Raw genomic sequence first — 60,605 nt, forward strand, 5'->3', positions numbered from 1 at the left:
TGAATAAATTAATATAAAAAAGGGGTTTCAAACTTACGACTGTAGGTACCGCTGATGCCAGTCTGTGTCAAGCATCTCTGAAGCTCCTCAGAATCAATTTCACCATCCTGTGAAAGCACACTTTAGAGTCTTATCAAACAAAATCTAAAGTGTAATACCCAAAATAAAAATTTGAGAGTAGCGGCTATTAGCAAACATACAAGTTATGTGTAACGGGCAGTGTTTCACTGCCGTTACGGATTCCGTTCTGCCCTGTTGGTAAGATGAGATGAGGTTAAAAGCTCTAAAACCACAAATGCAGACGAGCCCGGCTCTTTTTGCACTGTAGTTAAGACGCTCGCTTGCGGTGTGCAGGATCGTCAGTTCATGCCCAGCCTCTGCTCTGTTGCATATGGACAGAAGACATACAGTAACTAGATATTTCTATAGAATGTAATTTATTTAATGCAATCACACTGACCTGTCCTGCTACTGCAGTAAAATAACTCCACATTGGGTCATTTACTGGGGCACCACTAAAACTTCCAGGATATGCCCCATAGGCTTGGTATCCCCCTGGTCCTGCTACCATTTGCATCCCATGTGTTGGAGCTCCTGGCATAGGTGCTCCATAACCTCCATGCTGGGGAAAACAAAAATAAACTAAAATGACTTTTTAGGAAATATCAATGACGAATTCACACAGCAAATGAGCTGTTCAGGTATATGATTTCTTATTTGTTATATATACCTGCACTGCAATAACCCAACTGTATGTTTGGTATTTACAATGCGGGCATATTTAAAATACACTATGTGCTGTTCTTCCACTGAGGATCTTGAACAATAAAGCCAAGTTCCTGTTAAATCTACTTTTCCTAAATCTGGTAAAAAGGTAAGAAACCTGTACATGTATCATAAAAATCAAACTACATCTATTTCAAGAAAATCAGTTACATTAGTTACTAATTATACACAAATGTCACTCACCCCAAGACTGGGAGACGGTGAATAAAAAGTAACTATGGTATCCAAAGTCTGAAAACTAAACGCGGATGACTAGTTAGTACAGTATAAATAATAGCTGTATCTTCCACAAGGACTTTGGATCACTGTAGCTTTATTGAAGAGCTATGGCAACAAAGCAATCACATCACGGCTTTATAACTAGCCAAGTTAATCAGATGCAGTTTCTCTTTTGATTATTATTAGTCGTAGTCGTGATAGTTTTATTAGTCAGTAAATAAGCTTTGTCAGTCAAAAGTAAATTGTACTGCAGATAACAATGTTTGACTAGCGCGCAGTCGTGATTATAATATAGAACACTGGAGAAGAGAAGAACAGCCCCGGTAAAACACAGCAGTTTTGAAGGCATTTGGCCCTCGGTTTAAAATAATTAACATTAACCGTGGAACCAATATGGTGACACACACTAGGAATCATCACTAACGTTACATAGTTACTTTTATGTAGCGCATAATTTTTTTTTTTTTTTTCAAATAGCGGGGAATAAATACATAATGTGGGTATACTGAAAACATCAATCTAAAATGTAGTAGCTATCATTTTAAAAGCTGGAATTCGGCAGTACAAGATGTTCCGTAATTAAGCCCCTCCGCCCCTAACTAAAATGAAGGCGAGCAGTCTAAATACAAAACTAAAAGAACAACAATTCATCTTACCCCTCCGTATCCTGGGTAAGACATCTTTATCAATTTACAACTTCTGAAAAAAAACAAAGTTAATACAGTATTGTGTATTAATGTGACGCGCCGTTATAGTAATCAAAATGAAGCTAGACAAAAATGTTTCTTGTACTTCCTATACTATCTCTTACGTCACTACGGGATGTGGTCATAGCCCCTTCTCGTAATGAAACAGAGCAAGATATCCAGAAGTTACCAACTGACTAGTCATCAAGCAAGTAGTCCTTATAAAGCCTTATAATGCCTTATTTGTTTTCTTTTCTTGCTAATTTTGTAGGTCTACTCCTTAAACTTTTCAATTCTGTGATCATGAGGTTGTGAATAGAATCTCAGCCTTTGTTTGAACAGTGCACTGACGCACTTCCACAAGGGTACACGAAATATCCATCATATTGATGAAGTCTCTTTTTTTTTTACAATAGAGTAGGGAAATCATTAAGCAATGCCAAACAACCCTCCAAACTACCCCCACCCCACCCCCAAAAAAGATATATGACTCCAGATGGAAACAGACTTAGTTAAAGCTAACATGAACAGGGATATGTATCTATTGCTCTTATTGTGGACAACTATATTAGTATTGCAAATAAAATATAACTGTTACAAAGTTTAGTAAATGATAAAATCAATTTGTTTGAATATGTATGAAAATAGGCCATTTACTAGTTTCTTACTAGCTACCAAGACAGTGTATGCAATTTGTGCATAGCAACCTGACTCATTTAGGAGTGTAGACAACAATAGTGTAATGTTATAGTAAATATAACATTACACTATTGTAATTTTAAAAAAAAAAACCATTAATTTTTTAATCAGCTGGACCACCTAAAAACAAGCAAACGACCAGATCTGACCAGGATAGTGTGCTGGTCTGCTGCGAAGAACCATACACTGGACAATTTTTTTATTTTTTCACATTTGATTCACCAGTATGAAACAACTGCTACAACAACTGTTAAAAAAAAAAAAAAAAAACATGATTGCTCCTGTACCGTTTCTAGTTTCTAACTGCATTTTCTAGTAAGTTTTCTTAACTTTGATTCACCTCTCAATGTACAGTACAGAAGCCCTCTCCATTATGTTGCTCTGCAGATCTCCCATGTATCATTATTGTGCCACTGATTGAGCTTCCCCACCTTCAGTAAAGCAGAATGGTAAAGATGCAGTTTTTACTGGAACTGGATTATAGCAATGCAGGGTGCAGACCACTATTCCGAGATGGCTGCTCTGTAGTTAATTATCTTTAGATACTTTGTTTATAGTGAACGGGATGTAAATCAGATGTTCAACAGCACAATGTAAAGTGTGCAGTGGATCCATTAGCAGATGGATACACTGCTGCCATGAAGGGATGCACCTGATTGGCAATGATGTTCAGATATCCTGTGGCATTCAAACGTTGCTCCACTTTTATCAAGGGGCCCAATGTGTGCCATGAAAACACACCCCACACCATCACACCACCACCACCAGCCTGCAATGTTGACACGCGGCATGATGGATGCATGTACGCATGTGGTTTTCTCCATACCCTAGTCCTCCCATCAACGTGAAACTCTTTTAGGTTGTCGGCTGCCATACCCCATTCCTGTCAAGGTACGACGAGTTGTGCATTTTTTTATGGGTCTTTCGGCACCAATGTTGTACTGGACTGTCAGTTGACTAACTGTAGCCCGTCTGTTGCTCTGCACAATTCGTGTCAGCCTCCTTTGGCCTCTTTCATCAATGAGCCGTTTTCGACCACTGGCCTGCCGTTGGCTGGATGTCCTTTGGGTGGTGGACCATCCTTGATACACATGGGAAACTGTTGAGCGTGAAAAACCCAGCAGCGTTGCAGTTCTTGACACACTCAAACCGGCGCGCCTGGCACCTACTACCATACCCCGTTCAAAGGCACTTACTTTAAATCTTTTGTCTTCCCCATTTACCCTCTGAATGGCACACATACACAATCCATGTCTCAATTGTGTCAAGGCTTAAAAATCCTTCTTTAACATGTCTCCCCTTCATCTACACTGATTGAAGTGGATTTAACAGGTTACATCAATAAGGGATCATAGCTTTCACCTGGAATCACCTCGTAAGTCATGGAAAGAGCAGGTGTTCCTAATGTTTTGTACACTCAGTGTGTATATATATATATATATATATATATATATATATATATATATATATATATATATATATATATATATATATATACACACTGTAATGTATTGAATAACGAAAAAAGTTACATGACTTTGGAAGGAGTAACAAGATTCAGTGACCTTTGTGAAAGTAATGTGTGAAGAAATGTGTGGGGGAACTACATTGCTGTATCCTTGTCTAATTAAAGTATGTTTGCAAGGGCTAAAATTAGCATTAAACACTTCAGTCCACTTTAGTTTAAAATATATTTACATTTATGCATTTTTATTAATTTACTCTATTAAAAGGTATGGTCAGTGGTGAAAAGGTAATGTATTGTAATATATCTAGTAGATGGCACTCTGTGCATCAAAAGTAATAAATGTATTATTTAATATATGTACAATATATTGTTGTCACATTGTAATTTAAATATCAACCAGTAGGGGGGGCATTAACACCATTATTGTATTTTAAAAAAAATAATAACACCGTGTAACAATTATTTTTTTTTTTTTGGTTCCTGGGTAGTAAGTGTTATTTCCTAATTGCTTATGCCTCAAAAGTATAGAAAATGGCTATTATTCCCCACAAACTTTGCTTTTGTGACCAGGACAGTGATATTTTGAAATTTACCTATTTCCAATGAGAAAACAGGCGAATTTGTGTCTTTTCGTTCACATAAAGTCAGAAAAAAACAACATATGAATCCAAATTAACATGTATTTATACTAAAGTAATACAAAAATGACTACAAAAGATTTAGAAGTGAGTAGTTTTTCGAGATTTACGATTATACTGTAAATCACTTTCATGAATCAGTCCCCAAATGTAGTCTCCCATCATGTTCTCGTTATACTGTCCTTCATTGACAGCTCATCCAGGAGCCTCAAAGCCGTGCTGCTCCATAATGGTAACAAGTACCCGTCTCTTCCCCTGGCTCACTCGGTGCACCTCAAAGAGGATTACAACAGCATCAAGACCTTGCTGGACGCCTTGAAGTATGATGAATACGGCTGGGACCCCCAGAAGGTGCTGATGCCACCACTGCACATCAAATTGGGCCTTATGAAACAATTTGTCAGAGCTCTAGATAAGGAGTCGGCAGCCTTCAAGTACCTTCAAGTTTTCTTCCCTAAGCTGTCTGAGGCAAAGGTCAAAGCCGGTGTCTTCGTCAGACCAGATAAAGAAGATCCTGGAGTGCAATGAATTCCCCAAGAAGCTCACTAGTAAGGAGAAAGCGGCTTGGAACAGCTTTGTCGCAGTGGTTCGGGGCTTCCTGGGCAATCACAAGGCCGAAAACTATGTGGAGCTGGTTGAGACTCTGGTGAAGAACTACGGCACAATGGGCTGTAGGATGTCCCTCAAAGTCCATATCCTTGATGCTCATCTTGATAAATTCAAGGAGAACATGGGAGCGTACTCGGAGGAGCAAGGCGAGCGCTTCCACCAGGATATACTGGACTTTGAACGCCGCTACCAAGGACAGTATAACGAGAACATGATGGGAGACTACATCTGGGGGCTGATTCGTGAAAGTGATTTACAGTATAATCGTAAATCTCGAAAAACTACTCACTTCTAAATCTTTTGTAGTCATTTTTGTATTACTTTAGTATAAATACATGTTAATTTGGATTCATATGTTGTTTTTTTCTGACTTTATATGAACGAAAAGACACAAATTCGCCCGTTTTCTCATTGGAAATAGGTAAATTTCAAAATATCACTGTTCTGGTCACAAAAGCAAAGTTTGTGGGGAATAATAGCCATTTTCTATACTTTTGAGGCATAAGCAATTAGGAAATAACACTTACTACCCAGGAACAAAAATTGTGTTACATAGTGTAATTTAACAAAGTACTTTCACTTTATATATCACACATCCCACATTACTGTTTATTTCATTTCGAGTGTATGTCTTTCTTCGACGAACAGTATGTGTTGATTTTTTCATTTGTTTCAGATTACAGCAGAGGTTACAAATTCAGGAAATGCAAGTGGTGCAAGGCTACTTCTAAGAAGAATAGTGCAAACCGAAGCTGGTTGGTTTTCTAACTTTTTGGAAGCACTAAGGTTTTGCAAGCATGAAGACCTTGCAGAACAGTTAACTGGAGTAAATAATTTCGAGCCAGATGAAGGTACTAATTTTGTTCCAGTCATTGTGCATGAATTCCTGCCAACTGAACTTCCGTGCAAGATGAACACCTCCACTTCCCACAACTTTTTTGCTAGAAGTTTGTTTCAAATAAAGGGGGGATGGGGTTATATAAGCCTTCTAACGTTGTTGTTTTACATTAAAGTTACAAAATGAGAAACAAACACCCTTGGAGTACTTAAGAGAACTTGGATTAAATTGCTTGGTAGTTTGGTTCTGGTTTTGTAAAATTAACAGTTTTTTTGTATTTATTTTTAACAAGCGATAAAGTGGATTAAACACTTTGAAAATACAACTTGCATCAAACCCTGTCCTGCATTAATTAGCTGAAAAAAAAAGTAGATTTGGACACAATAAATATTATTTTTTCATTGAAAATGTTCAATTTTTTTTTACATTGCTTTATATTAGGGTGTGGCAGAGTGTCCGGCCCCTTTGTTTATTATTTATTTACTGTGATTTATTTTTATTACAGCGAAAGCCGATTTTGTTATTTTATTGTTTTTGCATTTTAAAAACCCTGTGAGGATGCGTGACTGATCAGCTACTGATTATTTAACTAGCTTTCAGTCAGTCTAAACTCGTGCAGACTGTGGCCGAGGGGTAATAAGATAATTAACATCTAGTTAACCCCTCGGCCAGAATATAAGAACCTGCGGCTGTCCGTGCTGGGGGAGAGTGTACAGCGGAGAGTACGGGGAGCGGAGAGAGCGAGGAGAAACTACGTTTAAAAAACAGCTGCTAAGTATCGTGCTAGTGCTAAAACCAGCACGCTTATTTATTTATTTATTTGTTTGGCCAACGTGCCCTTTTGTTTTGTTGTTTGTTTAAATCCTTTGTTTTGTTTTATTATTTAATAAATACGCTGAGCGCAGTAGCGTTCAGCTTCACCCGCACACAAAAAAAAAGAGGCTTTCACCGTAATAAAAATTAATTATTATAAACAAAGAGGCGGGGCACTCCGCCACATAGGAGAATAAAATAGCATCCTCATATGTGGCTAGACTGCATTTCCATCTTCTATATGTCGCCATATAAAGACTTTATTTTTTTTTTGGGGGGGGGGGGGGGGGGGGTTAATCCGTTCCCATATGAGGTTGCCATACATGGAAGGGTTAAGGGCTTTATAAAGGGGATTGTTGATTTTATTTCCTACAGAAATGTAATAATGTATTTAAGGGCAAACCAGGCTGGCAATGACAAAGCTGGCCTGGTTGGCAATGACAGCAACCCAGAGGAATCAATTGGGGATGAGTCTGGAAATCTAGGTGAGACAAAACGTACATCGTGTTTGTCCCAGAAACCGTGGCACTTCAGTTACCTGTTTCCTGGGCTTCAGTCCCAGTATACAAGTTCAATATCAAATGTTACAATCAAATATTTATTTTCCATATTATATATTTTTTTAAATAACCATGAAAAAAATAAGTGTTTTTACCAGACACAAAGGCAGAGAAATCAAACCGTGCTTGTAAAGAGAATAAGTCATAGTGTTTTTATTAATAAATCCTGATCCTATAATATACTCCCAGGTTACATTTTCAGGTATTTATCAGTAGTTGCCAAAGAAAGAAATGTATAAACAGGGTGAAACTTTTATATGAAGGTGTTGATAAGGTAATGAGAAGCAATGAAACCAACATTTCATAAACACTAGTTTTGTACTGGAGGGCAATATGTAATGACATGAAATAGGAAGTGACACAAAACTAAAAGTAAAGTTACCACAAGAGGGAGCATTGGAGCTACAGTAGCTGTTTTAATCCATTAAGTGCAATTGTCCTCGTTTGAGCACAAGCTACCTTGTAATTTATTTGGAGCATTTTTAACTGGCATCTACTGTTTATTTTAATTTTCACTTTAACTATATTGTTATCATAACTTACTCTAATTTTGCAATTGCTAATTCTGCAAATATAGCCCTTCAGATGCTTTTATGACACCTCCTATAAAATAAGCAATTGAAGACTACAGTGATTTGTTTCTTGGTGTTTTTCGACCCACAGTGATGATAAAGGTCTATTTGGTATGTGTTGAGCTTCATAGCCAGCATGACATTTCACTGGTCTGATCACAGGCAGGTCTAACTTGACTGTCCTCAAAATAGGACACAGCCGTTTGTAGTGAAAATGAAGTATTTACTTTTTTCTGTGATTTTAGAATGTATCAGATTACATAAATACAGCTTGTGTTGTGATTTTTTCAAAGAAAATTGTATTTGATACTTGGGTTAAATGAAACCAGTAAATCCTTTTATTTATTTATTTATGTATGTATTTATTTTTTTGTTCACCAGAAAGTTTGTATTTGGATTTATTTTTAAAAAAAATATTATGAATGACAACTTTACTCTAAATTGTAGCAGTTTTTTTTCGTTTCCTGTAAAGAGACCCATTGCAATTCCAAAATGAGATACAACCATCTTGTTTACAAGGCTCACAAGAACAGTACATTGAATAGACAGTTACATACAGTAAGATAGAAACAAGCAACGTACTCAAGAGAAATGAAATAATTGAAACACACAGTATTAAGCTCAAGACACAGAAGTAATGATTTGGTAATGGAGTTTAAGCATGCATGATAACACTGTCTTTACAGAGTCTGACTTATTCAGCTGATGCAGAAGCAAAGGGAAATGAAACGCTCTTAGAAAATGAAGACGTATCCTCTGATCAAGGTTCCCAGGCAGGTGTGTGTTCACAACTGTTGTAAAAATAAAATTTAAATGTAATTCATTACATTTTTTTTAGTAAATCATCCCCTTCAGTCCTGGTTGGACCCTGCCTTATCTTGGTGCTGTATGTTCACATAAGCCGTCAGAAATTACGTTGGAACCTCACGGGACTCCTACGTCCCAGTCTGAGGTAGTGTAGAAATCTATGTGGAAAATATTTTCTATGTGTATACTCAAAGTTTCGCATTCTTCAGTTTGAAAAAAAATAATTCAGGAATGAAACGGTTAACATGTTTTGTATTCTCCTAATTTAAAAGAAACAATGAATGTTTTACAAAGGTAATTTGCCTAATGTGGCCTGTGTAGACTTGAAACTGTCAATCAACAGGTCCATAGAAACCACTGCCAGATTCAGAATTCAGAAGGGTAGGAGGTAGCACTTTAAAGCTCCAAATCTGTCTATACGTAAGAGGAAGGAAAGGGAGTTTGCATCTGGAGTATACAAGAGGAGCTTGCGTATTTGGGAACAAAAGGTCAAGTGAACTGCAAAATTGGGAAGGGGAGTGGTGCAATACAGAAAGTTCATTTACATCAGTTGATTGACTTTTTAAACTTTGTATGTAATCTCACACCTTTTTAAAGCCATGAATGCACTAAGTTGTTAGAATAACAATTGACATCATTTTTGTACCACAACTACCTGAGGGCAATATCACATTTAACGTTAACAAAAGTATTTGGCATGTGCTGTCACAAATGTTTATAATAGCTTCACTAACTAGTTTAAATGCTTCACTGAAAGTATCTGCTAGAATGGATAAATAAAATATGTTCTTAGTTTAAAGGTTTAAATCTAGTCTTCTACACAAAAACTGATACTCTGTATCATCATCCCTGACATTTTATTTCGACGTGAGGTTGAAATACTGAATTGTTTAATCAGTGTGATTTGTGTTCATGTGTGATATTTTACTTTGACCTTGGTGTAAACATTTGACTTGTAAGCAGTATAGAATTGTAAAATATACAAATATGTATTGGTAAATTGTTTAATTATCTAAATGTAATACAACAGGTACTAGTTTTATTTAAAATAAATAAAGGTCAAATGACTTTTAAAAAACAGACAAAAACTGACATTAACAGTGGTAGTGTTTCAAACAATAAAATGTCTAGTGTTATAAATTTAAAATATTTTGTTAGTGCAGCGTTGTAAAGAGTGTAAGGTGGAAAATAAGAAGTCAAGGTTTTTTCCCCCTTCTAATTGGTTCTTGAAATCTGTTCCATATGTGACTGGATAAAAAGTGCTGACACATACTCTGTAGCGGTGCCAGTGGTCTGAATTGCAAACAGCTGAAGCATTAGGAAGGGTAGCTTTAAATGTACAACATCTGCATGGAGTACAACGAGCTAAAAAATATTTTACAATCTTCATTTTTTATTTGCTCCAAATATTGAGACACAATGGACCAAACTCATTGGGTTTTTTAAACTAAACTGAAGTCTGTACCATTTTTTTAAAGTAAATAGAGAATTTAAAGATCAACTTGTACAACTGTTTGTAGTTTGGATTCTCTTGTATCATTTTCTGTTTTAGTCCTCATATCCCGTTGTCTTTTTTAAAATCTAAAGATTAAAGGAAGAGAGGGCAGAGAAGCAGGCCTATGGTAATGTGCTGAGTTTTCGTAAGCCACCACGATATTTTGACAAAGCGAAAAAAATACTAAATTAATTAAATATACACACTGCATAAGGGCCTTGATTGTTGGGCCCTTGCATGTGTTTTGTATATGCAGATTTTCTGAAAAATTGTGACTTTTTTTTATTTATTTATGCTGCCCTAATCTGTAATGTTATAATATTTAAGAGATGGTGTATATAAGTCCTTAAAAAAAAAAAAAAAAAAAAAAGGGTTGAAATTACATGTACTTTATGACTTTGTTGGTACAGTGACATTGAGTGTTCTTAATGGTAACAATCTGAAATGATTTCATTGTGTATTAATGGTAATAGTCTCAAACGTAAGAGCTACTGTACATGTACTGGTACTATTAGGAAATACATGTTACAAAAGGACAGACATTGTAAAATGTGATAAAAAGAATAAGCGATGCTTAAAGCAATATCGGAAATACATATTTTTGGATGGACATCAAACCAGGAAGGAAGGCAGTACTGTGTAGTGTATTTAGAGCAATAGTACTTTATCCATCCAAGTGAAAAGCTAACAAAGGTATGTGTAAAATGTTTGTTTTAACACTGTTTCCAAACTCTTTGCAGTATGATTTGTGCATTACACTGACTTATGCTCAGTAACCCAAATGAAACAAGCATGCGTTTGAAGTGACACCTGTGAACAATTGCCATTAGCATCTTTTCAAGGTTTATAAACGGGTGATACGTTAGTTTAATTGAAGTGGTTACCATGAATATTGCACGCACTGAAATGAATCTGATAAGGGCAGTCATATATCATTGTTTACCTGGTGGTAAGATATTACTGGGAGAAACTTATATAAGTGCTTCTCATCAATAGAAACCAGCAGCTGTTTATTTAGCTTTGAAGATGCATGTGTCATTTTCAGAAGCTTTTAGTTTAATGTGCTTCTGTATCCATAAATGATCTCAGACTCAAAATTGATGTTGCACCATTACAACAGTAATATTTTATAAGATTTCAATATGATCATAATTTTCTTATTGTATCCGTTGACTATTTTAGTGACAATTATATGTGGACTGTATGCGTCCCTGTGAGGATCAACCTGAGGGGCCCCCTCTTTCCTCAAAGAGTAATAATTAATCGCCATGGTAATGGCAGGAAGCAAAGCCCAGGGCCTAATGCTGTGATTGGAAAATCCAGTCGCTACTTAGAAATAAGTGAGTGGGGGTTTGGGGGGCCAGGTGAGAATGACTATTAATAAACAAACAATTTAAGACTTTGTGTAATTCAGTTCATTTAAGTATTTTGATCCTAAATGGCATATTTACTGTGAGTGGCCCTCAAGGTCTGGAAGTTAGACAGGATAGCTGACAATGAAAATTTAATAAACCACAAGATTAATATGTCATCTTTTTTATTATTTAAAAAGCTATTGTATTTACAGTAAGACCCAACATATATAATGCCCAATTTACTTTGAAAAGGCTGAGCATGATTGCTTGGCTAAATGACTCCTTTTCATTTATTTATTTTTTTAAGTTTCTTAAACTTAACAAAATCCATATGAACCACATTATGATGCTTTATTAAAACATGAGAATAATTGGCTCAAGCAATATTAGAAAAATAAATAAAAGCTTATGTCACAGACATATTAAGTCAGACTCTTTTGGCCTCCATTTCAGCAGTGTTGCCTCTAAAAGACACTAAATATTATTAATCACACATTTATTAAAATCTCACTCATTTTGGATGTTCTGACCTTGGCATCTCTTGTGCCTTTGTGAAGTGTGGTACATTCACCAGCTGGTGCTTCTAATGGCATCAACTTAAAGGGCATGAAAAACAAGTCCAATGTGTTCTGACAGGTTAACTGCTGATGTATAACACATCTAAAAAATGCTTGAAGTAAACAGTAATGGTATAAGACAGCTGTATAAACATAATTGTGTTTTATTGCTGGAAGAAAATGTCATGTTGACAAAACTTCTGGCTAAATTAATTAGTATTACTCAGGGTGACCTTTCTTGCCAATGTATTAAATAAAGCTGATGCAGTGTTGTTCTTTTAAAAATAGTTATACACGTTTACACTTTGAACATGTACATACTTTAGGTATAGTATTTACTCTGCACAGTTTGTAAATATCCCACAATAAGGGTATTGAGAGGCCAAAGTTTTGGTGAACTTTTACTTGTATTTTTCTTAAATATATTCTGTACACTGACAGCTGATTGGCAGAGCTATTGAACTCGCAATCAGCTCCCCAGATAAGGTTTTGGGTCTGGGACTAACTTACCCTCTAATTTTAACACTGAGAGAGTCAAATATCCCGGGGGGGGGGGAGATATTTGACTCTCTCAGTGTTAAAATTAGAGGGTAAATTCTTAAACTCAGTGAACATGTTAAAACTTCAATATAAAGCCATACAGATAAATAAAATAAGTAAATGCATTAATCAGTTATAAAATAGTTTGTTTAATATTATAGGCACCCTTTTTTTTAGCGGTTGCCTTTGACGATGGTTCGAGTTGTAGCTCAACTGTGATGTTTATGCTTCAACCTGTGTAGCTTCCAATTGTTCTTATTCTTACTGTCATTGGCTGCAAGGACAACAGGGCTAGCCAGAGATTGGATAATGTTTGTTATGTTGGTTTTTCATGTGTACTGTTTCCTAGTAACTGAAGACATTGTATTCTGGGAGATGTAGTTGTTAGTGAAACTTTTAGCGGAGGCGGGAGGGGAGGCAGACAAGCTGTGCAACAAAATGTGTATGCGTATTTATACACATTAAATTCAGTGCGTATTTCTTTTTTTTTTTTTTAAATGCAAATAAAAACGTCACATACGCAGCGTATGTGGACCGCTAGCTGCGATCATCTTGTCAGATTTGGTGATACTATGTTATGAGATGCTATTGAACATGCAGTGGATGGTACAAACACATGCAATGTATTGTTTATATCCTTGGTGTGAATAATAAGTTATTAAAATAACCCTTTTTTAATGTACATAGTTTTACAATGTTTTGAACAAGTAATGGGTACCTCATTCGTTGCCTATAAACCACTGTGCACAGCTTATTCTTTATATAATTTATTTCAATTAATCTAATATAGCAAAATGGACCCTGTGCCAAAGAAAATTGACATTATGGCTGCACAGCCACTAATATTTCCCACATAAGGGAACTGCTTCCAGAGATGAAGGTTGTGTACTTGAAAATTGACAAGGATGTCATGTAGATTAACTGTACATGCTTTCATCAGAGTTGTAGAACTTTGGTTACATTATCAAGTACAGATATCTAAAGAGCAACATGTACAGTATGAGTAGGTATTAATCAGCTGTAATATGATCACAGTGTGTAACAGCTACTGTACAACTGTCTAGTTTTCTTTCAGCAACACTGGTGTGTATTTAAATCATTGAAAGACATGTTTATATGTTTTAATCACATTTATAAATACATTCCAAATGTGTTTTTTTTTTACAGCTATGACTGCAAGCTTAGGAAAGGGCCCCTGCAGAATTGGTTACGTGTACACCATGGCTAATGGTGGAATTTTCCATTCCTTACCCCCACCCCCCACCCCCCCAGAAAAAGGTCTGATAACATTAAAAAATGCAGGAAACCATGAGGGGCACTGTCTACTTCCTGCCCAAATGAGGCCCTCATCAGGCGCTTTATGGTTTTGCTATAATATGGCCACCAGATTTTTTTTTTTTATTTATAACCCCCTGACAGATTTAAACCTGGTAAGACCATTGCTACTGTAAAAGAACATAATTAAGCATGCTTTGGTTTAAAGTTATTTTATAACGAGAAAGGCCAAATTGATGAAAGAGTTGTTATTTAAACCTCATTGTTTAAGCCTGTTCTTGATCCTGATTGTTAAACTATAGATCTACAGTGTCGGACCCATTTCAGTATTTAGAATAAATTTATTTTAAAAATGTGTTCCGCTTATGCAGTATGTAGACACACTAGCAGATATATACTGATAAGCCATTGTAATAAAAAAAAAAACTAAGCTTCCGGGCACCCTCCTGCTCACATATGTAATATGAGATGGATTTACCAGTGATCAGGAGGATGATGGGAAATGTAGTTCTGAGAGGTCCATGCGGGTAAATGGGAAGCCATCTTGAGGCAGGGAATGCAATTTAAAAGTTTAAAAAAGTGGTCAAAATGTAAAATAAATAAAAATAAAACAATACACACAATTTAAGTAAACAGTTGTAGCAACACATGGGAACATGTAATACAATAAAATAAAAAGGTCCTTATGTACCCTTTAAGCACTGTACTTCCATGATAGTTCAGCATCATAGAGAAATATTTTCTTTTTCAATGTGGGTACCACTTGTGAAGCAGCATTATCGCACAGAGTTTGGGATATTCCTAAAGCATTTGTACAAAGTCGAAAAGGTCAGTGGAGATTCTCAACTTAAAATCTCCTTCTCGGATGTTGTGAAAAAGACCGACATTCTCATCTGTACAGCCCAGATCCTTGAAAATTCCCTTTCAAAGGCAAACAAAGTGTGTGACTTTGCTTAACATTAATCAAAAGTTACCATAAACGTTCAACCTCATTTGACCTTTGCCTCATGGAATGGTGGCCATTTAGAATATTTCGCAAATTGATGTAAATGTTGAGATACTTTGACTACTAATAAAAAAATTGCATTCCTGTTTAAACTCATAAGGTTATATTCTAATCTTAAAAAGTGGCGCATCTTAACCACAAGGGATGCAGCAATTGTGAGTTTTTTTTTATTTATCAGTAATAGACATACCAATTCCAGTACCGTTTTTTTATTTTTATTTTATATTAATACGATTGTAAACCAGGATTTCTCTACACTTGAATATATATTTAAGCTTTAAACTGAGCACGTCACACAAACATTTTGAAAAATTAATGCTTTCTGCTTCAAGTGAATTTAGCATAACACTGGCAAATCAAATGGCATGAGACATGTTTACTGACCCTAAACATGTACATGCACAGATGAGTGGTGGGGTCTCAAATATCAAAAATGTATGTGTCAAGTTTAATATCACTACTCTCTCAAATGCACATAAACAATAAAAAACAAACGCATTTGTACAGAGCATAACAGGAATGAACAATGTATTGTCTGCTTTACTGCATCATTGAGAAGGACAGCAAAGCAGAGAATAATAATCTGTGACCAACACAGATTATGGTATTTAATCAATAATCGGCACTGAATCCAGTTCCGAGCTAATTTATTGATTCATCCCTAAATACCATCGCCCTAAAATGTAGCATTCTGATATTTTGTGGACACACTTCCAAAGTATTTCTTTTGTGTGTATTGATGCTTTTTAGATCCTTAATCATCCGTGTTAAATTTTCTATTACTGATATCGTACGCATAGTCTTTAGACAATGTAGTCTTTGTGTCTGGGTACTGCTTGTATCTTAGTTTATATAAAGTACTATATTTCAGGTAATATTAATAATTCTTATAACACACTGTACAGTGCTCTCTCGCTATAACGCGGGTCTCGGGGGACACACAATATGAGTGTTATAAACAGGGGAGGGGTGCGGGGCTCCGCGGTATACAACACACATCTGACTAAAATACAAAATAAAATAACTCCCTCTCTATAATGCACATATATTGAAGCAAAAATGTAACTTTCCGTGAATTAACATGCATAAAGCACCATGTAATCAACGCTATATTTTTTTTTTACAAAAATAAAAAAAAGGTAACATTCCCACTCGTGGATCATTTTAATTAGCAGTTTTTAAACTATAAATAGCCTGGCTAAACGGCGGTCGGGACAGGAGTTCAGTTCGAAGCGACAGACAAGAAAACTAAGTGCTAGGAGAGCGGGTCAGGCGAGGGGAAGAGGGAATGGGCTCGCCGCAGGTTCGGCTGCCGGGGCGGGGCTGAAGCGTCTAGTCTCCCAGAGAAACCTGCAGCTCCTCTTGCAGCAAAAAAGTAATGCATTAGGAAAGATAACCACGTAATATATAAGGGGGTGATGCTGGGACGCCAGAATCGCTGTCGAGCCCTCTTGAGGTGTCGTGGGCTTGTCGACAAAACACAGAGGATGGAAGGTGCCCACTTCAAGACCCCAGAGATGTACCCTATTTAGCTCAATCCAGACGGTTGTCATGCTGATGCGCTGGAGAGACCGCAATGCGGTTGATCCCCAGAGCCAGCATCGCAGTAGTTGTGTGTGCTGATGCGCTGGGGAGGCAAAATAAGCTGATCCCTGGAGCCAGCATTACACTTCAGCCATTAACACCAGACAGAATCTACATCATGATGGAAAGAAACGCAAATGGATGGAGATGCAGATGGATCACATTAGTTTACTGTAAAGCTACGTCTTAGTTGGTGCTTATCTTGGCGAGAGCCGAGTTCAAATCAGCATGAAGTTTTAACTTCTACTCTCATGTAATGGAGATCTTAAAGGCTAGCCTGTGTCTTGTGAATTAAAAATCACAAACTTTATGAGTAGAAAAAACATTTAACCAATTATTACCTGCATGGCAACATATTTAAATGGAGACCAAACACAATAGCAATCTCTAAGGTTTAGTTCAGGGCTAAATTTCACGGACTACCATTTCAGCAGTTCTGCTGTCAAACGCAGTCCTGTATTTGTGTTGGTTGGTATTGCTGGCACTACCCAAGTTCCCATGTGTGCAACATATGCTGTTTGTTTTAAAGTCTGGTTGCTTTTTTCCGTTTCAAAACCTCATGGCTGCTCAAATCGTCAGTCTACTGCTGCTATAATTCACAGGAGAGATTCTGTCATTGTGGCAAAACAGAAGATGTAATGTTCCCTTGCAAAATTGTATTGGCCTCGGGGGTGGTATTTGTACATCCTTTCTTCAACTTCTGTAATTAAGTGGGTATTTTATCTCACATTGTTCATAATTTTGACACTGAAAATGTTTCTTCGTTATATAATTGTCTTAAGGGACATGCATGTTTAAAACATTTCAAAGTAGTCTGTTTTCTGTAGACAAGAAAAATTGAATGCTAAGAAGCAAAAAAGAATGCTAAGAATTTGTTAGATGAACATATGAAGAATTGATCTGGATGTTCCTGTACTCTGTTGCCATGTCTGTCTCCTTCAGAGAAATTATTTCAGAACCACTTAAAATCAGTGAAAATGTTAACATGCTGTAGTCTTTAAAATACGTTGTGGCTTGCATTACAAAAAACACCCAAGAGCCCTAAATCAAAAGCAGAGAATTGAACATTAAATGCTGAAATAAAAACTAAAATGCTACTTATGGGAACAGTTACTGGGAATATTGACATGTGGATACTGGGCATTCCTGGAATTAACCTGCTAATAAATGTAATCTCTTAATACATGAAAAATAAATACATTGATTGTCCCTCTATAAAATAAATATTGCCTAAAGCCCTGAATTTTAGTTGCATTTAATATTTAATTTCACCTGTTTTGTGTACAGATTTCTCCCTAATGATCATAGATGAATGCCATCACACTCAGAAAGCTGGTGTATATAATAGTATCATGACTCGATACATTAAGCAAAAAATGAAGAACATCAGACTGAGAAAAGCGAACAAGAATGAAATGCCCCTTCCTCAGATTCTGGGTCTGACAGCATCTCCAGGTGTGGGAGGAGCAAAGAAGCCGTTGAAAGCCAAGGAGCACATCTTGAAAGTAAGAAGCGTGTTATAAGAAATGTCATTTTGTGCAGATTGAGTGACAGGAAGTGAAGCTGAGTGGTTATACATTTTTTATTTTTTTTAAAACTGTTTATATACAGGAAGACATCTATACACACACATCTATTGGTTGATTTCACATTTGTGATAATACTGATAATGTTAGATTACCGCCACGCTAGTTTGTAGTAGGGCAGCAGTGTGGAGTAGTGGTTAGGGCTCTGGACTCTTGACCGGAGGGTTGTGGGTTCAATCCCAGGTGGGGGACACTGCTGCTGTACCCTTGAGCAAGTTACTTTACCTAGATTGCTCCAGTAAAAACCCAATTGTATAAATGGGTAATTGTATGTAAAAATAATGTGATATCTAGTAACAATTGTAAGTTTCCCTGGATAAAGGCGTCTGCTAAGAAATAAATAATAATAATAAAATTTCGTGGTAAGAATCTAATTTTAACATAATTGTTAGTATAACCTTTCAGACTATTGAAGTGCTGGTAGTTAACCAAATAATTTCATAAATTACTTTATAATTTCATAAATTACTTCATAAATTAAATGTACTTTAATTCACTATGTATGCCTCAGATGTGTAGTTTTTGAAAGAAACACATGTTATAGTAAACATTGTTTCTTTTATTAAACCATGATATCTGGTACTACACAGAGTGAAGAAATCTTCATTTGCAAGCCATGCTTTCAGATAATGCACTTCCTGGATCACTTCACCTAGAGCAGCAGTTCTCAAACTGGTACACGTACCCCCAAGGGTACGCGAGACGTGTTTAGGGGGTACACAGGACAAATTGTGTAATGGAGAATGTTTTTTTTTTTTTTTTTTTTTTTTTGTGTTTTCATAAGACTTGTCATACTCAGACAAAGCAAATAAACTCAACTGAGAGTGCATTTAAATTGCTGGCATGAAATGGCGCGTAACGTTACTTAGTTTCAAAAACAAAGAGAGGCTGTGCAGTGCAAGACAATCACACAGCAGTGGAACATTTGGGTTCACCACCCTGGTGCATACGTTTATTGCAAACCTCCCAAGAAGATACACAGAGACAGTGACGTACAGAGCCCTCACCATCAATCACTGTACAGCACGAATTATGTGTAATATTTAGAACTATTTGCGTTTTTTATTAATTACATTTTTTGGTGCTTATTTTTGGCTATTTGAGTTTATGTAAAAAAAAAAAAATTGGGGCTGTATGAAATTATTGTTTTCAGTTACATTACAAAATTCTTGGATATTTTTTTCTGTCAATAGCAGTAACTCGATAATACTTGCACACTTGGTTGTGCCTTCTTCCTTTGCTGTCTTCCACAATGAAATCCTTATGGTCATGGGCACATTCTTCTGGGGTTTTTGTATGTAGGCATTTTTTTTTTTTTTTACATTTTGCAATTCTGTTTTAAATCCTCTGTATCTTAACTGTAATACAGCTTTAAACCCCGTAAACAAGCCTCCATTCTGGTTTAAAGTTTATTTAGCAGACACCTTTATCCAAGGCGACTTACAGAGACTAGGGTGTATGAACTATGCATCAGCTGCAGAGTCACTTACAACTACGTCTCACCCGAAAGACAGAGCACAAGGAGGTTAAGTGACTTGCTCAGGGTCACACAATGAGTCAGTGGCTGAGGTGGGATTTGAATCGGGGACCTCCTGGTTACAAGCCCTTTTCTTTAACCACTGGACCACACACTATTCAGAATGAATCAATGATAGATACAAGTTAGGATGGAGAGACATTGCCCAGCTGCACTGAACAGTAAATTTTGTTTTTGTTTTTTATGTGTTAGGTTTTTGTTTTTTAAACGGTGATGAAGTCAATGTGAATTGAGTAACCATTTCCAGTGTTTATTGGCTATACATTTTTTTTTGTATCAGGGGTGTTTTACCAGTTAAAACCGAAAATCAGAAGCCCTAATTATATTATTATAGTCATTTATATTGTATGTATTATGTGTGTATGAAGTTTTGTATTATAAAAGCATATATTAAAAATAACATTAAAATATAAACCTGTATGCTAAGGGTAAGCAGACAGCTGATAGGTTAACAATAATAATAATAATAATAATAATAATAATAATAATACATTTTCTTTATAAAGCGCCTTTTCAATCCCAAAGTGTTTAACATAGTTGATAGAAGACAAGATAACAAACGACAGGGCAAAATAAAATACAGTGATAAAAACCAATTTAAAATACATTTAACAAAGTAAGAGTCAGTATTAACATAGATCCTTAAAAGCTAGTTTAAAAAGATGTGTTTTGAGGCGGGTTTTAGAGATCTCCACAGTCTTGGAGTCTCTTTTGGAGCATGGTAGTGCATTCCAGAGGTAAGGAGCTGCATTACAGAAGGCTTAGTCAGCGGTTCCCAGAAGTTTGAGAACCGCTGACCTAGAGGATTAAATTGTCCCCACCCTTTCAACATTGTCTTTACTGTCATTGACCTACCAGCTGCTTTCCCTGTTGACTAACATGTTTTCAGACAGTAATATGCATTTACCCTGAAAAAACTGCTGAGGTTAAATGAGCTAAGAAGTGCAATAGACTTCCTGAGAATACAGCATGGAAACTGATAACTTTCGTTAACCTAATGAAGTACCAGATATCCTGTTCTATAAATTAAATATTCAAAACTGCACATTTTAAAACTATGTAGCTAATAGAAGTATAAAACTGGTAAGATAAATGGAATGGAATTGGCTAGTACTTTTGGTTAACGGGGCATGAGGTGAAACATATATAAGAAATGTGGCATGGATTTAAAATCATTTGGTCTAAGAATCCAACAAGAATCTGGTATGAAACTCATCAGAAACAGGAAAAAATATGTCTGGGTAGTTTATCAATGGAGACATCCATTTGTTATGAAATTGTTACCCTTTTGAAGGCAAATGTGGAATTAGTGTTTATGCTGTTTTGTAAGGATGGGAATATAATAAATCTAGACTACAGGGTAAAAGATGCAAACCATTTTGGCCTTCAGTATAAGGTTAATTGGTTAAATGGACGTATTGTAGAGGCCACATGCATAGCTATTTGAAATGCAAAAAAGAATAGTAAAGGAATTACTTTATTTTCTGTGGGAGGAATCATTTTGGTTATTCTGCAATATGTGACTTGCCCAAACCCCAAGGTTTTCTACAAATGTAAATGTAGATCACCCATCAAAGTTAAAGTGAATTCCAGAAATGTGTCCCTTGTCTACAATAAATTGGTAAATATTTTAAAATCATTGCAGCTAAAACATGGTCATTTTGTATTATTTTTTTATTGTTATTATTATTATTATTTTTTTACAATCAGACAGCCAGGAGGAGCTTAAAGAATTGTCTAAGAAGCCTGAGTATGAGAATGAGAAACTGGCACAACTGAGGAAAACTATACTTGAACAGTTTACTAGAAAAGGAGAAGCAAGAGGAATTATCTTTACTAAGACTCGCCAGAGCGCAGTTGCTCTATATCAGTGGATTAAAGAGTATGAAAAGTTTGAGGTTGGAGTCAAGGCTAATTACCTTATCGGTGCAGGGCATAACAGCATAGTCAAGCCAATGACTTCAGTAAGTAACTTTTTTATAGGTCGACCAGGGTGTCCTCGGCTCACCGCACACCAGCGACCCCTGTAGACTGTCCGGGAGCCTGCGCGCTTGCCTGTAAGCTGCCGAGAGCTGCGTTGTCCTCCGGCGCTCTAGCTCTGAGTTGGCTGCATGGCGGGCTTGCAGAGTGAAAAAAAGCAGTCGGCGCGACGGCACACGCTTTGGAGGACGACGTGTGTTCGTCTTCACCACTCCCAAGTGAGCTCAGGGTTTGTAGCGGTGAGCTGACCATAAAAAATACAATTGGACATTTCAGATTGGGAGAAAAAGGGAGTTAAAAAAAAGTAACTTATTTCAGTTGAAACCAAATTAAATTGCACACATCCCTTTTTCACTGGACTGTTTTGAGGACATGGAGTACAAAGGGTATCCCAATACTTATTGTAAAGAACTATATTGTGTTTCTTTCATCCATTTGCACTCGCATAGCCTATGTTATAAACTTTACTCTAACCAATTGTATTAAAAATTTCTTAACAGACTGAGCAAAGAGACGTTATTGAAAAATTCCGTACTGGAGAGATCAACTTGATTGCTGCAACTACAGTAGCTGAAGAGGGACTGGATATAAAGCAGTGTAACATTGTGATTCGCTATGGTCTGGTCACCAATGAAATTGCAATGGTACAGGTAGGTGACTAAGAGAGTTTGTATGGATAATGGTATAAGAGACATGTACAGGGTTGATAAGTGACAGAACAGATCCGGAGTGCAGTAGACTTTAGTGAGCTAACCCACTTGATTTAGGCAGTTGATAAAGGTGAAGTTGTGTTAATGTATCCTTTTTAGGCCAGAGGACGAGCCAGAGCAGATGAAAGCACCTATGCTTTGGTGGCACAGGAGGGAACAGGTGTTGTTGAATGTGAGAGCGTCAATAGCTTTCGAGAAAACTATGATGAACAAAGCCATTGCGAAAGTGCAAAAGTTACCACAATCCGAGTACATGAAAAAGATACAAACAACTGCATTGCATTTTATTATTAGTCTATTTTTATTCTAGGTTTTTTATTAAGTGTGGAGTGGTGGTTAGGGCTCTGGACTCTTGACTGGAGGGTTGTGGGTTCAATCCCCAGTGGGGGACACTGCTGTTGTACCCTTGAGCAAGGTACTTTACCTAGATTGCTCCAGTAAAAAACCCAACTGTATAAATGGGTAATTGTATGTAAAAATATCTTGTAACAATTGTAAGTCGCCCTGGATAAGGGCGTCTGCTAAGAAATAAATAATAATAATAATAATAATTAAGATGTGACATTGAAGGATGGATCATTTTCTACTCCATTTCTTTCCTTTTGTTTTTAGATTCTGGGGTTTCAGATGCAGAGTATAGTGGAAAAGACAACAAAAGGTGCTTCTTGAAGATCCGTCAAAACTGAAATTCCTTTGCAAAGGCTGCAACCGACTTGTCTGTTCTGGGGAAAATATTGAGGTCATTGAAGGCAGTCACCATGTCAATTTTACAGAAGCATTTAAGTAAGTTTAATGTTAACTATAGCATCTACTTCCATGCCATTTTAACAATCGGCTGTGTCAGAATTGTTTAAAAACAAACCAGTTTTCAACTGATTTTATTTGTCAGCTTGTGTAAATCATAGTACGTTTTTAAAATGCTAGACACTCACATACAACTTCTGGAATATAGTAGGAATTCTGTGACGTAAAAAACACTATTTGGAATAGTCGCAAGACAAGACCCTGATGAGACATAAAATATGATAGTTTGATAGCGTGTATCTATATATATATATAGATATAGATACACTCCTTTTATAAGAATCACATCTGTCCCAGATGATTTGATTCTTATAAGCGGTTGATTCTTAAAAGCGGACTGATATGATTACTGTGGTTGAGAATGAAAGCTTTGTTCCCTGCAGTGTAATGGGTTGACCACTAGATGTCATGAGTTCCTGCATGTATGCACAGGGACCACACTAAGTATTGCTTAGTTAGTTCTCCAAAGCTAGGTTTATTTTATGCGTTTGTTTTATTAGCGGTTATTTCCCCACCGCACTGTAAGAAAAATAAAACCAACACCGGTTTTAAACTGTAAATCAAGACTCTAGCCTGATCATTTACACTGCCCTCGGCCAAGTCACATTACAATTGGCAAAATCGCCTCCGCGCTTTAGCAGTTTAAATACACTGCTCAATCACGGAGGACAATAGTCAAAAACAAGTCCTCGTGGGTAAGCAGCTTGTTATATGATCACGATTATGTTTACTCAAGGCTGCAGAATCCTATTTTACTACAGTATACTTGGGAAGCGGTCGTCTCATGAGGGTGCCTAGTTTTTTTTATTTTACATTGGATAGTATAGGAATGATTTTGTCCCAGTGGTTTTGATCACTATATGCGGTTGATTCTTGCATCAGTGACTTTTATAAACGGAGTGCACTGTATTTTCAAAACTTTATTATGCAGTTCCTAAACAGTTGTTTTTGGCAACAGAATCTTCATTTGCATTTTCATTTATTTTAAAAAGTTAGTATTGCGGTATGTGACGTGACTTTAATCTGCAATTGGCTTACCTGCATAAGATGTTATAGCTGAACTGTTATATACTTACTGTTTTAAAATAATTGTTAAATCTCTGAACTAAAATGTAAGTTCAGATAGCATAATGCCTTATATCAGATACAAGATGGAAATGACCGCACATTAAGAATAGCTACACTGTTCAATGGTGATATTAAATATATATTCTAGGGTGCTGTGAGAAACTGTCTCATCACTTGTGGGCAGCTACCTCTCGAACAGCACCCTATGCAAGAAACATAAATGTATATATAAAACAAATGTGGTTGATTTGCTTTTCAGAGAGCTGTTTGTTGTCAGAGAAAATAAATCTTTGCAGAATAGACACGTGGATTACCAAGTCAGTGGTGACATTGAATGCAAACACTGTACTCGGGTATTGTTTCTGTGTTTCAGTATTGGAATTAATATTGAGAGCCAGATAAGCTGCCTTTGTTTTTTGTTTCAAGATTGAGGGGTGTTGCTGGTTTCAGGTAGTTTTACTGTTCACATATATTAATACTGATCTCCTTTCTATGTTGTAAAATAGGCGGAGGATAACCTTTTTTTTTTTTTTTAAATACAGAACCTTACATTGTCTGAAATGTCTTTATAGATGTTAGTAGGTATAGAACCAAAGCCATAAAAGTGTTAATGATTACTTGTGTGGCACTGGGAAAATTAAACAGAGATAAACCTAGTATATATACAAAAACATAAAGAAACAGAAAAATATTGATTGTAATTGAAATTTCGATTTCAGTGTTACTGTAACTTTAATAATGCAATTAGCTTTAGATTACTGATAATATGAATTGAAATTCGTATTAATGAGAATTTACTGCATTAAAGTCCCTCTCAAAATGTTTCCTTTTGTTTTTAAGACATGGGGTACAATGATGTTGCATCGAGGAGTGGAGTGCCCTTGTTTGGGATTAAGACATTTTGTTGTGGTCCATGGTGACAAGGACACGAAAATTTACAACAGATGGAATGAACTGAAAACCAAGTTTCCATCCTTTGACTATGTTGAGCATGTTTCACTGGCAGACAGTAGTTCTGGTGATGATGAGGATGATTGATTTGTGATTTATCAATTTACAATTCTAAACATAGAGGGTACTTTGTAATTGCATTTTAAAACAGGTGTTTTATCTTATTTTAATTCTGCTGGAACCTGTCATTTTTAGAGTTTGTTTGTTTGTTTGTTTGTTTGTTTGTTTGTTTGTTTTTGCTGTAAAACATTATGAATGTTCCGACATATAAATGTACTGTATAACATGGTGACAATTAGTCTTCCATTCACAAAAATAATGAGAATTATTTCGTCATGATGTGTAAAAAATGTACTTGTATTGGTTTAGTTTTGTGAATGATATTTACTAATACAAATTGATCCAATCTAATGTTTTTTTCAATGTACTGTACTAGAGCTGCTTCAATGTTGTAGTTGTATTCTGTAAGGCTATATACAAGTGAATTGTGTGTGGCTCCATCTGATATCTAAACTGATTAAAATTTACTAAATCCTCAACATGAGAAGTAAGAAATTATTCTGATTTATTGAGTAAATGTGTACATTTTCTATGCTGTCACACTTATCTGTGCCAAATTTATTTCCACCAGAGGATTGTTTTTGGAACTCATTAACTGGATGTTAAAGTTGAAACATTTTATGATATAAAAATATTTTTCTACTTGGTCTGGCTATGTGATGGCTTGGCGTATGGTTATCATTTGAATTCACATGTGTTGCCAGTTAAACTGCGTTTTCAATTTTTAGGTTAAACTCTGCTGTTTAGTGTTTCAGTTACCAACACAGATGATGTAACTGACACATTCACAATTAAGTGTAAGTGACTTAATGCATGTCTGCTACCCAATTGTGAGATTTTCAAAATCATATTATATTGTATATACTATATATGTCGCTATATAGTTTTTTTCTGCATAAAATCCAAACTGAAGGGATGTATGCATCAGCAGTATCTGTGTTTCTAAGTTTAGCTGGCTGATACAAGCATTTTGTTGAATGTTAATTTGAACAGCATGTTTAGTGGACAAGGAATGAACCGATGTTTTCATGTGATTAAACAATAGGTTTGTCTTTGTTCCAAAAATCCACAAGAAATCAAGGGAAATAGCAGATGCTTTGGCTGCTTGTTCTTGGAGCTTCGTTTCAGTTTAGTGGCCACTAGGGGAACTAAGTCGCATCACAGCTGCATTTTATCCACCCCAAAACTGTTTGTTTGATCAAATTTGTTGTTGAGTTACTTGGTCTCTTAGTATAAAGTTGTCTGTCAACCGTTTTTCCATTTGCTACCCATAGTTCCATGTAATTAACACCATGAACTTAGAAATTGTTAGTGAGGAAACTGGCATATATATCTCCTACATATTTGGCCTGAACTGATGCTACTTTTGGCCCCAGGGGAAACCAACATATGCAAAATTGGTCATCTTTATAACCAGCAATTTATATTTGAATCTAATTATTTATATTGAAACTAATTATTTGGATTAAAAATTCACCAAAGCTTTCTCCTCATTGGCACAATCCTGAATTGTAAGCGTGTTTGTCTATCCTGTGTTATAAACCAATTAAAAACTCAAATGTGAATTTTATTTTATAGCACCATTTTTGCCATGGTTTTAGCAATAGTGTACACAATTATATTCTGTGAGTCACCATGTTGAGAGATCGTATGTTTTCCGGAGAACCACATGTCCAATTTTGATAAAACATGCAAAGGACCTTCTTTAGTTATCAAGTCTGTCTGTCTGACATGCATTGTTTGTGGCACACAGCAGCGAAGACGTTTGGCATTGTTAATTCTATATCCTATTTTTTTTCCTATAAAAAATATTAATTCAGTCAATGTAAAAAAAAAAAAGCTTATTATACATGATTATTTGTTTATTTAGCAGACACCTTTATCCAAGGCGACTTACAGAGACTAGGGTGTGTGAACTATACATTAGCTGGAGAGTCATTTACAACTACGTCTCACCCAAAAGCACAAGGAGGTTAAGTGACTTGCTGTGGAATACTGTATACCAAGCAGATAGTTCTGTCAAAGTTTTATATTCCACAACTCCAGGCAAATAAGGAAAGGCATGCCAATAGTGACCAGTGGGAAGCATGATGATCACATTGCAGTCAGCTGGATTTAGGCGTCATTCACATTGGGTTTGTTTCAAACGGTCTCAGTTCGGTTCATTTGCTCTGAAACAATGTATCCATGTACTAGCTGTTCACACTGTTCTTGTGTATAAACCAATCCAGTTCATTTGGATGCGAACTGGAGTTTGTTTTCTTGGTTCACTTCCGTGTTTTCTAAGGCCGCAGTTCACTTGTGTTCACACTGAATGAATAATCAATCGAACTCGATGCCTTTCTTATGAGTAATGGACCGGATGTTTACATTGTCCCATCCGACAAAGCATCTTGGTAAAGATGGCAGTGAGTGAGGGAATGATTTCTTTATATTTAGCAGTTTGGTCAATATTGTATAATTGTGTTACCGCCAACGAAGCGAGTAATGCAGAGCACAGGAGAGCGGTGTCGGCACAATCGCTGCATCATCAATACCAGCAATCGTTGGTGTTTGATAAAGACTTAAACACTGACAAATATTGATGATTTTGAGGACAGAACCACTAGGCAACAATACTTTGAAATGGTACGAAGATATTATATTTTTTATAAGTTTAAGCTTATCCTGTACGCACTATATAGAAAGGGCAGGGGTCTTGCTATACATTACAAGTAGTATTTTGAAGTGACCTGATGCAGAAAAAAAGGCCATATCGTTCCCCTGAACATTTTACCACCTCTTTGATAACTACAATTGAATCTTCCGGTTCGTTTCCTGTCTGCTAACAAACCGAGTCCCTCTGCAGTTCACATTAATGTTTATCAAGCGAACCAAACTTGGTGCACTGGTTAAACGGACTGAGACCACCTTAAGAGGTGGGACCACCTCAAGAGGTGGTCTCACCGGTTCGGTTCAGCTTGTTTACCAATCAAACTTTGCTGTTCACACTGTTCTCCAATCGAACCGAACCGTACTGAGTATGGATAAAAGCCCCAGTCTGAATAGGCCCTTAGTTAGTCCACGGTGATGAATTTTGGTACAGTTATGGTTTCGTACAGCCACCCATAAAAACACAAGGATCAGCAAGACATAAAGCAAAATGGTGCATGTAAAGGAACGAATGTCACTTACATCTTGCATAGAACTTTGATTACCTTAAGTTGCAAATTATTTTAGTACTTCTCTGCATCGACCAAGCATAATCCTTGTATTTTATTTATGAAGTATAGCTGGCTACCTGGTAATTGGGGGTCGATTACAGCGTACCAAAGTTAGTCCACTTGATGCTTCTAACTAGCGGATTAAGAAGGTTTAGTCCACTTGCTCAGACTAAAGTTAGTGCACTTGTTAATCCTGGTTGCAGCGCACCAGAAGATAATCACCACAGGTGGATCATCCGCTAAAGGACTAAACAAGATCCTGATTGCAGCGTACCAAATCGGATGTGAGATGATCCTGTTCAGGAGGACTAACTTAGTATTATGAAGTATAAGACTAACTTAGTACGCTTGCTCGTCCTACGTTTGTACAGCACATTTTAATACAAAGACAGGACCATTATTCTCTGAAATGACGTCTAAAAACTAGTGAAGTGAAAAGTGAAGCCTTTTGAACCTCAGTCTGAACCCTTTGAAGCACTTGGTTCAGTAAGGTTCGCACAGAGGCAAATGCGAATGCAACTAATTTCAATTATACAGTAGTATGCAAAGAAAAAAAGGCTGTTCAGTACACGTGGCTGTAAAATAAGTGCATTATTAAATGTTTAAAGAAAACGTTTATGGTAAGCTTGTACCATTATTTACACTGTGTACTGTTTTGCATGTTAACTTTATTTCCTGGCATGTGTGGTTTAGTTCATCTTACACATAAAGCTTAACATGACCAATGGAAAAAAATGATGTAATTTCCATTGCATATGTATACAGATATTTTAACTCAGCATTCCAGTAAAAAAAAAAAAAAAAAAAAATTATGGAAATTAAAAACAAAAAACTATGTTTTAAGTGACAGTAAGAGCTGACAAAGTCGAAAAGGGCGGGAAATTGTCAGGTAAGACCAACACTGCGCTCTTACTTCACCCATGTTCTGACAAGGCTTTCCAGCACACACTGCTTAACTGGTACAGTAGGTGAGTTCACTTCAGACAACATAAGAAGTTGGAGATTTCAAGTTCTATTTCATACATAGGGCAGCAGTGTGGAGTAGTGGTTAGGGCTCCGGACTCTTGACCGGAGGGTTGTTGGTTCAATCCCAGGTGGGGGACGCTGCTGCTGTACCCTCGAGCAAGGTACTTTACCTAGATTGCTCCAGTAAAAACCCAACTGTATAAATGAGTAATTGTATGTAAAAATAATGTGTAAAAATAATATTATTGTATGTAAAAAATGTGATGTATTGTAACAATTGTAAGTCGCCCTGGATAAGGGCATCTACTAAGAAATAAATAATAAAAAGTAACAGCAGACACAGGGGGTCCCCTGGACCAGGACTGAGAACCACTGATCTAAGGCATACTAGGCTGTTTCAGAGAACTTTTAAATCCTCAGCTGCCCACTGTCCTGCCCTGTGGTGGTGACTACTTATGTTTTCTGAAGTGAACCCACCTACTGTACCAGTTAAGCAGTGTGTGCTGGAAAGCCTTATTCAGCTTTGTCAGCTCTTCACTTAAAACGTAGCTTTTTGTTTTGTTTTGTTTTTAATAGCCTACTATTTTACTGTACGGTAACGCACAGGGTTCCAAAAGTTTTAGCCCATCCCTATTTAATTTTTTTTTTTTTTTTTTTTTTTATATAAAAAACATGTGTCACTACACTAAACCACACGGCAACTGCTTTGTATTTCGTACCGTCTACAAGTTGTATGTAATTTACGTTTTAAATAATTTACTCAACCGCCTTTTAATAATTCACACCAAGTTTTTTTTCTTGCAAAAACGCATATTTAAACTCAAACGATTATTCGTGATGACACTTATATTTTGAATCACAGTACGTGTTTCAGGTAAACAGTGACGCGAATGCAAAACTGCGGCTGATCGCAACTGTTGTGCCTCATATTTAATGAAACTATAAAGTAACTAACTCCAACACTGCAAATCGACTAGCCTACAGATTTGACTGCATCTGTGCGGCTGGTGTTAGTTCCTCTTAACGCTTCTTTACATACGCCCCGATTTATGTGGTCCCGTAAAGAAATCATAAATTATTGCACTTTAGAGGACTTTAATTTGGATTCTGCACCTTAATTTATGATCCCCTTTTCACTGATAGTTTGGATAATATTTAACGAACGGTAATGAAATTTTAAAATACACTGCTTTAAACTTTTGATATACCGTCTGAATGACTCTGAGCAAAGTGTAGACGTCTCTGTCACTCCACCACAACAAGTCAGCGGTCCTGGGATTCATCAGACCCAGAAGTAGGTCGTTCCAGCAGTGAAAATACGGATCAAGGTCCGGCACAAATAACATGAAGGTAATACACATTACTGCTGTTTTCTCTTGCTGTTGTTACTGAACTAAAGTTAATACATCCATGGTTAACTTTGCATGCTAAACGGTTAACCCTGCCCATATACATGTTTGTACTAGTAATATTCCTAATGTGGTCTTCACAGTTTCTTTGATAAAATAGTGGATCTGTTATAATAAGTTTCTGTTTCTGTATTGTGTTTAATAATAGCCCCGTTTAATGACAAAATAGTTGATTAAACATTAAATAAAACCTTATTTTGTATTTTATTGTATAATTGTGAGGTTTTCTATGATCCAGTAAGGGTATCTCAGTTAAGTGTGCACTTTTGTAAATCTCCCCCTTTTTGCTCTCCTTTTCTAGACAATTTGCAAGGTGTTGTTGGGGGTGGCTGTGAGTGCTGTCGTCATCACTTTGATAACGATCCCTGCAGTTGTGCTAACAGGCAGTATGTTATGTATTTAGTTCACTGTTTAACATTTAGGAATAAATGTTTTCATTTTCTTGAATATTTTGCACACATGGAAGCGATAATATAATTGGTTTATTATGTATTTGTTAGTTTGTGTTTTGCACAATCTGAAGGAGAATTGTATGGTTTCATCACTGAGCCGATAATGATCACCTGTGGGTGGACATTTTTTTAAGATAACAATGCAGTAAATGCACTTCAAGCACTGTTTTTTTTTTTTTTTTAAATTGCAGCATGTTTTCTTTTCTGCATTTGGATCTTGCATTTTTAGGGGTGAAATGGTATCATTTACATTTTATTGGCGTGGCAGGTGCCTCCCCCAAATGGTGCTTATCAATAAACTGCCTTTGAAGATTATAACCTGGACTCTCAAGATACACTGCCCCTCTTGCTATAACAGTCCGGTTTATACCTCTGCAGTAAAGATGCCTTTTTTCAGTGAAAAGCTGGATCAATTTCCAATGACCATGGACGTTTGTTTGATTAAATGTATTTAAGGAACAGTAGTGTACAAGGTATTGTTGTATCGCCAACCAATTATCAGAGGCCTCTTCAAGCGTCTGTCTTTAATTTAAAGCCTAGCTTTTAACAAGAGAGAGAAGCGATCATTATTTTGGACAGTCATCAGAAGCTGAAAACGTTTTAGAACACTCTTGTCCCAGTATTTTTCAGGCAGGAAGAAGAACATTTGTTGTTAGTTGCTTAATATGGAATATGGCTTTGCTGTTTAATAAGGTGGAATGCATTGGCAGTCAGTTGTAGGACAGCAAACAGCAATAGGAATAACATTACTCAGGAATGAATGGAATACTCAGATTACTAAACCAGAATACTAGACATGTGACCCTCTTTAACTCTTTCAATTGAGGATATTCTGTTACACAGTTTGCTGAAGCAGCTTTGACTGTAAAGACAATTGCTGCTTTTCATGTCACTAAGAACCAAAGTAATAAATTACATTTTGTATTTGTTTTTATTTATTTATTTATTTATTTATTTATTTATTTATTTATTTAACTCCACCCTTACATTACGTTTAAGAGGGTTAAAATGACAAAGGCCATAAATAAATTCTGTAAAATCTTGAAAATGCAGGTCATGTGCTAACACATACAACACTTATTGACTTCAATAGAAATGCCACAGCCAATTCAATGTAGAAGCTTCCAGATCCAAATATGGCTTTGCTGCCTGCTAAAGGGTGTATAGTGTAGTGTAGTAACCTAAGATTGGACTGGATAAATGGTGTGGGTTCATTCTTTATGTTCAGGTTGATGGTCAGTTTAACTTACTTTCATCTCTTTCTACATATCTGTGATAAAAAATAGACACATAAAGATTTCTCTTCTGCATATGTGTACTTCCAAGATTATTTCAGCAGCTGTAAGGCCCTGCATCTTATAGCTATAAACTTGTGTAACTTCCCCTGGGTTTACAACACTTTGCTTCAGAATATTCAACAGAGAAATGTCAGTACCTGTCAAAATGTTTTAGTTGGCAAATATTTATTAAGCAACAAAACTGAAACAGTTGTAGCACACTATCAATAGATTCCTTAAATCCAGATGTGGTTGTTGAATTAAAAAAAAAAGGTTGATTAATAAGAACTTTAAACTTGCCTTTGATACTTCGGAATACCCAATACCCCACAGAGTGAACCACTTTTATACTTCTCCTCCAGGATACTGAAAATTAGGACTACACAAAATGCTAGCCTTTTAAAGATATTGGGATTCTGACTTTATATCACTTTTGTTTAACTGTAAACACCCATTTAGTTGTGTTTCACTAATTAAGGTAATTACTGTTTATTCGGAAATGGTTGCAAATGGCAAAATGCACTACATACTACAAAATACTTTTACTGTTCAACATACATTGATAAAATGTGATAGTGGATATAAATGTGTCTGCAGTATTATTATTATTATTATTATTATTATTATTATTATTATTATTATTATTATTATTATTATTATTATTATTATTATTATCTGAACATTTAGATTTAAGCATAACCTGTTTTGTTTTTAGAAAACCAGGAAATTAACCCTCGCAAGAACTTCACACTGGCAGAGTATTTCAATGATACCATCAGGTACAAGACATATTACCTGCGATGGATATCAGGTAATGATTTAACTTATTATGTTTTTGTTTTTTTCTGTGTCTAAGAACATGCATAGGGACAGATAAAACATATTGGTTGACATGAAACAAATGATGTGAATTTCCAATAATATTATTAAGTGTTGTGCACTTCCATTTGTTATGTAGGTATTAAATGTGTGGTTCATAGTACACATACTTCATGATATCTGCTACTACCCTAGGTTAAAGAAAACTTGCTTTCAGTGTTACACTGCCTTGGTTATTCCACCAGGAGGAATTTCCTGAGATAAGGCACAAAAACTGCTAACTTTTTTTTAACCTAGTGCAGCAATGGAAATACAAGTTTGTCATAACTGAAAATTGTCGATTTGAGACCTTTTTAGCGAATGGATGTGCAAAACAGGTAAGATTTATGGAATGATTTTGTAGTTACAATCCCTTTAACATTTTGCAGTGGTGATAAAGTGGTACTGTAGGTTATTCTAGATTGTAGTTTGGTATAACATGTTTGCTCAACATACAGTAGGCTTACTAAAACACTTACTGACATATCACATTATCACATCATGAAGAGCACAGTACAGATCCATCCATAACATTATGTTCATTGTTTTTTTGAAACCCCTACCAAACAGAGGAGATACGTACACCATTTTATTTCATATGGAGTACTGTAGTGGTCATATTCATCTACTCAGGCCTCTAGTCTATTTATTTGTTCTTGGATTTATTTACATTAAAACCTTCTAAGAAAAGTTTTATTTGAAAAGACAGATCGTCTTTATATACTGATCTTCTTACATCGTTGCTTAAGGGACATTTCTGGGGCGTGATTTCTCAGCATGTGTCCTGTACGTTATTACAGGTATTAATCAAAGTGGTCACAATAGATGTGGGGTCCATCTTTGTGATTTTATTGACAGTGTTCATTTATTTTACACCACTTCTCCTGGATCTTTCTGGATTCAGTGTGTTACAAAACACTTTGGGGTTCTATTCACAAAGCTTCAGTTAATTATTTCACTTATATGAAGTCTGTTTTGATTTATTATTATTATTTGTTTATTTAGCAGACGCCTTTATCCAAGGCGACTTACAGAGACTAGGGTGTGTGAACTATGCCTCAGCTGCAGAATCACTTACAACTACATCTCACGTGAAAGACGGAGCACAAGGAGGTTAAGTGACTTGCTCAGCGTCACACAGTGAGTCAGTGGCTGAGGTGGGATTTGAACTGGGGACCTCCTGGTTACAAGCCCTTTTCTTTAACCACTGGACCATACAGCCTACTTGTTATATTGTTATATTGCACTTGAATACTAGAATTGGTTCAAGTAAAGAACTTAAAAAAAAGGAATTAAAACATTTTCTGTTTTTACATATCCCAATAGAAAGTGAATATCTGCATAAAAATAAAGAGGGAAACGTTCTGCTTTACAATGTCGAGACGAATGAGAGCGAAACATTGTTGTCTAATGACACATTTGTGAGTACCCATTTAATATAATATGTCCTTACATGCCATACATTCTTTTAAAATAAATATTTGTATTAAGTTTGTTTCTTCTGCTTTTTAGGCTTGTGTAGAAGCCAACGATTATTTTGTGTCTGTTGATCGGAAATTTGTATGCTTGGAGAGCAATTACTCAAAGGTAAAATTCAATATAAAACGTCTTCATTTGGCAGTGCCTTACATTGTTCAATATACATTTAAGTATTTGATAGTAAGTTGAATTTAAGTCATCTGTCGTGCAAAAGTAACAGCTAGTCTGTAACTTGCTTTACAGCTATGGAGACATTCATACACGGCTTCATATAGTATTTATGATCTGGACAAAAAGTAAGTTTCTATGTCCTCTTTATTACTTGAATTGGAGAGTGTGGGATGACGCCCTGAATATGGGAGGTTTGGGAGGTATGTTCAGGTCTCATGAATAGGGTTCTGACTTTAATTTTGTCCCCCACCCCCATCAGAATATACAATATGTCCCTTGCCATTAGATACAAAATAATAATGTTTTTTCTTTTTTTTTAGGGTATTTGTGGAAGCCAATCTACCACAAGAAATCCAATACATAGAGTGGTCTCCCATCGGACACAAACTGGCAAGTGAAACCAGCCCATTTTAAAATTGTTACATACATATACTACTGCATCTATCTTAGCAGATAGTGGATAAGTATTTCATTAGGTGTTTATTTACATTTCAATCAAATAAGTTCATGAACATTTTTTTTTAAATCTTTTTAAATCTCTTAACAGGCATATGTTTGGAAAAACAATGTTTATTTAAAATCTGTCCCAAGTGCACAACCTGTTAAAGTAACAATCGACGGAGAAGAAAATACAATTTTCAATGGCATTCCTGATTGGGTGTATGAGGGTAGGTAAATACTGATTTATGAGATGAATAATGAAAAGGTTGTAACTTCCTTTTATGCTAATATTTAAAAAATTAGATTTTACATATAGGGTCGTATTTTGCAAAAATGGTTGCGATATTGAAACTCTGATGTAAAGTCCCATGCGTTTGCCTCCCACTGCCTCGTTGTCCATTTATGGATTTTTGTTCAGTATACCATAAAATGAAAATAGGGTCGATGTTCCTTTACTGCAGAAGCATTTTCTGTGATGTTTTCTTTTTATTTCACAATTAAACTAGTTTGTTGTTCCTGTAAATAACTGTAAACATACTGTACTGTAAGCCAAAATACTGTTCAGAAAGACAGGTGGCATGGAACAAGAAGGGCCATTATTATCAGACCAATAATGAACATGTAGGCCTGTTCACTTGCTTCCTGTGTGTGACACATAACTCAGTTTCTTACAGTGTATATGAATGTGTTTTGTTATACAGCAGTTGACAGAATTGGATTGCAATATGATTTCCAACATTGACTATATTTTACAGAGTTGAAAAATATGATAATCCTAAAAAAATCTAAAATGCAGTATTAATTATCTTCATTTACTTAGCTTTTAACTTGTTTTATTTGCTAGGGCATTTTTAGGGTAGTCGAAGTGTCTTTGGGAGTTCTGTATTATAATAATAACACCAACTACTGTATCTGAAAAAACTAACTGTCCAACATGCTGTCCACTTACCTGACCTGAATGCTGTCTGTTCTTGATATACTGCTAGTAATCAATCAAAAATAACCTGGCTGGGGCAGGTAAATGTCAAACGCAATTGCTTGTCACTACACCTTTGTATTCTCAAGTTTGCATGATTTGCAACAACTTTACGCTCCATAATCTGGTGCAAACGCAGAGCACTCCACACATAACTACATGTATAACAGCAACATTTACTTCATATCTGTGATAAAAAAAATAAAAAAAAATATGTAAGGGTACATTTAACTTCTTTACCCAAGCTGTGGATTTGCATTTCCTTTTCAAAATAAATTATGTTTAATTCTGCTTAAATTTGTATTGCTACAGAGGAAATGTTCTCATCAAACAATGCCATGTGGTGGTCTCCAACTGGAACATTTCTAGCTTATGCACAGTTTAATGATACAGAGGTGCACACTATTGAGTACTCGTTTTACGGAGAAGAACAGTACCCAAATACAGTGCATATTCCGTATCCCAAGGTATGATACATTACTGAAATCCTTAAAATGTCTATACATATAATAACAGTTTATAATATATTGAAATTGCTGTGTACAGCACATAAGACTAGTTCATACATATTGCTTTTTTACTAGCTTAGGGGCATCCCAAGGTCTTAATACTGTGTAAAAGAGTGATCTTTGTAAGTGTAAACTGGTGAGATAGCACCTACAGGGACACAGATGTCCAGTTGACATTTTCTATCTTTCAGTAAAAAATGAATCAGGGAGAACAGAAGTTTAATGTCAAAATACATCTATCAAGGTGATATTGTACAGAACAAAAAAAAAATAAAATCACACCTGTAGAATTTAATAGTAGACTGAATTCAAGGTCATTTAAACTGTTTTCATTGTAGACTTGTCAGAAATCCGTACAAATTCAACCATATTGAACACGTTGATGAATAATAGGTTGTGTTGAAGTTAGACATTGAATGCTGACTCTTGTTTTTTATGTTATGGTTTGTCTTCTTGTATTCAGGCGGGCTCTACCATTCCTACAGCAAAGTTATTTGTCGTAGACACGACTAACACTTCACAAATCACAGAAGTTGATGTACCACCTACAATAGGTTCAAGGTACGGTACAGTACATTAACATTACTAATATAATTTCTTATTATATTGAATCCTAGAAATACTAAAATAAATTAAATGACAAACGTTTTGACCAGAAGTTTTTTTTTTAATATCTTCGAACCATTTGTCATTTTAGTTTCTATACGCAAAGTCCTTTTCCATGTCTTCAAAGGACTTATTATCAAAATGTTTGTGATTTAATTTTAGTTTCTTTTAGTACTTCTTAATTCTCCACTGTCCAGTGTGTATTGCTTGTGGAAGATGAATCCGTTATTAGCGTATAGACAATACTTGCACAAAAATATAATATTTTTAGTGAATGAGGAATGGGGAGAAAACATAAATCAGTTTATGAATATTCAAAATAAAATGAATGTTTTGAAGTGTAAAAAAAGCAAAAATAGCAGAAATGGGTCAGATGAGGCAGAGGATGCATAGCGCTGCAAATACTAATGCATACTGAGGTACATGTTCGCACTGACAATAAAAGAACATACTGAAAAATAAGTGACACATTAAACTAAAACAAGAAAGTGAACTGAGAGACAAGCAATCCATTTATGTAGCTTTTACACAGACTTTAATAAAAAGAAGGCACAGAATGACTGTGTTAATCAGTTTGTCAGAGAGCTGTGCTTTGCTGGACAGCCACTGTTTATTGCAGAGAGGTATGTATTGGTGACTTTGTGCAACAGTACTGTCTGTCCATCAGCTAAAACCGACAATCTTAATCGTAAATATTTGACAGAAAATGGTGATGCTTTATCTGGTAAACTGGGGAAGGTTGAGGAGGGAGGAGAAGGTAGAGAATAGTTTCTGGGTTTGTTACTGGAGGATTGGATAATAGATTGGAAATAGGAGCATTTAGCAGAGGAGAGAGTAGAAGAGACGGAAAAGAGGAGGGAGCGGTAGAGGTCTAGGGCAGCAGGGAGTTTGGTTCTATTCCATTTCTTTTCAGCAGAGCGCAGTTCGGTTCTTGCCGAGCAGAGCACAGAGGAGAGCCAGGGTTGGGGAAGGGAGGGGCAGGCAGGTCGGGAAGTTAGGGGACAGAGGGAGTCGAGGGAGGTGGTGAGGGAGGGGAAGAAGGTGGAGGTGGTAGAGTATACAGAGAGTTGAGAGAAGGGGTCAATAGGACAGAGGGGGAGTGGGGGTAGGTGGAGTAGGGAGAGAGGGGAGAGACAGAGAAAATAGTGATCAGAGAGGTCCAGAGGGGTGACGGAGAGGGTGGAGGGCCCTGGAGAAGGTGAGGTCCAGTTGACGGCCAGCTTTGTGGGTAGGGGATGGAGAGAGAGAGAAGTTGAAGGACTGAAGGAGAGGAAGGAATCAGGCAGAGTGGGTGGGGTTGGATAGATGGATATTGAAATCACCTAACAGAACAGTTGGTGTAGACAGAGGGGAGGGAGGAGAGGAAGTAGTCGAGTTCATCGAGAAAGTGAGTGAGAGGTCCAGGGGGACGGTACAGTACAATTAGCAGGAGTTGACAGGGAGAGGTTAGTTGGACAGCATAAAATTCAAAGGTGTTAACAGAGAGTGCAGAGAGGTCAGAGGGGACAGAAAAGAGTAAGGAGGGAGATAGGAGAAGACCAGTCCCACCTCCCCGTCCACTGAGATGTGGAGTATGGGACAGGACTGGATTCCTGGATTATTTTTAAAGATAAAAACCAGAAACGCAGAACACTAGTTATTTGGTACCTTCTTTAAAAAGCTGCTATAAGCATAGCGGTGCCACATTTCAAATTTGGCCAAGATGCCAGGAGGAAACAGATTCAGTTTTTTTTTTTTTTTTATAAAGTGTAGTATTTGAAAGAATCTGCATTTACTGAATGAAAGTAATATGTGCATATTCCAAATTGAATTGAAAAATACAAGAAAAGAACCAAAAGACCTTTAACACAAGAAGAAGTACCAGTGATAATGCTGCTGGTAAGAATGTGGGTTTGAAAGGGCTGGCCAGCACTCCTTTAAAGAGAATATAATTTATTTGATTTAAAGATGGTTTTATGCTGGCACTGCACATGTACACTACAGAATGTATATTTAAAGCATCTTTTTAATATATTTGTTGTATTTTTGTAGTGACCACTATTTATGTACTGTCACATGGGTAACTGATGAACGCATTGCAATACAATGGTCAAAAAGGGAGCAGAACTATGGTATCTTAGCAATCTGTGATTACCAAGCCAACCAAAACAAATGGAACTGCCCAGCGGTACGTTACTTTTACTATTGCTAATGCACTACTCTTGACAAAATAATAAAAAATGAGAAATAATGAAACACAAACCAATGCTACATAAATTAATGCCTTTTGTATTTTTAGACTCAACAACATATTGAAGAAAGTAAAACTGGCTGGATTGGTCACGTAAGTGGAATAATTGATTACATATACAAGAATATGAACAATCAAACACTCTAAAATCATATATATTTTTTTAATAATCTTTGCTTCTGAATGACATATTTGTAAAGAAAGGAAGCTTAGAAAGCAAACTGTTACTCCACAAATGGATCTATATACTTTATAATTTTAAAATATTCATATACTGTATATTGTAAAAATGACCTTTGCATTGTATATTTTACTCTAATGTCATTGTAGTAGTTATGTTACTGAAAACACATTTGTATTATAGATTCACATTGAAATGCAACAATAGGTGAAAATACAGTTGTACAAAATGCATCATTGCGAATTAGCTACTGAAGCTTACATAAAATGTCTCTTATGGTGCTTTGCCATCATAATGTTGTATAAAGAACATTTATTTAATATATTAACTTCTGAGAGTATGTGCGCCCGCCCCTATTCACCCATCCCTTCTTGAGATGAACAAGACTGTTTCTAATAAAAAAACATGCATTACTAATGTCATTTTGATACCATATGTATTTTCCTCTTTCAGTTTCAGCCATTAGAACCCTTCTTTGCAGCAGACAACATAAGTTTCTACAAGATATACAGCAACGAAGAAGGATATAAACACATTCAACATGTGAACGGGACATCAGTAAGTGCCTTTCATTTTTATACTTTTGGAGAGAGTTCACAGTATTGGGTACTCCAGACCATATGAAGGTTGACTGTAAAATAAAGTGATTTGAACTGTATAAAACTGGCAAGAAGTTAATTATCAAATATTATTGTATTACATGCATGACACTTCTTAAAAATGATTATTACTTTATAACACAGCATGTGTCATTAAAATGTTCCTGTAATAAACTGGTATTCCTTATTTATAGTAATTAAAACCTTTACTAACACATCTTTAGATGTTTTATAAGTGGATCTAGAAAGTTGTTGCTCCAATGTCTTAGTTGGCAAACCCACAAGCAATAGGAATCAGTCAAAGTAGCCAGGCAAACATGTAAAACATGATTTTATTTGATTCTTGCAGCAGCGTACTGCCATTACATCTGGACAGTGGGAAGTCATATACATATCAAAACTAACACAAGATGCACTGTAAGTATTTTATTTATAAAGGAGAATGCTGGTTTTGCATGGTACCTACTACTTTCACAATTTTCCTTTTAAACGTTTTTTTAACCTGGTGTTGAAATTAAATATGAAGTACAATAAAGCACTGGAGACTGAAATTTGAACACAAATCACACATGGCAGTCTTTACGCCACTGCCTGCCAAGACCACAGCCTAATGCCCTAGGGTAACCACCATGTTCCAGTTAAAAAGTTTATTATAGCCTGTAATATTGCCCAAGCGGAAATTTCCAATGCATGGAGTCTGTGTGCAGCATCTTGATTTACATTAAGGTACCAGGCTGCAATCATGGAATTGTTTTTCAAAACATCAGAGATCAAATTACATTTTAGGAGGATAAACTTCATGATGTTCAGTATAGGTAGAGAGAAAAAAATCTACATATCTAGTAGAGATATATTATTATTGTTTATTTCTTAGCAGACACCCTTATCCAGGGCAACTTACAATTGTTACTAGAGATCACATTATTTTTACATACAATTATCAATTTATACAGTTAGGTTTTTACTGGAGCAATCTAGGTAAAGTACCTTGCTCAAGGGTACAGCAGCAGTGTCCCCCACCTGGGATTGAACCCACGACCCTCCGGTCAAGAGTCCAGAGCCCTGCAGTGATGACCGTGCTGAATACTGCATGCTATTTCATTTTGTTTCACAGTGTGAAAAACAAAAATCTGTTTATATTTGTTGTCATCTTATTACATAAAAATGAATAAGAATGAAGCATTTTCAATAAGAAAAACAAGGTAACAATTACATAGGACTAACAATGAGCTTAAAATCAAATTCTACCATGTTGTAAAAAAATAATGCTGATCTCTTATGATGCCATCAGGGCCAGTCACACAGGATATGTCTTGCATTCAAGTGTGTTATACATGACACATTATGTAATGCCAATGTCAAAAACATCATGTGCAAGGCAGGGTCAAAGTCATTCTCTAAAGATATTTTTTTTAAATGACTTTTTACAGATACTATGTCAGCAATGAATATGGACAATTTCCAGGTGGCAGAAACCTATACAAGTATGTTTTTTAACAATTTAACACTTAAAATCATTATTAGAACTGGTACAAAAATATGTGTTTGTTAGGTCAAATACTGTACATATATTATGAAAAAAATAACACCAAACTGCACCAAAAGTTTTTGTACTTCATTTAAAAATATATTTTGAAAATTGAAGTAAAAGACAGCTGCATTAAAAAAAATGTAAATACTACTACTACTACTACTATTACTACTACGACTATTATAATAATTGTATTATTCCTGAACTGATGTTTTATTCTGTTTTCTGCTATGGTGATTAGGTTTGTTATTGGAAGCAGTCCCTCCTCTATAAAATGCATTACATGCACTGTAAACCAAGACAGATGTCAGTATAACTCGGCTTACTTCAGCAAAAATGCAAAATATTATCGCATGGATTGTTATGGTGAGTTAACTGTAAAACAAGTGATTCAGAATGATATTGTACATCAAATGCAGTACAACTGTGGTAACTGTATGTACTACATTAGAAGCTAAATATGAATGAATATCAAACTTTAAAAAGATAGGAATAATATACTGATATGAATTACTAATTTTAACTAGACAACCGCATCACTTTAGAGTATAAATACGAAACATGCAATGTAACAGCTTTTATTGTATTTTGATCACTTTAAATATCAAAATTGTGTGTCTATCTGAAGGAGGCGGAAGCCGGAAACATTGTAGCTATTATTCACATGGTGAATTTTCAGTTTATCAGATTACTTTTTTCTTCATTATGTATAGATATATAATTTCACGTATATCTGGTTCATGAAATACACTTAAGTAAAGCTATGAGTCACACCTAATTTCTTCTTATGTTTAACAGGACCTGGATTACCTATTTTTAAACTTTATGATAATACCAGTAAAGGTATGGTATCTTTAATATTCATTTTTACTATAGTAGCCTTTTGAATATGTTGGTACAAAGCTTTTGCTCCACTGCCAAGTTCTGCTGACTCAATTTGGTGTTGTTAATGCAGTCTACACAATTAATGATCAATATTATATACAAGTGGACCGGAGCAATAGAGTAGTAACTGACTCAGAGTTCTATTCACTCACAGTGGGTAAGAATGAAGATCAACTTTAATTGGAAAACATGGTGCAAACTTTGTCCTGGAGCAAAACATATATGAATATGACCTGTTATGTTTTAAAATGACATGCATTATAAGTACTGTAAATATTATAACATACTGTAATTTTGATCACTTTTTTAGAGATTAGGGTTCTTGAAGACAACAGTGCTTTGCAAAGCATTCTTGAGGAGTTCCACATGCCAAGAACAGAGCATGGAACTATTAAGATGGGCAATTTCAGTAAGTAAGATTTTTATAGTGTTTTCAGAACCAGACTGTGATTTACAAGCTGTACGGCATCCATAACGTTAAACACTTGTACAATCATAAGATATATAGAATACTAAAAATAACAATGGATTAGTGTCTTGTATTAGTATAATAGTTTAGTTCCTGATGGCATTTACAGCTACACCATTGTTCTCAAAGACAAAAAATGAAAACAAAGTGCTTAAAATAGTCACAATTACTGGTTAGAACTTCCTGATTAGTGGTAAATTTAACAGTAAATATATGTTTCCCTCTGCAGAGCTTTGGTTTCAGTTGACATACCCACCTCTATTTGACAAATCTAAGAAATATCCTCTACTAATTGATGTGTGAGTACATGTTTATCTCTTGCTTGTTAAAATACTTCATCAGAAGAGAATGACCTAGGGGGGAGTGATGATAATGTCTAGGTAGTCAACGTGGCAGAAATACATTTTTAGGGGTAAAAGGGAAAGAAAATACATCAGCCAGCCTTTCTGCATTGGTAGTATATAACAATTGTCCGTCCAGAAGTCTATTAACTCAGCCACCACCTGGTCCAAATAAGATTTTGTTATGTATTAATTTATTGTATATAATAATTTAGGTTTATTCATGCTACAGGCAGTAGTTTTCGTATGTGTTCTAGTTAACTTAAGGTTGTGGGACAGCAATCTTGATAATAAACTTGCTGCATTAGTACTAGGACACTCAGTAAAGGTAATAGCATGCACATGTATATACTGTATTCATAAACTATATATATTTCAGGTATGCTGGACCATGCAGTCAAAAAGTAGACAATCGCTTCAGACTCAACTGGGCTACATACCTCGCAAGCACTGAGCAGATTGTTGTTGCCAGTTTTGACGGAAGGGGAAGTGGTTACCAAGGTGATGAGATCATGCATGCAATATACCGAAAACTTGGAACACTAGAAGTAGAAGATCAGATTACAGCAGCAAGGTCAGTGAATCCCAAACACCCCTAGCAAACCAGTCAATGAGTGTATGGTGCTTACTTAATTCAAATAATGATTTATTAACGTGATCAACGGGTACAGGGTGTACTAAGCAATGAGTTTTCTTAGCAATTATTATTTTACATTAACTTACATGGGAGTAGCTGGAGCTTTCTGTTGTATTTTTCGTCTGAGATATCAGCTCATCTATTGTATTGTATTGATATCAGCTTGCAGTATATCGGCGTATTCCAATTGAATGAAATTATCTCCAACAGAGCAAAAGGGGAAGCAGTAAAATAAGAAGTAAGAGCAAATACAGAGGTGAAACTGAATAAGAAAGCTTCTGTCATAACTTTACAGTCCTGAAATACTAGATGCAATAGGAAGTATGTATTTAAGTCAAGGTAAATACTCTAGGTACTAGGAAGTATCTAACAAAAACATCTGTTCTTGTTTAGAGAGTTTATAAATATGGGCTTTATTGACAAAGAAAGGATGGCCATTTGGGGATGGGTAAGTTGGCGTCTCTTTGTTGTGCTAATTTAAAGAGAACATTGATATGTACTGCCATAGCAGATGCAACAAAGTCAATTTAAGATTAATATAAAAAAGAATGGTTCATCGGCTAGAGTTTGTGATTCAGATCGAGACTATTTCACTGTATTAATACCTGTTTTCTTCTAGTCATATGGTGGATATGTCACATCTATGGTTCTTGGTTCTGGAAGTGGTGTGTTCAAGTGTGGCATGGCAGTAGCCCCTGTTTCTAAATGGGAATATTACGGTAGGCAAATCATTTATTGAGAAAATAATATACAGTTCAGCTATGGCCACGTTTTGCATCACCCTATATAATTAACTAATTTTGCTTCATAAAGTTGAATGAAACCTGCTGAATAATGTTCCGTTAACATATTGAATTACATGCTGCTTTGCAGTTTGCCATATACATTACAAAAAACTGTTATGCAATATAGCAATATCATTTTGTAGTTTCTTTGATTACATGATGTTAAATAAAATATCTAAATTATGTATATATATATATATATATATATATATATATATATATATATATATATATATATATATATATATATATATATATATATAATGTCTCAGTCCTAAAATTCTAGGTAATACAAAACATTTGGCCATATATATATATGCTACTTTGATTAATACTTTGAAACTAATAATGTTTCAGAGCCCAATTCCACTTTAAAAAGTCTATGTTTATTGATACATTATCACTATAGTTGAATTAAAAAGAATTTACTTTCACAAATATGATGTTTCTTTTAACAACATTTTTAGATTCAATGTATACTGAGCGTTATATGGGTATGCCTGTTGCGTCTGACAATCTTCAACACTATCTTGTAAGTTCTTTATTTTCATTGTTGTTTTTGCATTGATTTTTTTAGAGAGATTAATGGGCTTTTTAGAAACTCTAAACAGAACACCTGTTTCTTGAATAACTGTTAATATAGCTGTTGAAGTGCTGAGGAATTTGTGATGAAACTTGTGTGTAAGCTGTCTGTTTTATGAAAATCCTGAAATGTAGTATTTAGAAATGATTTTTGTTCTACTTCAGAATTGATGCTGCAAATCATGCAGTTAGCTTTCCCTGCTCATCTACACGTTTAGTGAATTACACATCATGGCATTGTTCACATAACGTTCTGAAGGGAGCACAAACAAACAGTGAGGGACTCTCTAAACATTGATAATAACTTTTGACAAAAGAATACAAATGAATAATTTCTGGTTTTGATTGTGCCTATCTCAATCAAACGTTATTGAAAGATTCTGTTTGTTTGACATTTCTGTAGAATTCCACTGTAACAAGCAGGGCAAAGTATTTCAAATCTGTTGATTATCTTCTTGTCCATGGAACTGCAGATGGTGAGTGTCAGTCTAAAGTCAAATCTATATAATATTTCAACCAGTGAAAAACCTTTTTATACTGAGCAAGCTAAAACACATCTTGAATATCTTATACAGGATACCTCTTTGTATCAGACTGGTTTTGTGTACGTAATTTTCACTAACAGTATCAATATTATAATAATATGAGAAATGTCACCGATTCTGTTGATCTAAACAGTGGCAGATCTTAATACCACCATCATTTCAATCCTTAAAATACTATCCTTTTCTACTGATAGATATAGACTAACCTGAACTGTTTGTATTATTTAAACAATGGTACTGTTTGAATTCACTACTAATAGAGGATATGTCATGAAAAACCGCGACTTTCGGTACTTGTGTCGGATGTCATGAGCGGACGCATCAATAACAATCAGGCCTTTGGACAACTTGGTTATCCTTCCACTGCTTACCGCCTTGTTTATGCTACGAATGCTTACATCAATAAGAGCATACTGTGTATCTATCTATCTATATATATATATAGATAGATAGATAGATAGATATATAGATAGATATATAGATAGATAGATAGATAGATAGATAGATATACACACAAAATAACTTATCATAATAGTTTTTTACATACCATAGTTATTTCTAGTTGTCTCAAGAATTGTGTTCATCATTTTACATTAATACATATTTGTTCTAATATTATCTTTTAGATAATGTGCATTTTCAGCAAGCTGCACAGATTTCGAAGGCACTCGTTGACGAAGAAGTGGATTTCCAAGCAATGGTATTCTTTTTAATTATTTCTAAACTGAAATCATAGTGACTACATTTTACCAGTGCAACACGTAACTGTGTCAGGGTAGCAGTGTGGAGTAGTGGTTAGGGCTCTGGACTCTTGTCCGGAGGGTCGTGGGTTCAATCCCAGGTGGGGGACACTGCTGCTGTACCCTTGAGCAAGGTACTTTACCTAGATTGCTCCAGTAAAAACCCAACTGTATGGGGCTCCCGAGTGGGGTATCCAGGAAAGGCGCTCCACGTGGAGTGCAGGATGCGCTCTATAGTCTGGACGTCGCAAGTTCGAGTCCAGGTTATTCCTTTGCTGACCGAGGACGGGAGCTTCCAGGGGGCGGCCGAGCGCCACCCTGGGGGAGGGAGGGTTAGGTCGGCCAGGGTGTCCTCGGCCCACCACGCACCAGCGACCCCTGTAGTCTGGCCGGACTGCATGGTGAGTCCGCAGTGTGAAAAAAAGCAGTCGGCTGACGGCACACGCTTCGGAGGACAGCATGTTTTCGTCTTCGCCCTCCCGAGTCAGCACAGGGGTGGTAGCGGTGAGCTGAGCCTAAAAATAATTGGCCATTTCCAAATTGGGGAGAAAATAATTCAAATAATTGGCACCTACTAAATTAAAAAAAAAAACAAAAAAAAAAAAAAACAACTGTATAAATGGGTAATTGTATGTAAAATAATAATGTATAATGTGTATAATGTGAAATAATGTGATATCTTGTAACAATTGTAAGTTGCCCTGAATAAGGGTATCTGCTAAGAAATGAATAATAATAATAATAATAATAATAATAATAATAATAATAATAATAATAATAATAATAATAAGGGGTGCTGGTGAATATGATACTCCAGCTCATCCCTCATCTGAGGGTAAATCAAAAGCATGTGATGATGTTCACTTACAATGCCCCAATATCCACGTGCATTGATTACTACCAGGACATGCCAACAAATGATGCCTAATCAATATTCAGCCACCGGCAGCTTGGAAAGCTACAATGCCACAATGCAGTGAAGACAGGGGGGCCCCAGTGTCTGCCTCCATATTGTAATCCATCCATCCATCCATCCAAAACTCTAGACAGTATATATTTTTTTCCAATCATAAAAAAAGTTCCTTGAAGACATTCTTTGCACCATTCAAGCCAAAGTGGCATGTTGCATGTTGTAGAAGAGTTTTATACAGCGCTATACAACTACATGTATGAATGTTCTTATGTTTTTATTCTCTTTAAACTGTTATGCTGGATATGAATTGTCATTACTTTCACTGAAAGAATTGTTTCTATTGTTTGCAGTAACTGACTAAGGCAAAATAGAAGAAGAAAAAAAAATCCTGTAATAATGTCATGCCCTTAATGTGTTTTATTTTTCTATTGTGTTTCAGTGGTATACAGACAAGGACCATGGGCTTGGAGGTTTAGCCACTAAGCACGTCTACACACATATGAGCCATTTCCTCAAGCAATGTTTTTCATTAGACTAGTTCCTGTATACCTAATTAGGATTTTGTTTTTATTATCATTCCTGTATTTCAGAAACATTTGATCATTTAACTAATACAAAATGTGTATTTGCATTTTATTACAGAATACACTTTTTAATTTAGCTTTTTTTCGAAAGCCGTAGTAAATCACTTATTACATTGCCTGTACTGAAAAACTAGGTTTGTCTATTGATTCCTTTTGAATGAGTCTATTGAATGAGTCTTCATCACCGGTTATGAACAATCCAAACACACATTCAAATTGCTGTAGTGAAGTAGTCTTCTGTGTTAAGTGCTTACCTTGTGTTAAACTACAATTTGATCCAATGTGCTTACAAGACCTGTACACTAGTAAAAGACCTGGATGTTTTGTATATAATGTTTTCCAATGAATGTGTGATGTGTTTTATTGTAACAGCCTGTGTCAAATGAAAGCAACTTTATTATTATTATTATTATTATTATTATTATTATTATTATTATTATTATTATTATTATTATTATTATCATCCACAATTTTAAATACTCAATCGTAATATTTAGTGACATAAAAAGGAAACTTTGTAATACAATTTGAAACATGTTTAAACAATACATCTTTGTCAATGTGTGGCAGGTTATGTAATTCTCCCTGCCCATCAAAGCTAGAGGCAAACTCAGGATTAAAAATGGTCATCTCAAGATTATGCAAAACCAGACTGATTTTGTTTGACTAATGATGAAACAACAATAAAGCTGTACAAAGTATACCTGAATTAAAAAAAAAAATATATATATATATATATATATATATATATATATATATATATATATATATATATATATATATATATATATCTTGGCGAAAGCCGAGTTCAAATCAGCATGAAGTTTTAACATCTACTCTCGTGTAATGGAAATTATATATATGATACTCACTATAACAATATGTCTTCATATAACTATGAAAATAAATAAAAGGTTATCATAAAGATATGGATGGATATTCTTTTTTATTTAAGCTGTGCATTATTCAAGAGCAGGGTTTCCTGTCCTGGAGGGCCATTCTATACCAGGTTCATCATGAAAGAAGTACAGACCTTCCTGGAGGTTAGATTGGTAAAAACAGAGTCTGGATTAAAAACAAATCTGGCTGCATCATAGTCAGCATAAAGTAAAGCAATGTAATGGACTTTGACTTAAATTAGACCCAGGTTAGGAAGGGTAAGGGTTGCCCGTTCCTGTTCTCAAGACCATTGATTAATGTCACTAACTATATAATCAATTCTTTGCCATTATCCTTTTTTCCTGGATTCATGTTTGTCCCCTTGGGTCACTTTTATTGGAATTGATTTAAAATAACCAATTAAGTGTAAAAACTAGAAACTAGAAATTGATGATGATTGATGACAGCATTACTCACAAAATCGGAGATTTAACACGCTGGACTGAAACCAATGAGATACAATGAATTCACTTTCCCATGTTCTTTCATGTCAGACACAGTTAGTGTTCCCTAGGTGAGAAATTCTGGATATGTTGCAAATAGCTCCAGTATCCCACAATGTTTGTTTTTTGTTTAAAAGTTTAATAATAATTTATATTATCACACAAGTGCATTTTTATACTGTGTAAAAGTTTAATAATAATTTATATTATCACACAAGTGCATTATTATACTGTGTAAAAGTTTAATAATAATTTATATTATCACACAAGTGCATTTTGATACTGTGTATGTATGATCTGGAAATGTTCAGTCCTTATTGTTTTTTTAATTCAGTATATTGCGTTTCTGTAGCTAACACTAAATCTAAAACTTCTATTTAAACAAACAAACAAAAAAATTATGTTACGTTAAAATAGTTCTTCATTTTGACCAATATAGACCTAATTGAGCAGCAAAAGTCAGTTTACAGTCTAAATTTGATAAAGTTAAATATTGAAAATGTTAAATTGTGAATAATAGACCATTTATTCATTAGTACCATATACAAATATTAGAGTATCATTCAGAAGGGATTTATTTGACAGGAAAGCATCCAGTATGCTATTTGATTTCTAGTGACAGCTTTTCTCGAAGAAAGTATGAATGTATTGACCCCAGTGTATTGAAGTGTAATAAGTGAATATGAAGTTGTCAAAGTAGGCTGTTGGCGCACTCCTATATAAAGCTGTGCAGATGCAGGTACATCCACAACACAGTTCCAGGGTTGCCAGAAGAGAAACAAGTCTTTCTTCTTTTCATTCACATTAAAATACAGGTAAGAAATAATCATTTATTAACACTTTTTTATGAATTAGTTCATAAAGGTGTTGGTAAAAGGTGTGATAATGTAACGTTATTGTAGAATAAAGTTGTTTTAAATACTGTATCGCTTTAATGGTGTGAATCTCATTTAGATTCATTCAGTGCTAGGTTTGAGAGTGATGACACGATATTGACTCGTTTGTAAGCTTCCTATTTTTGTACTGTTTGACAGGAAAACACAATGAAAGGAATTCACTCTCTGGCTGGACTGCTGCTGTTGATTATTGTTCAAGGTAGCTGGCAGATCCCTCTTCAAGAAACAGGAGATAAGTCTAGGTAATGCCTGTTGAACACTGTCTTGCTTGAAAAAAGAACATGCGTTCAATTGAATTATAGTTTTACATTTTTGCTTTGATAGTTATGTGGCTTGACTGCTATTTGACTGATTTTAAACAACTACCATCTCCTGAATTTAAATACACTGCTGTCATTCAGTCATTAAGTTCAAACAACAGCAAAAATATACATGAATAATAAGTAATGTATTATGCAAGTGTTTTGCTGAAATCAATAAAGGAGAAAAAACTTTTCTAGGTTATTGATAATGACAGAAGCTGAACCAATTGATGAGCCCGAAGAGCTTTTAAATGTGAAGCGTCACTCACAAGGCACATTCACCAATGAGTACAATAAATATTTGGAAGCGAAACATGCTCAAGAGTTTGTTCAGTGGTTAATAAAGTCCAAATGGAGAGGGTAAGTGATTACATTCAAAATGTTTAACAAAGACTTTTGAACTAATAGAAAAGAAATGCATTCCAAATGCACTGATGTGCTTTGTCAAACTCTAACACATAAACTATATTTAAACTAAACTATACTATTGTGGTATGTGACCCTTTTACGTTCTCTGCAAGCAAATAGTCAAGAAAACTGATATCTGAATGCAACTATTTGCACAAATAAACACGTTTATGAACTGTTCTGAGACGGTAGCTCCCCTTTTCTGTGAGGAATTACTTTCCTAATAGCGCTGCATTACAATATCTTTTAACATAGTAATGTATAAAAACAAGAACTGTAAATATAAGATCACAGGGTCTATTTTAAAGATCTAAACAGAAACAGATATGTGGCAATTGCCACTAGCTCTATCAAATGCATTGACTGTGCTTTACATTGAAGCCTGTTTTCTTCCAGAGGAATGACAAGACGGCATGCTGATGGGACCTACACCAGTGATATCAGCTCCTTCCTGCAGGACCAGGCAGCCAGGGACTTTGTTTCTTGGCTGAAGAAAGGAAGGGGCTAAAGAGAGTAAGTTTGTTTTTCAGTAAACAGGATATTATGAAGGAACAGGCATGAAACTGTTTTAAACCCTGTGGAATTAAATGCAAGAATTCCACATCTGTCTGTCTGTTGTTATGTCATGCCTTGCTAGTCAGACGCTACAATCATGAAACATGTAAACTACAGAAAAGTTTTACATTTACACAATGTATTTCACATATATATATATATATATATATATATATATATATATATATATATATATATATATATATATATATATAGACATTCAATATTGTAAATGTTTAGTTATCTGCATCATTTTAAAGGTCCTTCTGATCAATAAAATACTGGAAAATTGTTGCATCATTCACGTATTATGTTCTTAGTTGTTTTTTTTAACCAATTAATTTTTTCACTGTCTCAGAATTGACTGTTTTGTGAATTATGATAGTCATACTAATTTTACAAAAAGACCCTACTTTATTTAACATGAATCATATACAACAAGAAGCATTATATTAACAGCCTTACGATCATACCTCTGGGACTTTAACAACATGAGAACTAGATATTTTAGAACCGATAATAAAACCTTATAACCTAAACTGAGATTTGTTGTGTGATGTTTTCTGATTTTTCTTTTCTTTTTTTAGTGAGTATCCATGAAGAAATACCTTTGTTCAGGAAAATGTTTCATATAACAATGTTTGCCACAACCGGAAAACCTTCAAATCTGTGTTCAAATTAGCCTGGAACCAATACTGCTTTGCATGCAATTAAATAAGTAAAATGTATTATTGTACCAAGATTCTACAAATAACTAAATGTCTACAATAAATATACTGTTAAATCTTGAAAAAAGAAGCACATCTCCTCAACTCAGCTACTGTGTATGAAAAGCAAATAGTGCTCCCGATTACCTAGTCATTGATTTATTTTTCTATACTGTTGATTTGTAAAAATGTGAATTAATAAACAAAATCAGTATATATTTAGGATAGATGCAAATGTAAAAATCCCTTACACAAGTGTTTCAAAAATGCATAATCCAAAATTTAAAGAGTATTGAATGATGTGCTTTAATAAACTTTTCCATGATATTCAAAATATTTTGAATCTTTTGTGCTCTATTTTACTGATCTAAAGAGGCGGATACATTTGTTTTTATTTAACTCTATATTCACCAGAAGGCGGGAACAGATTGGTTTGTGCTTGTGTACTGGCTGTTTTATGTTTTTGGCCAGGCGTCTCTGCAAACCGCCCTCGGTGAGGCTGGTGCTGCTGGGCCTCAGAGTGGAGGATTGAGGACCTTGAACTAGGGTTTAAATAGCAGGTTGGGTGAAGATAGGTGAGGAGTGTTTGCTCCTGTCCCCCTGAACCACCACCATGGTTACAATTAATCCTGCTGTTGTTTTCCCCCAGAGATTATAAATTCATCCACTAACATTAACAGTATTAAGCAATAAAAATATGAGGTATACATATATTAATTGTAGTTATTAAAAGAATGCCATCCAGTGCTTTAAAATTATTTTCTTAATTCTAAACTTTATTTGCATTATTTGTGGTCCCCCTTTTTGATAAACTATTGGTTCTTCAATAGTTTTTTTTTCATTAAAGAATATTTAAATATCTGAAAAATGAAAAACACTACAGATATTATAAACTTCTGTATCCGGTACCTTAGTTGTCGCTTACAGTCTGATCACTCCTCAACCATAGGAGTGTGTTTAAATTCCATATGCCATATTCCAAAATGAAGTATAATAGAATTACAGCCTGGGTTAGCACTCTAAGATCTCCCACTGTTTATATCATTAAAATAGGCCAACATGCCCTATGCTCCCCCTTGTCTGTGTGTTTCTTACTGTTGAGTTCAAGGCATTGAGTTGCTTTGAAAAATCATCACTAGACGTGTGCAGCTGTAATTGTGTGTGCAACTCCAGTTTTATATGGAAAGCTTTCATTTTTATACAGACTTGCTATTTTTCCATAACTCACAGATGCGCCAGTTGCAGAAGGGGCAACATTTACAGTTTCTCATCCACAGTAGCATTTCTAATACCACCTGACTTCATAAATTGTGCACATATAGTAGCAGAGAATTAAACAGGTAAGAAATTAAATATTCCGAAAATGTAATTAAGTATCTCTAAAAAGAAATGTGCAATGCGGGACAGAATGTTTGTGTTGGTTTCAATAATTACATCTTATAAAAGTATATACTGTAATATTGATTTTTCCCTGGATGTTGCCCAACATAACCCCATAATGTCCAATAGAGAATGCCTCATGTATAAATGGAAATCTAAATAACACAGGTAGACAGAAAATTGATTCAATGTCTGTTTTTGCAACAAATGTCACATTTCTGTTTCAATAGCATTGTGAAGAGAAATAATTTGTTGACTGACTGGGGACAAGACTAATGGTGAATCAGCCTTTATTCCCATGGTCTGACTTTCAGTCCAGACTTATCCTGCCTTTGGGAGCCACTGTCTACCCATCCTGTAAGCTGTCAGATAGCACCATCTGTGCATGTTTGAAGAGTAACATTTCTTCTAGTTTGTGAACATTATTTGTACTCATATATCGCATATACAGTGCACACATATGCTGTTAGAAGAATGCAAATAAAACCAAGTTTATTAGGTCAATATAACTACTAAGGATTCTGACAATACCTAATGCTTATATGTGGCAAATAAGTGAAGAATATAATATAAAAAACAAGACATTTTGAATATCATGAAAATGTTTATTTATGACAAGTATTTAATGCATTTTGAAACAATTGTATAAGGAATGCAGTTATTTAAATTTTCTCTACAAATTTAGCGAATGCACATTCTGTATATACAAACCAATTTTATAGAAAAATAACTTCATAAATAGAAAGAAGGTAGCCAGTATTGCTTTTCGCCTTTGATACACTGCAGCGTTAATGAGGTGTAGTTACAGTGTATACATTGAGATCTTATTTGTTTCCTTTTACAATCTTGACACTGTGTTGCATTTTAGTTATTGCACAGTGGCATGGCTTAAGTGGGATCAAATGTCAATTGTAGAACACAGATTTTGAACAGTTTTCAGTTTTCAGTTTTCAGAAGCATTTTCCAGATCAATGGTATTTCCTTATTCATTGATACTCACTGTTGGAAAAAAAAAAAGTAAGTCACACAACAGATTTGACAGTTTAGGTTGTAATGTTTAATTGTGTGTTCTACAGAACACACAGCCTAGTTACAGTAACATACATGGGCCTCTTCCATCTTAATGAAGAAAAAAAAAAACTTGAGATACTGAATTATAATATTCATTGTATTCCAATGTTGTAAAATCAACACTTACTGTTGAGTAAAATGCTTTTAGGTTTATGCTGTGAGATACCTGTATTGCAGCTAGAGTATTCACTGGTACATTGACATATTCACAGGATGACAATCATTTTTCTGTCAAGTTCTAATTCATATCTCTACCTTGCCTCTGAAGTCTTAGAGTTCATGACCCAGTTTAGGAACTCTTTTGCAGCAATGCTGTCTAGAACTGTCGTCATGTCGTGCGTGAAGCTTCCATCTCCATGTCTTTTACGCAATTCTTCAGACACACTGTTTTCCAGTGAGACACTGCATATTTACAATATAAAATATATATAGACTTTGAAAATGAATACAATATAACTACATCATTTAATTTATGACAGGTCCTCATTTTTAAACATATTTGATTGTTGTTATTGTAGAAAGTGTTAATATGTTCTTATTCTGAATAGGTACAATAGATACAACTCGGAGACAGAAATACAACCTCAGTATTATGCCTTCCGTTTGGTGAGATGAAAGATCAATGTTTATTGCAAACTTACAAAGGAATTATGCTTCTTTAAGTAAAAACTGCAAGTATTCAAAACCTTTTTTTTATTTTATTATTTTAGGAAATAACATAAACGTAAAACTAGCACATTTGTCTAGAGTACTAACGAGACATATTAGGCCCTATTCACAAAGCTTTCTGTTTTATGAATAAAATTCACAAAACTGTTGTTGGCTTCCTTCAAACAGTCAAGAGCTTGAACAGGATCCATTGTGCTTATATAATTGTGTTATAGTATTCTGGTTTTGCAGTAGCAGTTTAATAATCAGACATATCATATATAATAAATAGACATGTGACTATATCCTTTGATTAGCAGAGATTTACTATATTTAAACAGTTTGTTGAAAACATCAAAATCTTACTCTCTTCTGCCCTGCCCCTTCTTCAGCCAAGAAACAAAGTCCCTGGCTGCCTGGTCCTGCAGGAAGGAGCTGACATCACTGGTGTAGGTCCCATCAGCATGCCGTTTTGTGATTTCTCTGGAAAGAAAACAGGTTTTGATACTGAGTAGGCCTACGATCACAAATCTCGGAAAAGGGAGCAGTTAAATAAAGGTTTAGTCAATAATAAGAAGTTAAACAAGTGACTCTTTATTGAGTAAATGTTTTTTTTTTTAAGCTTTTTTTGAAATTCTTTAGTTATTTGTATGTTTTTGCAGTCAAAAGTTAATAAATAATTGTAACCTATCCTAGACAGCCATTACTTTGCTGCAGTTACTTATTGTACCCCTAGTGACCATGGAAGTAATTCAACATTAAAAATGGACAACATTTTCACATTGCATTTATATTACTGTGATTGCTACAATCCAATTACATATTCCACTTTAATATATAAAATTACAAGCTATGTTATAAATATATATATATATATATATATATATATATATATATATATATATATATATATATATATATATATATATATAGTCTTTTGTTGTATATTATTAAATTTCTTTAAAACAAAACACTTTACTAGTAAATGACAAAAGCATTTGTGGTATGTTAATATTTTCAGACCACTTAATAAGGTTTAGTTTTGTGAATTGTACATAGTATATGTATATAGTTTCAGGTTTTTAGATATTAAATAAGCCATTTTTTCAGTACAATTGTAATTTTAGCTTGAAATGTCTTGATAAAAAGTGACAAATAAACAGATAAATAGACAGATTTGAATCACGTACCCACTCCTTTTAGATTTGCCATTCTTTAACCACTCCACAAACTCTTGAGCAAGTTTTTCTTCCAAATATTTGCTGTAATCATTGGTGAACATGCCTTGTGAGTGACGTTTGACGTGTGAAAGCTCTCTGGCTTCATCAGATGGTTCAGCTTCTCTCATTTTCAAAAACCTAGAAAATCAAACATATATATTTATTTATTAATTTCTTCATTAAAACTCTTGCAAGGTAGAATACGAATAATGTGCATGTATGTTTTGGTTAGTATATTCTATTGTTGAGTATTGAATATTATTATGCTGTGTTAGAATAACCCCATGGCTACCACTATTTCACAATCCTAACGTGTTTTAAAGGAAAAAACATAGTTTATATATATATATATATATATATATATATATATATATATATATATATATATATATAAACGGAGATATGAAATATATAACATGGAATACATTTGTTATATTACTATTAAGCTCCGTTATTGAAAATCCCAGAATTGTATATGCATTTTTAAAACAACTGTTTAGCCTGCTGCAACTTCACAATAAGTAATACAAATAAAATATATATTTTTTAAATAGGGCAACTTGTATTTTTCAGATAAGTTATCAAGACAGTGTTCATCAGGCATTACCTGGACTTATCTCCTGTTTCTTGAAGAGGGATCTGCCAGCTACCTTGAACAATAATCAACAGCAGCAGTCCAGCCAGAAAGTGAATTCCTTTCATTGTGTTTTCCTATAAAAAATAAAATAAAATAAACATATAACATGCTTATGGTCATACCTTTTTTTTTAAGAACCCAATGTAATTATCACTGATAAAGCAGTTTTAATGAGGAATATATTTTTTCTTACCTGTATTGTAATATAAATTAACAGTAGGTTTTTTTTTTTTTTAATTTCTTCTGGCTCCCTGAAAATGTTTCGTGAACCTTCCTGCATCTGCTTGTTTTTATATAGTAGTGCGCTACTCAAGTGGATACACATTGGGGATTTTTACACTTACTCATCAAACCACTTAGTTCTACTTTGAGATTTATATTTGCTTAGAGAAATGAAGCATTCAGGCATATGATATCTTGTCAAATAAAGAAAAAAAGGTGAGTGCTTATTCCTGATTGGTTTTGCAATATAACACATTAAAATCTTCCTGAATGAAACTCTAATATTTGCATATCATTTCGAGATAAACTACAAACGAGAGTTTTCCTGAACAGAAACAAAGCATCCCCGGTAGCGTAATCGAAGCGGTTTCTCATATCTGATCAAATGCTTTGTAAACATGAAGTAATATGGAAAAGTGAAAAAGATCTGTAATTTATTGAGAGAATAGTAGAATTAAGCATTTAAGACACTATCTATAAGCAAGTAGTTAGTATTCATAATATGGTCAGAGGTTAAAAGAATATGGCACTGAAACGATAAAGTTAACAGGACTGCCTGTAATGAAACGTTATTGAGAGAATCAACTACCAACCATAAAGACCCAACGCATAGATTAAAGCAATGTCACAGCTGAAAGGGTTTTTTTTTTTTTATTGACACACTGGTAATGGAAAATCAAAGAATACACAGGTGTATCAAACAGTAAGACAGAAACTCAACATGTACTGACTCTAGGCAGCTGTAAATTCAAAGGTTACAAGACCTCATGACAGCCATATTAGACCTGAGGTCATATCATGGTCACCAATACCAAGATCTTCCATATACCCCCAGATTTTGAAAACTTGTCCTTAGAAATTTCCAACTGAATTGGATAAGTACTATGTGATATATGCACGTGTCTTGACTGCATCCCAGTAGCTGGGGATATGCCTCTCTGGTAGGGAATAATACAACTGGGAGCAGAACAGAAAATTATTATGCCAACTGTCCCTTTACATCAATTAAAAACAGTTAACCCATAATCATATGTGTGTTATAAACCAATAATGAAACACTAGCCTAAACCTTTTTTCAGCAATAAAATTATGAAGATTTACATCGTTCAATCCCCTTCTCATCCCATGAATTAGAAAATAATTAATCACACAATGCGTGCATCACAGAATTAGGTGAGAAAGGGCAATAAAAAAATGAAAAATGAAAAAAAACAGGCAATAATTCACCTCCAGGAACAACCCTACCAGCACATCTTTCTGAATGTAGTATATTCAGTATGTAAAGGGTGTGTCCAAAGAATTCAAACTACCTTACAAATGTGTATTAGTTGTCAAAAAGTGTCTATTTTAAAGAAACAAAAAGGAGTGTAGCTAAATGATATTTGTCTGTTTCCAAATGCAACCAGTAGGTGGCATGCATGTTCAATCCCTTAATACAGGGCTGGATTGTTAATTGAAAATGCCTCATACAAGTTTACTCCAGTTTTGCTTGGTATAGTTAAGCATACTGTAGGAAATACACGGTGAATCACATGAAGGCAAGCATGGTAAATTAAAGATAAGTATAGTAAGCACTGTCATACATAATAAAAGTTATTGTGGTCATTTGTGTCCAACTATGACGTGGATACAGTAGCCTGTGGTACTCTAATGACCTGGGATATATATGACACACTACCTGAAAGTAAGCCATGCAAATAGCTTTTATTTATTTATTTATTTTTTGTTATGAAAATACAAGCTTGCAATAACATCTGCTCATGTCAGATCTTTATAGTGAATGTACTGCAAGTGCTCGACAGGTAAGATACATGGGGTTTTCTATTACAGCTAATTCTGCTTCAAGGAAGAATATTCAAAATCTCTGCTCAAAAATATTATATTTGGTATTCATTGAAATACAGTAAAGGGCCATTCTAGTATGAACCTGGAGTTTCATTTTAAAATGTACTTGGGTAATTAATTCCCAAATGTAACTGTTCCTACACGTCTAAATAGACAGTAGGAAAAAGAAGTGAGCAGACAACTAGTGTTAGAGTGGAGAGATGTTACAGTATTTACTTTAACAATAATATACTTGTGCACTAAGTGTTGTAGGAAGAATTAGTTAGATCAAATAGTGTATGGGCATTTTGTGTTATTTTGAGCAATTTAAAAATCTCAGAAAATGTTAGGGAACCTAACTGTTACCATGGTAAATTATCTAGACTTCTGGATAGGGCATTCATATTTCATATACGTTAATATTAAAATGCATGTATCTTATATTAAAAGACAAAAAAAAGTAAACTTTTTTTCAATATATAATGTTTTCTTGTTTATTTTTCTTTAACACATTTTGTAAGACACAATTGGCCCAACATTTTTTAAGGTATCAAAAAACATTTTTTTGAAAAGTAGGACCTGTCACTATTCAATGACTGAGGTTTTCCAATTACACAGCCTAATGTGGTAGTTATGATAACTCTCAACTGTTGTTCTCTTCTTTAACAAGACTAAAATTACCTAGTACCACAGTATTTACTTTATTTTAATTTCAGCAATGTTAATAAATATGAGTTTCAGTCAGGAAGGTTTTAATGGGCTTTATTGCAAAATAATCAGA

At 35.0% G+C, this 60,605-nt stretch overlaps 4 protein-coding genes and 1 pseudogene across 6 annotated transcripts in view; 3 read left to right on the forward strand and 2 right to left on the reverse strand.

The window, feature by feature from the left end:
* LOC117406994 (grancalcin-like) overlaps window positions 1-1,910 on the reverse strand; it is a 9,083-nt gene extending 7,173 nt beyond the window's left edge. Inside the window, exons 1-4 of one of the 3 annotated variants that reach the window (XM_059032308.1) lie at window positions 1,817-1,910; window positions 1,662-1,704; window positions 461-622; window positions 38-107 (exon numbers count right to left, since the gene is read on the reverse strand). In XM_059032308.1, coding sequence (XP_058888291.1) covers window positions 38-107; window positions 461-622; window positions 1,662-1,685 — 256 coding nt within the window. In that variant the 5' untranslated portion in view covers window positions 1,686-1,704; window positions 1,817-1,910. The other 2 variants (XM_034011513.3, XM_059032309.1) reach the window with 2 other exon arrangements.
* Window positions 1,911-4,125: 2,215 nt separating this feature from the next.
* Window positions 4,126-25,230, forward strand: LOC117406696 (interferon-induced helicase C domain-containing protein 1-like; annotated as a pseudogene).
* A 4,844-nt stretch (window positions 25,231-30,074) lies between these two features.
* Window positions 30,075-49,287, forward strand: LOC117411914 (dipeptidyl peptidase 4-like). The gene is made up of 26 exons (XM_034019770.3): window positions 30,075-30,722; window positions 31,083-31,167; window positions 33,226-33,321; window positions 34,695-34,789; window positions 34,881-34,955; window positions 35,091-35,143; window positions 35,339-35,408; window positions 35,566-35,686; window positions 36,748-36,902; window positions 37,408-37,505; window positions 39,582-39,717; window positions 39,829-39,873; window positions 40,415-40,519; window positions 40,910-40,977; window positions 41,991-42,044; window positions 42,333-42,457; window positions 42,890-42,934; window positions 43,287-43,385; window positions 43,675-43,744; window positions 44,166-44,360; window positions 44,817-44,871; window positions 45,043-45,142; window positions 45,676-45,740; window positions 46,194-46,266; window positions 46,962-47,035; window positions 48,428-49,287. The coding sequence occupies exons 1-26, from the start codon at window positions 30,717-30,719 to the stop codon at window positions 48,524-48,526; spliced, it is 2,262 nt and encodes a 753-aa protein (XP_033875661.3). The 5' UTR covers window positions 30,075-30,716; the 3' UTR covers window positions 48,527-49,287.
* A 1,435-nt stretch (window positions 49,288-50,722) lies between these two features.
* LOC117404425 (glucagon-1) lies at window positions 50,723-53,158 on the forward strand. Its single transcript, XM_034007260.3, has 5 exons — window positions 50,723-50,769; window positions 50,989-51,092; window positions 51,351-51,512; window positions 51,957-52,073; window positions 52,703-53,158. Exons 2-4 carry the CDS (start codon window positions 50,998-51,000, stop codon window positions 52,066-52,068), a joined length of 369 nt encoding a protein of 122 aa, XP_033863151.3. The 5' UTR covers window positions 50,723-50,769; window positions 50,989-50,997; the 3' UTR covers window positions 52,069-52,073; window positions 52,703-53,158.
* Window positions 53,159-54,786: 1,628 nt separating this feature from the next.
* Window positions 54,787-58,049, reverse strand: LOC117411899 (pro-glucagon-like). Its single transcript, XM_059032310.1, has 6 exons — window positions 57,972-58,049; window positions 57,749-57,852; window positions 57,112-57,279; window positions 56,288-56,404; window positions 55,529-55,675; window positions 54,787-55,201 (listed from the first exon to the last, which is right to left on the reverse strand). Exons 2-6 carry the CDS (start codon window positions 57,841-57,843, stop codon window positions 55,189-55,191), a joined length of 540 nt encoding a protein of 179 aa, XP_058888293.1. The 5' UTR covers window positions 57,844-57,852; window positions 57,972-58,049; the 3' UTR covers window positions 54,787-55,188.
* Between the last annotated feature and the right edge of the window lie 2,556 nt (window positions 58,050-60,605).

Source organism: Acipenser ruthenus, chromosome 10 (assembly GCF_902713425.1).
Source record: "Acipenser ruthenus chromosome 10, fAciRut3.2 maternal haplotype, whole genome shotgun sequence".
NCBI classification, from domain to species: Eukaryota; Metazoa; Chordata; class Actinopteri; order Acipenseriformes; family Acipenseridae; genus Acipenser; species Acipenser ruthenus.

Bases quoted from the DNA above. Each gene is read 5' to 3' on its own strand.
- LOC117404425 (XM_034007260.3), top strand. From the start codon at position 50,998: ATGAAAGGAATTCACTCTCTGGCTGGACTGCTGCTGTTGATTATTGTT. The intron at 51,093-51,350 runs GTAATGCCTGTT...AAACTTTTCTAG, and splicing joins GAAACAGGAGATAAGTCTAG to GTTATTGATAATGACAGAAG. The intron at 51,513-51,956 runs GTAAGTGATTAC...GTTTTCTTCCAG, and splicing joins ATAAAGTCCAAATGGAGAGG to AGGAATGACAAGACGGCATG.
- LOC117411899 (XM_059032310.1), bottom strand. From the start codon at position 57,843: ATGAAAGGAATTCACTTTCTGGCTGGACTGCTGCTGTTGATTATTGTT. The intron at 57,280-57,748 runs GTAATGCCTGAT...TTGATTTTCTAG, and splicing joins GAAACAGGAGATAAGTCCAG to GTTTTTGAAAATGAGAGAAG. The intron at 55,676-56,287 runs GTAAGATTTTGA...GTAAATATGCAG, and splicing joins AAGGGGCAGGGCAGAAGAGA to TGTCTCACTGGAAAACAGTG.
- LOC117411914 (XM_034019770.3), top strand. The intron at 42,935-43,286 runs GTATGGTATCTT...TCACTTTTTTAG, and splicing joins TTATGATAATACCAGTAAAG to AGATTAGGGTTCTTGAAGAC. The intron at 43,745-44,165 runs GTGAGTACATGT...TATATATTTCAG, and splicing joins TATCCTCTACTAATTGATGT to GTATGCTGGACCATGCAGTC.